This window comes from Olea europaea, chromosome 4 (assembly GCF_002742605.1).
Source record: "Olea europaea var. sylvestris chromosome 4, O_europaea_v1, whole genome shotgun sequence".
Classification (NCBI taxonomy): domain Eukaryota; kingdom Viridiplantae; phylum Streptophyta; class Magnoliopsida; order Lamiales; family Oleaceae; genus Olea; species Olea europaea.
In genome coordinates this window covers 3,646,016-3,718,104 of record NC_036240.1, presented here as the reverse complement: position 1 = coordinate 3,718,104, position 72,089 = coordinate 3,646,016, and the positions used below count along the sequence as shown (strand labels likewise).

Sequence of the window (72,089 nt, the reverse complement as noted above, 5' to 3'; positions counted from 1 at the left end):
TTTAATTGATGAATAGATGAGAGAGAGAGAGCGAGAGAATTACTTCGAAAATAAAAACTTACCCTCTCTAAAGAGGATGTTTTCCTTGTTTTCAAAGAAAATATAATCATGTGACTAAAAGTAGAAAAACATTTTCCATGAAAAAAATATCAATCAAACAGCACAAAAGTAAAAATTTGGATGGAAAAATAATATTTTTCATGAAAAATATTGTCAATCAAATGCACCCTTAGTTATTTAGAAATTTGAAGATATACAGGTTTTTCGCTCCTACTGCCTAAAATAAAAAATAAAAAAAATTCCCTCCCATCTAGTGCCAGATTAGTTTCTAAAACATAGATTGCACTTGGTCCTCTAGTTTTTATGGCAAAGACAGGAAATTCTCCAATTCTATCCAAACCAAGGATTTGGAACTCGTGGAATTTTCCAATAAATATATAGATTACAGTAACTTATTTATCATGTTTAACGAAATCCAAATTAGGCAATTCAATCCCTTGTCCTAACCCATGTTCAGTAATAGCCATAAAGTCTTCACAGAAGTTGCAGTGTATCATCTCACACACCTCAGAATTATTTATTCAGTTCTTAGACAGCTTCCAGTTTTACATTTCTTAAGCAAACTGATAAATACACAAAGAAGCACCTTTAATTTAATTATTCGGCTAAAAGTTTCGTTATGATTTGACCCCCAATTCCTCAAATTAAAGATAACTGGTAAACATCTAATATTAACATGTCCACTGCACAAAAGTTGATTTCTTGTATTACACGACACCAAAACAAAACAATTAGTAAGCCACCAAAATTGACACAAACGCCATAAAAATAAAAATATAAATAAATAAATAAAGGAACCGAAAAAAAAATAATAATAATTCATGCCCAAGGTCGAGAGAGTTGATATACAGCTAATATCAACCTGCACGCTACAGCACTACACAAAATTTGAGTTCTTGTATTCCTTGGGGAAAAGAAAATTATCATTAAGTTATCAAAATCAACATGAACACAATATAATCACAAACAAAATTCACAACGCCCAAACTTGGGTCAGTTGATATACAGCTAATATCAAATCAACATACTCGCTACACACAAAGCTAATTAGTTGTATTCCATGACAAAAACTCCAGAAAAAAAAATGGATAACATAATTAAGATACTAAAATCAACGAACACCATATAATCACACGCACAAAAAATTCCATAGGATAAAACTCGGAAAGGCCTATATACTAATAACAGCATGCCCACTTCACGAAAGTCAATTGCTGGTATTCCATGACAAATCGCGAAGGTAAAATCCAGAAACCATATAATTACTCGAGCAAAAAGAATTCGAATAAAAAAAAATTCAGAAGCAAAAATTCACGAACCTTTGAAGTGAATTCTATATTCTAAGATTTGCACAGTGAATTCAAGTAGAAGCTTAAATCGCCCTGATAGCCTGATCTCAATTAGAGGTGGTGAAATGTAATAGCCAGGGATTTTGGCATCTAGGGTTTCATTTATATACCATTGTAAATTTTACGGAAAGTCCTTTTATTGTAATTTCTAATTTCGTTTAAATAATAAATTATTACTCCAATTTTGTTTCTAATTTCCTTTAAATAATGCATTATTAATTTATATTGTGTTGCATGTGGCTTGGTTATGGGTCAGGGTTATGCTGCACCCACTGGGCTTCAAATAAAAAATAAACAATTATGGTGCGTTTGATTACAAATATGAAATTAAACTTTAAACAATTCAACTATCTAAAATTTATTTGTATGAAAATTATTATTAAATGAGTTTGATTTATTTAATTTTCAATCTAAAAAATATTACACTTGTACATTTTTTATTGGTGGGTAGATGAAAGAGAAAGAAATAGAGATGAATTTTCTAAAAAATAAAATCCTATTTTTTCTAAAAAAAATATTTTCCTTAATTTTGAAAAAAATATGGTCACGTTACTAAAAGTAAAAAAGTGACAATCAAATAACACAAAAGTGAGAATTATGGTGGAAAAAAACATTTTTATTTAAAGAAATTGACAACCAAACGCACCCTTATTGAATTTGAATCCTGGGTCGGGTTCAATTTTTGTAAACCCAACTTCGGCCCATGTATTTTTTTATTTTTTGCCTTTCTTAAATGTGTTTTGAATTATACATGAATATGCATTATGGTTTACGAGGAATTACTGGTTATTACAAACTTCATTCATCCATGAATCATGATTGATGTCAACTGGCAAGTTGATGATCATAGGATGGACCGTCTCAATTTATTGGAAAAGAAATTGTAGAAAGGGGAAGAAAATAATGATATGATTCGATTATAGAGACGGCTACTGTAATATTGACGTAAATGACCATACGACGATTAGAACTTGTACACATTCAAGTGTGCGACTGAAAGCTTCAGTGATGCGGAGTCAAATTCTAGAAAATTCATTAAAATGAATGAGAAACAACATTATCACTCTACTGTTGAATCCTTGTAATTTTTTTACATCTTTGTGATGGAAGAATGCTATCGTTTTGCTAATTATACGAATACAAAAACAAAGTAAAGATTATGTTAGAAAACTTATACTTGGCTATCTAATCTTAGTTTTTGTCATTTAATTCTATCTAAAAGTAGCTCGTAAAAAAATGAATATTTAAATACTAACTCGATAGTATAAATTGGGTTTACATCCCCCTCTTACTCCTCTATTTATTATTATTATTATTTTTTATTGAGATCATGAATAACACCTTTTTCTAGTTCTGCACAAGATATATTGTAATTATTCATTACTATTCCCTTCTTTTGCGATACGTCTCTCTTATTTTTTTTGAGGAACGGGAATAGTTTTGTTGTTTGATAGACATTTTTCCATGCACTATAGGCTAAAATAACATGAAACTTCAGCTTATAAGAAGTTGTGCAAATTTACAAATGTAGAAGAAATGACATTTTTCCCATTGGAATTGATACAACTCTACATATAATTTGCGGTAAAAATGAAAAGGAAAAAGCCTCATCATTCAAGTACACACAAAATGCCCACAAACATCACAATTGGGCTTTCTTGGAGAGGGCTAATCTTAATGCTATCTGATTTCTTTGTATACATCATTAATAGTCGAACTTGACAACACCAGACAAGATTAAAGAACAAGAAGTTAACATCTCATCTGTGTCTGAAAGAAAGAAAGAAAGAATAGAAATAATAAGAAAACCTCGAGGCTCGCCCGATCAAAATGTCGAAATGCATCTTCTATGAGTAGGGACTTTTTGTTTTTTCTGATTCAAATCTTCTTTCCAAACTTTGCCAATATCTTTTGATATTTTCATTGCATCAGCAGATGCACCAGATAGCCCTCTCATTGTAAATCCAACTGCATATAATCCTTCTTTTCCTTTCCATCCATTCGGAAATGGGGCCTTTGGGAATCCATTCTTGGAGAAGAATTCACTTTCCTAAAACAATGAAAAAACAAATCAGCTTTATATTTAAGAATCGAATTTCTTAAAATTTACAAACTTTCATAGTGTGACTGAATCCAAAACTGGAAACTTTTTCTCACCTGTAGCCAGTATGGAACATTGCTGCGATATCCAGTAGCCATAACAACTGCATCAATTTCGAGCTTTTCACCATTAACAAACTCTACCATTCCACATGAGAACTTCTTGATTCCAGGGACCACTTTGATTTCCCTGGATTTAATTTTTTCAAGTGCACCTATGTCTAGAACAGGAGTTTTTCCCTGTGTGTTCTTTAGCTCCAATGGACCGACAGACGGGCGTTTCAGTCCGCATTTCTCAATGTTTCCAAGAATCATCCATGCCAAAACTAGCAAAATCTTGTCAACAAGCCAAAGTGGTAGCCACTTTAGCATAGACATCGCCAGTTCAAATGTTGATTTCCCAAATACTTCTCTTGGCAATACATGAACCTGGAAAAATACCCAAAACCTCATTAGAAATTTTTCTTGGGAGAAAATGGACGACTTTGTTTGTATAAATTACTCACCGAACTTCGAACAACCATTGAAGGTTTAGCATCATGGTGGCAAAGATCAAGAGACACTTCCATGCCTGAATTTCCACATCCCACGACAACAACTCTCTTCCCTCTGAAATTTTCACCAGATTTATAATCACATGCATGAATTACATCCCCTCCAAAGTTCTGCAATCCTTCAATTTCAGGCACGACTCGTTCGGCATTCTCCCCAGTTGCCACCACCAGCCATTGGCAAATGTACTCAACCTCACATCCATTTGGATAAATAGTCTTAACTCTCCACAATTTACAAGCCTCGTCGTACTTAGCAGACTCAACAGTTTCATTAAACTGTGGGTTGATATCAAAATGCCTAGCATAAGATTCCAAGTATTCAATGAATTGCTTCTTGTTGGGGTACTCGGGATAATGATCAGGAAATGGGAATTTAGGCAATTGGCAGAATTGTTTGGGGAGATGAAGTTTCAGGCGATCATAAGTACATTTTTGCCACAAAGAAGCAATGCAATCAGCTCTGTCAAGAATCACAAATGGCACAGCCTGTTCTTTAAGGCCAGCTGCCACAGCCAAACCTGAAGGTCCTGCCCCAACAATTACAGGGCCGTTAACCCAAACACATCTTCCAGTATCTGAAAAACTAAACATTTTTATTTTGCAAATTTTGGTACAAGAATTCTGAGTTTGTTGTTTTCACTGGTTTTCTTAAGTTTAAGGAATTGTGTAAGACAAAAGAAGAGGTTGAATTTGTTTTGAGGAGAGGAGGGACGGAGGAGCTTAAATAGAAGTAACTGCCCATGACTTAAAGAAGGTCCATGTGATAGAAGATGGGAAATTAATGAGGGGGTCATTATCAAATCATAAGCCAAAGTCCTCGGGTTTTTCTAAGTCTAGGTTTATTATTATGATAATTGTCGCTACGGTCTCTAATCTTTTACTTTTTTTATCGACTTTATCCCAACTTTCAGTTTGTATCTACGAAGATCCCTAACCTTTAGTAAATTAGCAGTTGGGGTCCAAAAAAATTAAAACCAACCATTTGCCATTAGTTGACGAAAACAGATAAATTTGACAAAATTTCAAAGGGCAAAATAGTAAATCTACAATTTTAATAAAAAAAATTAAATAAAAAAGAAAAATAAAAAAATTACATCTACTTTTCTTGTATTCTTCCCACCCCATCTTAACCAAAAATAGGGAAAACCATCCCACCATCACAGCCACCCCTCATCGGCTGCGCCACCTTCGAACACGTTACCGACTTTCACTTCATCTCCACCTCTCAAACTCCCTCTTTTCTCACTGTCATTCACTTATCTCCCTCATTACTTCTCTAAAATTTCACCTAGACTCGTTGCTCCATTGCCACTTTCGTCCCATCCTAGACGGCCTTCAACCTTCCAACACTACACAATTCAAGAAAGAGAGAAAGCCCAAATGCAAAGGAGGCTGAAAAAACAAATAGAAGCTAAAAGCTCTAACCCAGAATCAAAACCTTCCGTTGGGACCGAATGGCCACGCGCTACACTTCCTGCACCCACCATGGACTGGGTTCCTTTCAGAACACCTTGTTGGGAATCTACTTAACATGCGTAGCGGAAAATTAAAATAATTTTCGATTCCCATCGGGATTCATCTTTGCGTTTAGATCAGAATTGTGATAAAAGATGTACCTTTAAAATTCTGCAAACCTTTTGCCATTCTTTTCGTTCCAGCAACTTCAATCTGTTATCCACAGCTGTCCAATTGTCCAGCCTCTAACGATGATCCACATAGAGAATAAGATTGCAGGATTAGGGTTTTCTTCTTATGCTAACAAGAATAATGAATTCTCTACAGATATTGAAAATTCTAGTCATATTTATATAAGCCCGAATGGGCTTGACCTGACTCGGTCCAATATTTAATTAACCCATTTAATTAAATTCGATCCGTGAATTAATTAATCCAATTAATAAATTCAGGCTTATAAATAAGCAAATCCAACGATTGTTAAATTAATTAATTGACAAATTGCGATATTCCAATTTTCTTTTGTGTGCGACCCATCAGGTTCCCGATCACGATGCATAACGATGCGAAAACTCATTTTGATATAATCAAAATTAATAAATTAAAACACCATTTTAATTTATCACCAATTCACACTCGCCGTCCCAGATTGACATTTAACAATGTGTCAGGACAATACATGTGACGAAAAATGTCACGTGATATGACAACCAAACTCGTTCGTTTACCGTGAAACTGTAATCCCTTTATCAATATGATCCGATCAATTATGAAATATGGAAGTGTGTCAATCTCGATTATTGATCATATCTTTCACTCCACTATTAAGTCAATATAAGTCGAAAACTCCTTTGGCCAAGGATTTCGTCATTGATTTAATTGAATGAAATGCAGATAATAATTTCTTACTATCTAAGGATGACGAATCCTCTTTTGGTCATTCACAACTTTCATACGATTCTTGACATATCCGAACGATATCGTATTAGCGGTCTTTGGCAGAGCAACATCCAACACCGTCAAAACATGACTGTACTCATATAAGGTACTATGACGACCTCAAGTCAAAGGGTCAATCCCACTACCGAACGTTAGAGATTAACCACTGACACTCAGATAGTTATCCATGTGGAATCTCTATGCGGGTCTCCAATGTTTTGTTTTATAACAAAACATCTACGTATTCATTCATGTGTCACCACACTTTAGCCTGTGAGATCAGCTACTTACTTCACAAGTAAGAAATGCCACATGTGATGGTCTATCCGTAATAACGATATCCGAATTTCGTTATTACTTACAACCATGGACGATTTAAAATTCAATCACATGTAATTTGTATCTCACAATCACAACTCCTTGTAATTAGCAAATTATGAAAATTTGAATCTACGGACTCTATTATTTAATTTAATTATATATTAATTAAATAATAGATCTGTCATTAAATTACATTAATTATATATTAAAAATATTTATGTCCAAGATTGATTGGATTTAGGGCATAACACTTACAAACTCCCACTTGCACTAGATCCAATCACTTATGTATCCAATATCATAAGAGTCTACATAACGATCATGTTTATACTACGACAACTCTTTGTTAGTGGATCTGCAATATTGTCAAATGTGGAAACTCGTTCTTCTCTTTAGTCATTTCTATGTATTATCTCTCTGATAAGATTATACTGTCTTAATATATATTTGAATCATTGATGAGACCTTTGTTTTTTCGCTTTCGCGATGACTCTATTGTCATTACAATACAATGGTATGTGATCAACAATATTAGGAACTACTTCAAGTTCATTAATGAACATTTTGATCCACATTACAACTCTTTGTTGCTTCTGAAGCAATCATATATTAGGTTTTCGCTATTGAATCAACGATTGTTTCATATTTGAAACTTTTTCTACACACCGTTTAAGAGTGAACCAATTTCTCCATATAAAATTTTCTCAAGATTTTATCTATATAGATTGGAATGAGTTAAACAATTTTCTAGATCTATCTCTATAGATCAAGTTGTTTTCTCATATTGTTCATAAATAAATACTTTAATGATTGAAATATAGGGATGTCGTTTCCTATAATATTAGAAATGCGACAATGCTTTTATTATCTTCTTGTAAACACACAATTCGTCGTCATATTTGATAAAATCAAACATTTTGATTTTTCCATTAAATTTAAAATTCCAGCTCCAAGAGACTTGTTTTCACCCATAGTCACGGTATGCAACTAATGCAATTAAAATTCGAATGAACTTCAGCATGGTTACAGGCGAAAGGTTTCGTCAAGGTCAACACTTAACCTTTTGCTACTAACCTTACTTTATATGTATGGATATTTCCATCCATGTCAACATTTTTATTGTAAACTATTTACAACCTACGAGTTTTATCTCATCAGGAGGGTCGATCAAGGTCCAAACCTTGTTCACACACGTCGAGTTCATCTCGAATTTTATGAAAACCCTAATTATGTTTATATAAGCCCGAACAGGCTTGGTCTGACCCGGTTCAATTTTTAAGTAACCCATTTAATTAAATTCGGTCCGTAAATTAATTAATCCAACCATTAATTAATTTATCTAACGATTGTTAAATTAATTAACTGACAAATTATAATCTTCCAATTCTTTTTTGTGTGCAACCCATCAGGCTCCCGATTACGATGCCGAACAATATGAAATATTATTTTGATCTAATCAAAATTGATAAATTAAAACACTCTTTTAATTTATCACTAATTTACACTCGACGTCCCAAATTGACATCTAGCAATCTGTTAGGACAATACATGTGATGAGAAATGTCACGTGGTATGCCAAAACCAAACTCGTTCGTTTACTGTGAAACTGTAATCCCTTCGTTAGTATGATCCGATCAATTATAAAATATGGAAGTGTGTCAATCTCGATTATTGATCATATCTTTCACTCCACCATTAAGTCAATATAAGTCAAAAACTCATTTTCGACTTATGAGTACACATTGACCAATGATTTCGTTATCGACTTAATTGAATGAAATGCAGACCATAATTCCTTACTATCTAAGAGTGACGAATCCTTTATTGGTCATTCACAACCTTCATATGATTCTTGACAACTCGAACAATGTCATATTAGCGGCCTTTGACAGAGCAACATCCAATACCGCCAAAGTATGACTGTCCTCATATAAGGTACTATGACGACCTCAAATCAAAGGATCAATCCCACTACAGAACGTTAGAGATTAACCACTGACACTCAGATAGTTATCCATGTGAAATCTCTAGGCGGGTCTCCAATGTTTTGTTCTATAACAAAACATCCACGTGTCCATTCAAGTGTCACCACACTTTAACTTGTGAGATCGGCTACTTACTTCACAAGTAAGAAATGACACACGTGATGGTCTTATTCGTAATAATGATGTCCGTATTTCGTTATTACTTACGATCACGGACGATTTAAGATTTAATTATATGTAATTTGTATCTTAAAATCACAACTCCTTGTTATTAGAAAATTACAAAGATTTGAATTTACGGACTTTATTATTTAATTTAATTGTATATTAATTAAGTAATAGATCTGCCATTAAATGGCATTAATTATATATTAAAAGTATTTATATCCAAGGTTGATTAGATGTAGAGCATAACACTTACACACCTTCCAATCAGACACCTGATTTAATTTCCCAGGAAGCAAAGAAGAGTTTTTTTTGGCTAAACAAGCCCAGCGGAAGGCTTTGAGGGCTAACTCTATTTATCACAATTCACCTGCAAATTCAGTTTTCAATTTGCTAAGCCTATTTTTACCTGCAAATTCAGTTTTCATTCCACTGCGAGTGCAATAGAAAATGCGAGTACATATTTTTCTTTGAATTTTCTTAAATTATTTGATTATATGTTGTTAATCCAATATGAGGCAAAAAAATTGATTATGTTCTAGCTTATCCATGTTGTGACTATGCTAGATAGGAGTGTACCGGATTCCTGAGATATGGAATTGGACTCCTTGTAGACGCAGTGTACATGCAGCTCTTGTTCCCTGACCTATTGGAGTACATCCCGCGATTTACCTCCCTCATAAAGCTCTAGGGGTGGGGCGATTGGGCTCTCAAGGTTGGGGTTCAACTTTTTTTTTTCCAGATAGGAGTATACTGGATAATTTCCATTCTGGAAGTCTGACACAATCCATACCGAATCATTTTAGTAAATTTGAAAAAGTGATGTTTGGTAATGATGGATGCTACTTGGACTACTATTAATGTGTCTCAATCATGCTACTTGTACAATGTATTTTACAAATTGATTTACAATGTATAAGTTGGCAAACATCACATTCATCTATTTGAAAAATTATTTTTAAAATCAATGTTCAGAATTTTTTCAACACACTTGTTGTCAATCAAATTGTGCAAATATATTGTACAAGTGACTTTATTCAATATGTTTAGTGTTAAACATTAGACATAGTTTTAGACTCGTTCTAAACTCTAAAATCTTGTCCACCATTTTTGATCATAGACTTTCGTATTGCTATAATGGTGAGAGACCGTTGAATAATGAAGATTGTAAATTCATATCAAATTAGACTTTACATGATAGTGTGACTTTTCTGTCTGTTTTATTTAATAATAACGCACTATAAGAAGGGGTCAATCACATCATTTAAAATATATTTGGTGTATCATTATTGGATGAATTAAAAGTGAGAAGTATGTGATAAAACTTGTCAATTATTATATTTACCAAGCACTCCATGAATCTCCAAACTAATAAAACCTAATATTAAGACTTAAATTTCATTTTAAAAATTAATCTTATTAAAACGAGTAGATCAAACCCTTAAATTAGTTCATCTTTACTCGACGGGGGCTCTACCTTGCTAATTAATATTGGTTTGTGATTAATTAAGTTTGAACTTTAGTTTATATTCTCACTTCTGGAAATGGAATCCACATGACCATATACCTTTGAAGCTCTAATTACACTTAATTACATTTAACATTCAAAAAGTAGAACCTAATTTAATAATCTCTAATTTGCCGCATGTCCTCACAACATGAAAGCAAACCCTTTTTCAAGATTTTATATTAGTTATATGATGATGATTAGAGTGTACCTTGCTAGGGTTTAAGCTCTAACTTGTATGTTAATAATTAGTTAATTAGTTTTAATTAACTAGTAATAAATTTTAGAGTTTTGGGATTTTATAAAGAATAGGGCACCCCACCCAACTAAGTTTGAGTTGTTTTTGGGTGTAAATTCATGCATGAGAAGACGAGGGAAGCATGTGGATTTCATAGAGTTTCTTCTTTTCATGAAAAGATTGTTAGCTATTTATGAGCTTGGAATTTGTAAGATTTGTGTACATGTACTAAAAGTTGATTTGGAAAAAGCAGGATATCATCACTATTTCCAACTTAGATTAGGCCATCCCAATAATTTATAAAACTAAACTCCAAAATAAATATGTTAAAAGATGGAAAAAAAGAGGCACTAGTACAAGAAATCCTATATTTCATGGGTTTGTTCGATCTTAATTTTTCGTGTAATAGCAAGTAAAAAGTCTCATAATTATGTAAGTTTTGTATGAAATAACGTTTTACTACATGGTTGGGAATATTTTCTTGATATTCAAAAATTATAAATTGATGAGGAGTAATGCTATATAACTCCACTGGGTTGCAACCTCAATCTAGGTAGCATTAATTAGATGACAGGTTAAATAAGATGTATTAATTAACGTCAGATTAGCGCCACATAAACTGTAGTTACAACTCCAGTGAGGCTACATAGCATTACTCTTTATCAATTTATAATTTTTAAACAGTTCTGAAGTAACTAGACTTGTTTTTTTTTTCTTTTGAACAACTAGAACTCTAAAAAACCCTAAAAGTTAAAACACAAAAAATGAATAAATATGTAGCTCTCTTCAACCGTCTGGCTAATCACAAGACCACGAGTGCATACTCATCATCATTTATAAAAGTTGCTCCAAAAAAAAAAAAAAAAAACGATAAAGTACATATATACTCATATCTCATGCACGCTATGATAGGTTGGGTGATGTATTATTTAAACCTAATTTCCACTTTCCACCCCCCATAATTTTATGCTCCACAGCCAGGTTGGGTTACTACTTTAGGATCAAACTGCATTATTTTTTTCTCCAGTTCTCCCTTTTCTCCTTGTTTTTCTAGAAATAATATATTCTGGGTTAAATTGGTAATTAATTTATGCAAAGTTTGATGAATTCCATGATTGAGTATCATCATGCGGAACCAAAAGTTGGATTTATTATTATTATTATTATTATTTTTCCTGGAGAAAATTATTAGGATATCACTGGTTTCTTGTGTTCAGCTCATCATTCTCCTTGGAAGCTCATATTTTGCCAACTTTAGCATACCCGGAAAGCTTAGAGCTTCATTCTTTGTAAGATTTAAGTTTTCAGATGAAGTTGTGACACAATATGATAAGAAAAAAATATTCATTCTTTGGACTAAATGCTCGAAAATTGTATGTGTAGGGATTTTAATAAACATTCGAAAAATGTAAGGTTTGATAAGTAATGAATTCTATGCTGTTTTTAGGGCGAACAAATGTCTTGTATTCAAATTTCATAATTGTTCACTTGAAAAATATTCGTATCTAATCATGCAAACTTAATAGAATTTGGGGCCAATAGGGGATAGACATGGAAATCTCGTCTATTTAATAATTTAAAGAAATAAAAAATTTATCTAAGATAAATTAATAAATTAAGGCATCATGCTTCTTAATTAATTTATTGATTACAGAAGCAAAAAGGTGTATGTTCGAATAAATATACGTAATTACTTGATTAGTTACATAAATTAATAGCCAAGCTAGCAAAATCATCAATTACTGAAATGCTGAATCTACAATTAATTAAATTAATTACTACAAATTAGTTTAGAGGTTTTATTAATTAAAGGAAAACAAATATATTAAAATATAAAGGATGGTTATATCAACACCACAATTTAATTTCTTATTGTTACACCACATTTTTTACAATAAAGGTATTTGGTCTTTCTTTATTGTAGCACTTATTTGGCGAAATTTTTTTTTTCCCCTTCCACTTGTTTTGTTTGCGTGCATTGAAATTAAGGACAATTATTTTATGACGCTTCTATATTTATTTGTTTTTCACTTTTAAAAATACAATAAGTAAATACGTTTTTTTTAATGCAATTAATAGAGTTTTTGAATAGAAACCGTCAAGATATATTAATTTTTGGAATGTTAAAAATAAAATTGCAACAAAAAATTTATGAATATGAGTGCGACCAGACCGAAGATTGAAGACCTTTAGCGTAATTATTAATAAAAATGTGGTGCAAATATAAAAATATAATTTCCAAAACATGAATTTATATCATTAAAGCTTTGTTGCATAAATAATATCTAAAATAATTAAAATATATTGTCTCAAAATAAAAAATAAATAAAAAAAAAAGTATGATATTGTCCTAATGAAATTATATTATGTTCTATAACATCAAATGGGGGAAAAATCTTGATATAGATAAGTAAGTGGTTTTCTTTTACCACGCTTTCTAAATTGTTCCAAAATTTTGTATATAGTTGGTTTGTATATAAAAATATTTGTCTTTTAGAATTCAAATAAAAATTCAAGATTATTACATATTTACTTCAAGATATCAATCTGTCTTCACTCTTCAGCTTTATGGTATATTAATTTATTTCCCGACTTTAACTATAATCGTTAATATAAAATACGAATAAATTAACAAAAATATATACTCCATTTGGTCACATGGCAATATGAGAATCTTTGGAAGAACAAAAAATTATCAATTTTTATAAAATTAATTATAAGAGAAATCTTACCAAATCTATTTGGTCATATTCGAATTTTAGAAAGATTTTTTGCAGATCGTCACATTTAAAACTTTCTTTTCCATTATTAGTGGGACCCTCACATAATTAAACGAATACTTCAGTATATGTATAAAATATTAATGATAAGAATATTAGCTTGAATATCTTCATATTAGTCTTGGTTTGAGGTTTTATTATTAGAGCATAACAATTTTCCCTTAGATCAAACTATTAGTTAAATATTTCATGCCTTAATTATATTCTTAGCCTTCAAGATCTCAAATTCTTGTTTAATCACATGGTAGAGACCATGAAGTAATTTATAAAATTAAAAGCTCAATAGAAAAATGAAAAACTTCGTAACTTTGGAAAGCCCTTGTTTCGGCTCCATTTTATTCAAAATACATTTTTTTCTCTTCTTTTCAACTAAACATTTTTTAATAAAATAATATTATATGTTAATTTAAAAAATTTTCTTCTTTTTAACTACATTCTTCAAAAAAATCTCTATTTCAAAATACATTTTTCCCTAATAAAAGGTGTTTTAATAATGTATCGAGCAACTGTTTAACAAAATTTAAGTCTATTTTAAAATAGTAAGACTATATGTAGGAGTTGATACCTACCTATCACAGAAAGTCAAGAAAGTTGATCTCTTTTGATTTATTGGACATCAAATTCTCATTGGCATGCAAGTAAATAGATCTATTTCAATCTACAAAGAAGAAAAATCGTACCCCTAAGGAGTCAAAACTACGGAATTGAGTTTTAGACACCCACGTTCTAAACCCTCGCCAAACCCATGCTAACCTAGGGGAGCTCGTTCCTCTAATTCTTCTCATTCACAATGCTAACTACGTCACATTTCTCCACTGCATTTAGTTCGATCGTCCGAGGATGTTTGTTGGAGAGTGGGATGGTGGGGGTAAGGGTTAACCAACGGACTTTATTACTTGTATAGTTTTCTTTATACCTATGTTGATGGTATTGAGATGACATGAATTTTGACCATTAATTTGAATAAATAATGCTATCTCGACATCCATCAACAAAAGTGTAAAGCAGTTTCTTGTACGGGTAGCTTAGTTGTTTACTATATCATATGACAGTGGTGGAATGTGGGTGACCTCATTTTCTTGAGAATTTAATTCCATCTGCATTTATTACCACGATTCCCAGTGCCAATGTTCGGTTGATGTGGTCGGTATTACCGTTTGAATTCCCGTTAGAACATTGCACTTGGCATACTTCACGTGCTACATTCATATTTTTAATTATTTAGTAAATAATTCTTTTTATCCCTCATTAATCGAGGTGCATGCAGCCCTCTCCCATGGTTTTAAAGCACACATTATTTGTTATATAGCCCTGTTTGGCACAGTTAAAAATCAGTTTTTTAACAATATTTTATAGACATTAATGAAATGTGAGACTAAAAAATTGTGGGTTCTATAAAATGTATGATTAAAATTTATTATTGGTTTTAATTTAAATTTTAATCAAATATTTGAGCTATCAAGTTTTCTAAAGTAGAAATAATTATTCCAACTTGGTCTTAATAAGTTGAAATTAAGTTCAAAACCTAAAGATAAGCATGTGCTAATTAAAGCTTACAAGTAGACCTTGATCTCCATCGATTTAGTATCATTATCTTATTTAATTCATTTATTAGATAAAAATGTATGTATACAATATATTTAGAGCAAAATTAATTTTTTCAAGATAAATTATACTAGAGCATAGCCTAGAGATTTTTATTTTTATTTTCATTTTCATTTTTTACTTAAATTTGTGGAAATATGTACTTAATTTAGGTATCCTAGGTGCTAACAAGAATCACAAGGTGCATGCATGGTAGCTACATCAAGACTCCATTTTCTTGCATTTGATCCCTTCAAGATGATAAGAAAAGGCATCACATCAATCTTCATTTCCGATAAATTCTGCCTATTTCCTGTGAAAATTACAAGAAAAATGCTAGATGTACAGGAAAAGTGTTATCAGGTTTGACAGTTCTTGATTGAATAATCGCAAAAAAAAAAAGGGAAAATGGACCAACCACGTGTTGCCAAAATTTTTTACAGATTACAGTTGACAGTTTTTGATTGGATAATGGCAGGAAAAAAAGGGATATTTTCAAAAATGTCTAATTTCACGAGTGTCAATTGAAAAATGTCAATTTTTTAAATTCAGCATTAAACTGTCTATTATCCCTTAATAAAAAAAGGAAGTAATTTATTTTATTTTTTCAATTTGTTATGGATTTCGATAAGTAGCTTCGATGAGAAGCTACATTAAAATGATGTTATCCACATTTCAAATGTCATTCTCGATATTTGAATCTCGTTTATATTTTAAAAGTATACATATCAAATCACAATAATAAATGTTCTCGACATTTCAAACGTTGTTCTACACATTTTAAATAGCTAGAATGACATTTCATTCCGAACATGACATTTCTCTACGCTTGAAATGTAATTCTCGATGTTTCTGTATGAATGAGAAAAATAGCATTAATTGTGATTTGACATGTGCACTTTTGAAATAAATATGGTAAGTTATGTGTCAAAAAATTATTATCCAATAAAACTTTTGCAAAAATGTTCATTTCTTGTCTTTGTGTGGAATCATAAGTTCACAAGGGTATTTTGATCCAAAGTATTTCAAAATAAACGTTTTTGCAAGGATTTGTGAAAGTGGACATTTTTGCAAATGGATATCTAAAATAGACATTTCAAGTAATTTCCTAAAGGAAAAAAAAAAAACAGGGAACAATCAAGTGCTGCCTGTGCAACACCTATAGGAGATTTGACAGCAATTCCCAAGGTTCAAATTATTAAAATTCTGCAAGTACTTTAGAAATCCTTCATTAACACTTTGTATCGAGAATATTGTCCAATCTAAACCGTTTGGCCACCTAAAAGAATATGAAGAAAGGTCGGAGATTCTTCAATCTTTATCTCACAATTTCTTTGCAATGATTCGCGACCATATTTCTAATTATTATTCCAGGTCATATCTTTAATAATTCAAGTTCTTGTCGAAGTACACAGAAGTAATTTGCTAATCATTGTCTAACTCCGAAGTAAGTGAAAGTGAGACATTAGCCTAAGAATTGACCGATTTCATGTCAAGTTCAATTGTTGGCTCGACTGTTTGCTCGAATGAGGTAGTCGGTCTTGACAACCTTTCTCATATATGTTTAGTCAATTTAATCGGAGCATATTTGAGCCTTATTTTTTGTTCAAAATATATTTTGATGGAGAATATGTAGTTCAAAAGTAAAGAAAAATTTTGAGTTTACGTGTAATATTATTTTTATTAAAAAATATGTGATTTAAAATTAAAGAGATAAAAGTGCATTTTGAAGAAAAGAATCAAACAAGAGCCTCTCTCTCTCTCTCTCTCTCTCTCTCTACACATGCGCGCACGCTCGCAAATGTGAATTTTTTCTTTTTGAACATGTTGATTTGACTTAATATATATATTTTTTAATTCAATCCAAGATCAATTCATGTCTAATATAAAACTAGATGGCTAAATAAAATAAAAATAATAAAATTCATCGATACCGTATTTATTATTTAGTTATTTAGAGTTCAATTTTATCTCATAAAATTATGAAAGAATGCCTATGGGAGTATTTTTCGTTGCAAATGCAAGATATTTTTTGCATACTTATTTTTGTATAATTAACTAACGACATATCTAGTTGTAAATATATTATTATCTAATTACACTATTATGCATATAATATTTTTGGAACATGACTTGGATATATGCAAAGAGATTGACTAATGTGGAAACACATGAGACCACATGGAAAAGCCGTTTGGAGCTACGCTCTGGAATATTTTGACTTTAACGAGAACCTTAACCAAAAATTGGTCAACCTAAGTATATTCTATCAAAATTATATATAAATATAACAAGCACCATCTGTATATTTTGATTAGGGCTGGGCAAATCTCCCGAACCGAACCCGAACCGAACCGATCCGAACCCGACGGTTCTTGTCAAATTAAATACCCGAACGGGTATCTGAATTGAGAACCGACGGGTACGGTTCGGTTCTCGGTTCTAGACCAAGAACCGAAGAACCGAATAAGAACCGAATCTTTCTAATTTTTTTTTTATATTGAGTAAATCAAATTATTTTAATTTTAATTTTTTCTAAACAAATTAACAAATTAATGATTTCTAAATCCAAATTTTTGGCCCAATAATTTGTTTCATTTCTAATTTTTTAATTTTTGGCCCAATTACCCATTTTATTGTTTCATTTCTTAGCCAAACAAATCAAATCCACTAAATAACCCTAAACACCTACAATAAAGTGCATAACGTTGTCTCGACTCTCGCACTCACTCTCGCAGCCTATCTAATATTTCAAAACCTATATAATCGTCGGCCGACACTCTGACCTCCGATCGAAGCCGTGACTTTCCCCGACTGAAGCTTTGATCGTAGCGATCATTTGAACAAGATAGTTTACTAATCTCTGACATTCCAAAACTATTGAATGTATCATTAGTCGTATTTATATAACGTTGTTATAAATGTTAAAAAATTTAATTATAGTACAGAACCGAACGGAACCGAACCGATCCGAACCGAACCGAATGGAACCGAACCCGAACGGTTCCATAATTATATTTGGACCCGACGGTTCCATTTACTAGATACCCGAAAAGTTTGGTTCGGTTCGGTTCTAAAGAGAACCGAACCGAACCGACCCGCGCCCACCCCTAATTTTGATTATTCCACTAGATTTAGCAACAAAACGATCTGAATAAAAGAAATGATTTATATAGTCGATTATAGATTATACTTATGCGAATATGTACTTATAATATTCAAATATATCTACCTAACATGTGAAACAAAAATAATGTTAATTGTTTAAATATTATGCTCTTCACCTACCTGCATTTTATTCATGATTAGTATTAGCCCATTAATTAATTGATTTTGACTAAAAGATGCAATTTGGACTATTTCCGTTAGAGCAATGTTATTTGTAGTCACTTATTGTCATAGTTGTCATACATGGTATACGTATTGCAGTTAGTGATTTGATGTACTAATGTAATAGTTTTTTGTTGCCTTATGTATCAAATCACTAATCGTCACATATATGACACGTAGGACGATTGAGATTGTGAACAACTGCAAATAACATTATTTTTTCCATTATGCAATTTTGCTGAATTCATTCCTTTTTTGATTAATGAATGAAAGATGCAAGTTTAAAATTTTGTTAATCTATTATTAAACATTTAAACTAAAGAAATTAGGTTGCCTAAGTTGTGACATTGTTGTCATTTTCCTTTCTTTAGCAAAATTTTAGAAATTTTCTATACATGTTAGGTACGTCAAGCTAGACAAAACTGAACATGACAATAGATTAATTTTATCACATTTGTCTCTTCTTTAATCTTGTTCGATGATATCCAACTCAACTTATCAAGCGTCTTTTATAATCTCGTTCATGACTTTTCCATCTAAATTATAGTCCGATCCTATCTATCAATCCCACTCCAATGGATAAGATAAAATCTTGATCCATTCTTATTGAAAATGTGTAATGGTCCATACCTTACTCATATAGAGACCACATATTCTTGCATGAATTTGATAATAAAGCATGGTAGCCAAAATATGTAGATAAGATACCCTCATACCTATGTCCCTCGTTGGGCTCAAATTTTCAAATTTATTTTTTCTCAAGCTCGTTTTCAATCATATATTTATAGAATCCACAACTTTTATCAATTTATAAACCACATAATTTCATTAGCCTTTATTAAAATCTACTATAAATCTAATTTTTAGCCAAATCAAATAAGGGCATACATATAATTTGGATTTCTTGCATTGGTCGCAATCGACTTTATTCTTCAACAGTCTGAGTATGAGTATGACATTTAAAATTATGCCTTTATTAGATGTAGAAGTGGATGCTATATATGGATGAAAGCAACTGTCTTGGACTTACCTATGCTCCCTTTTATTTGATGTAGAAATAAAATTTTTATTTGTTGTATAGAAAATGACGACAAGCCTGAAATATACAAGGAGTTCTTATTTTTTGGGTAAACAAATGACGTCAAGTTTGGATTTTTCCACTTTGTCAGGCTCCATTTTACAGGGTCTTTACAGACTCTCTCACATGAGGTGGATTTCTCATCATTAAAAAAATACCTCAAAAATGCTCCCACCCCCCTGCGTTGGAAAGAAACTTCAGTGGTGGTGATGCGACTACCCTATTAGGGTGTGCCACCTCGACTGGTGGCCCACCACGCACCCTCGAGGTGTGTGGGCCACCTATCGAGATAGTGCATCGTCACTGTCGGGCGTACCACCCACAGGTGTGTGGGCCACCCGTCGAGGTGGCGTCTCGACATTAGGCGAGCGCACCATTAAAGATTTAGTCTAAGTTGTGAGGAGCCTATGAAGGGTCTATGAACCCCCACCCTGACACTGCAACAAGCTTGATCAAGTTTTCATATAATAGTCAATCTTAGGGGTTGGTGGGGGGCCTAAAGATCTAACCCTTGGACCAATTACACGTTAAAATTTGCTCAATCAGGTGACTAAGCCCCCTTAACCAATAGGCTGCTCCAAAATAAATCCAATTGTTGACCCTTTTAGCCACTTGGTTCAATTCATGTCAATAATGTTGATTTTTTCTTTTTGGGTTCATAATTGTCAAATAAAATTTCAATGCTAACATATAAAGTGTGATACTCGACTTAGACTTGTTAGATTAATATCGTCCATTCATCGGAATCATACAAATAGTGTATACTTTTTTTGTGCACTATACAGAACAATATATTTGTATATTATCATGTTTAGTACAACTCAGTCGAATATGCTGTAAAAGGGTTCAAAACAACGACCTGTAATGTACAAATAGAATGAAACTCGGTAAGTTTAAAATTATTTAAAACAGTACTACACATTGTACAAAAAGAAAAAATATAAATCCAATAGATTGCAACCATTTTCATCCTTAAAATGTACAAAACCATCACCAAATATTTTTCATACAAATTCCTTCCGTCGAAAATCGCCACTACATGGTAAAATCTGGTGGGATTTTTAATCCACCAATTACTATACTATAAAAATATGCTTCACTCTACTCCCTACTCCCTAGTAAGAATGCTGCCAATACGGCAAAAAGAAAAAAACATAGGCAATAACTCACTGAACGAATTTTATCGACAACCTCCATGGCAAAAATCGAAAACAAATGTACAATGTATAATGTATCCCTGGCGTAGCCGAACCAAAACATTAGATGCTATGAACCATGAAGGTTCCTTAACCTCAGTCGTGTAAAAACTGGAAGGCCGGATTATCAAGAAGTGCGGTCGCAGGTTTGACTTCTAAGAAATCCTTCACTTGGAGAGACTTGGAAAGGTCATCAATCGAGAACGGGATGCTGCAGTACATAAATAGAAAGGTAAAAATTCACTTTTTCGACAAGGCAAAAAATAAATAACGAGAAACAGAATGGGATTGTCACGTCATATATTCTGATGATCGTGTCGGACAATCCACTAATTGTACTAAAAGACGCTTACTCAGTGATGTAACTGTAAGAGGAGAGTTTAATGACTGAGTAACAAAACTCGTTCGGTGACTAATATGAAACTTCTCTGAAAGTTGAGTGACCAACATTTTTTTAATCGTTTACGCCGGCACTCGGTTTCCCAGTTCTTTTACTGGCAATATTTTGCAAGAACTTTATTCCCGATTTTCTATAGATCTCTATATGAAATTGTAATTTACCTTGAATTATCGTCCAACAAAAATGAACTACTCGCGGCATTGTTGGAGTCCTCTGTCATGAGCACCCTCATGCTAGATATGACCTGTTTCAGAGTTCGGCATGAATTTTCGAACAGGACTTTCACTAACAATGAACTACTAGGAATTATAGTAGAAAACGCGTAATTTGGCCACAGAATACTTACTTCTGGGGATACACTTCGAGTATTGTAGTTGTCGTCCCAATAAAGAGTACATATTCTGTACAGCTGCTGGACGCTAAGAATCTGAGAAGGCCAATAATCCCAACATGAGAAGAAGAAATAACATGTGGCACTCAACCAAGAGTATTATTCCAAAGAACCAACCAAAAGGCCATTTTTCAAGTAAACATATATAGAAAAGTTGTACCAGAGGAGTAAGTCAAATTTTATAAGTTCGTTAATATTTCGGTATAATACAGATGTGAGATTTATCCCTCAACAAGTACAACTTCCGATCGTGGTCAATTTCCACGAGAACCTTAATGCAAATGCACACACTTAGTTGGAATATTGGTTTGATGTAATTATCTTAACAAACTTCTGTTGTTGGGGTCAAGAGAGGAAGTGAGATGAAGACTTACAGGGCACAGATCATTGACAATCTCATCATATGATATTCTGTACTTTTGATGTATAACCTGCAGGTAGAATTTAACAGAACAAACTAAAGATAGTGGAAGAGTGACATAGCTAGAGATAAAAAGCATGTTTGGCTGAGCTTAAAAGGTGTACCTTAAGTAAATAAGTAACTTTTAAAATAAATATACATTAATTATTCCAGGGAAGATGGCACTTTGAAAAGGATGAACTCACCAAGAACCCAACAGATTGTCTTATATGCTTGAGTTCGTCCCAAGCCGAGCCTGCATACTGTAATCCAAGAATATTTCAAGAAAGCAATATGTGAGAAAAAGATGTAAGGAAGAAATAATTCAAAAATAAACAAGAATTACTTACCTCTTCTTTTGCTTGGCAGCACCACAATTCTAGCTCGGCTAACCCGGCTTTGACATACTCACCGTTACTAAATGTACAACATTCACGACGCAGAAGAAGACTGCACAGTCACCACGCATATTTGGATCAAATTTCTAAGCTTCCAGTGATAACAAAAGCACAGGAGGACAAAATTTCAAATAAAAAATCCCAGACCTGTTAAAGAGTTGAACGTTTATGTATGAAAATATTTGAGTAAATATCCTCTGATTAAGAACTGGAGGAACCTGGAAAATCCAACAACCATTAGCATTTTATAGCACGTAATAAGGTATACACAATCTGGCATAGATATATGAAGTCCATACAAAATTTTCTTTAAGTGTGCTGAGAAGAGAGTTGAGGCATTCAATGATTCCCTGCCAGTGATTTGTTGGAGAATCTTTTCCAAAGGATCGTCCAGTTCTTAGCACACTTCCTTTTGAATTTCTCGGTGCCTGAATTTCACCAGAGTGAACCATCCACGCAGAAATAAAAGGCTTTCATTTACACAGAATGATCGTAAATACAAAAAAATTACATGCCAAATATAAATGGCTTCCAAATCAGTGCTAACAAGTTCCATCCAGGCACAATGTAAGATGTTCGATCTAAAAAGGAATTAAATATAACAGTTTAACATGCCTGGATGCATAAAGCAAGCAATGATCCTAACTCCTTCTTCAAGTTGTCTCGAATAATTCCATAGATTTTCTCAACATATGCCGTGAGCTGCTGCTTGAAAAGCAAAGCTGGGTATTTGGCTTCAACTTGATGCACTGTTTCAAGCGCCGCTGCTGCCGCAGCAAGACTGACAGAAGAAGGGGAAGACCGAAAACCCTGCATACAATTTTCAATAATATAATCTATTACAGTTTGGTGATGAAAACTTATATGCGTACTCATGAGAAGGGGAAAAAAAGAAAGAAAACCATGAAAAGAGTTCCGCTACCATTGTCATTCTCCCAAATAGGGAGGTCGGAGGTGGTTTACGAACTGGAGTTGCACCAGGAGTGCCGGCAGCTTTCAAGCTTTTTTGAAGTAAGAACAGCAAAGTAGAGGTATTTGACAGCCAATAAGCCATGTGATCATTGCTTTCTTCATTCTGCGTTTAAGTTCCATCTTAGACATCTACAATATCTATAACAAGAGTTCCTAATGTTGCTTACTAAGCTAATTCATGATTTTCATCTAAAAGTTTAACTATCTGCTGTAACATAATAAATTCGTGAAAGGCTACCATCTGTGAAACTGAAACCAAAACATTGTTCTCCCCAAAATCATTACTAGAAAGAGAAAAATATGGAAAGAAAAACCCACTTCATAAATAAATGAGACATGCGTCAAGCAAAAATTGCAGAATTATAGAAAAAATCTCGTCAGAGGCTGAGATGGCAAAGCACTTATTTGCAACATAGTTCAAATTAACAATTTCCATGCAAACATTTGAAATTATATCGAGGCATCACTTCAAATTTCTCCCATATCACTAGAAAATCCAATAGGCATTCTGATCATGGATGGAGACAATTACAGATCTACCATATGGACAAGGATAAAATCAAGCTCCATCGCTCATAAACCCAACTCTTATTGCTTCAAAGGCTGAGAACGCCCATATCACTAGAAAATCCAATGGATGGAGACAATTACAGATCTACCATATGGACAAGGATAAAATCATGCTCCATCGCTCATAAACCCAACTATTATTGCTTCAAAGGCTGAGAACACATGATTTAACTGCTAAAATTTTTGTTTATTCTAATGTATTGCTTCCAATGTTAATCCCCCACCCCCACACATGTGCACCAAAAAATATATATATATATTAGAAGAGCAGCAAGAAGAGAAGCATATTTGGTATCAACTCTACTATATCTACACTAGGAACTCCGATGTTTAGCCTATTACATTTACAATTGAGATATATCAATTAGTTGCAAGACTCCGCCTAAGAATGAATCAGTACTGTGGACCATGTTTTAGTCTGTTGGATGGATCTTCATATGTAGCACAGGAAACATATTTGAACATAACAGCCACCAAAAATACAAATAATCTTCTTCACAATTAGCTTATGGTATACATGATATTATTACCCAAGATATGAATTTATTAAATCTTGATTTTTGGGCCGCTGTTACATCCTTTTTTTAAATAACTACCAGACCATGAATTTTGTGATTCCCTAATCCAGAAGAATAATGAGCTTGTAAAAAGTCATCCAATTACCTCGATGGCTGAACCCATCATCTGTATGAGACGATCAAATACACTTGTCTTCTCAGCTTCAAAAGATTTCCAGTGCAAAAGGCATTTGTATATGGTGAAAGCTGCAACTGGCTTGCCTTCACTAAAGCCCACGTCTTTCGTGACACAATCCACGAGTGCATCAACATCCTCCTAAACCAATTTTTACAGTTGTTTCTGTTTAGTCAACCAAGAACTTATGTCAAAACAAATGAAACAGACCACAGTTTCTCAAAACCCATACATGCCGATCAACTGGGGGTCTCTTTGGTTTGTTGTCAGGTGTCTCGTAAGATTTTTCTGGAGTATGTTGTGATTCCTGCATAAATAATAGAATTAGAGTCCAACCCATCTTACAAAATTCAAATTGGTAGTTATTAAAGATTAGTACAGTGGTTCTGATATCTTCATTGGCATGGTGGCCATTTTCCAATATCTGCATATAAGTTTCAACACAATAATGTGAGTTTTACTGATTTAGTGAAAATGCAAGAGATGGACCATCGGATTTCTGGACAAGTATTCACCTTGGTTGCTAAAGCAGAAGGATGTTCTGACACTCCTTTAGCAGGGAGCAAGGTCTGCTGCCGAAGAATTTTATTTTCAATTTCCATGTCCGAGATTTTTTCTTCAAGCCTGCAAATAGTGAAGAACAATAATTAACAAAAAATAAAATATCAAAGATGAGAATAAAAAACAGTTCTCACAAAAGATTGCAAGAAAATCCAATTTGAACATTAATAACTACTGGTAGCATAAAGGTTAGAACGGAACCTATGCATAGCAGCCTTCAACTTAACAATCCTTGACTCTGCCTCCATAGCCTGCTGTAATCTTTCCTCACTAAGTTTGTTTACCTCTTCATATTTTTTCTCTGTTTCATTTATTTTCTTTTCCAGAGAACTAATGAATGCCTGCAGTAAGTCAAAAAAATGAATACACCAACAAAACAAGCATTCGGTAACTTCATTCCTACATAGTTAAATTAACTCTTTACCAGAAAAACTCCCCAAATTTCAATCAGCTTACCTTGAGTTGTTCGTTTTCGGCATTAAGCTTCTCCGTCATTTCATGGTCCATAACTGGGATCTCCTGAATTATTGGGACTTGCGCGGCCGCACTTTTTGCAGCTTCCCTTTCTTTCATGAGCATGTCTTTGGTGTCTCTAAATTGAAGCCCAAGCTCTTGCAAAGCTGATTGCAATTTTGAATTTTCTTGCATTTTTGCTTCTTCTAGATCAGCCTTCATTAATTGAATGTAGATGCATAGACCACAAGACAAAATAAATAAATGATAAAAGATAAAAAAAAGAGCTGCCACATGGATTTGGAAGTATAATACGTTAAGAAGAATAAAAATGATTTGAAAGCTTTTCTCATGATATGCGTATCTTGTCCTATTGCTGGTAGAATATGGTGATAACTGATAAGTCTCATACTTGAACCATTTAAAAAAAGAAAAAGAAGGAAACTACAAAAGGAAACTAAATACACGTATACCCAAAGAATATTTCTTAATTTTAGCTTCAAAAGCATTGTAAATCCACTTTCATCTAACTGAATGAACCAGGTGAAAAATTTACATTTCCTAGCCTCAGTTTGAGATAAAATCACTTGAATACCACATTTACAAGAATTTTTAATCTTTCTTTTCTAAATTTCTATTTTTATTTTTAGGCTTCAGGCAGAGGTGGAAATAGGTGTTCTTGATTTGTCTTGTAAAACTTATCTTCTTTTCTTTCAGTTTCTTTCAGCATTATTGCCAATACAGGAATGTGCATTTATTATTTGCAGGATCAGAAAAATTTTCTGCTATGATGCCATTGGAAAAATTATGTTCATCTCATAGTTAAAATTAAGAACACACATAAAATCTGATGCCAAAGAAAACCAAAATCATATTACTTAAAAAACCAACATGAAAAATTGTCCCAATTTAAAGAAGAAGCTCAGAAGGTTTACTTACTCTCATTCGTTTCTCCAGCTGTAATCTCCAGGTCAGTTCTTCAACTTGCTTCTCTAATTTATTCTTGGCAGCTTGGAGAGCTCCGGTTTCTCTGGCAGCCTGCGTTCCATGAAACCAAATTTAATATCAACCACATTTCAGGATAAGTCTCTCCTTTTAGAGAGAGGAAAAGGAAGCCACTGGATTTTTAAGGTTCATAGCTGAACAATTCCATAAATCCTATATGAAGAGGTAAAAAATAGTTGAGTAGCTAATTGCTTTAACTCAAGTGCTACAAGCATTCATTGTAACTGCAAAAATATCTAGTTGTTTGAGTCAAGATGCAAACAAACTTGATGAATATATAATAATTTTGAAGCATTTCTTTCACCCTAAAACAATCTGATCATCTTGGTAATCATATACGAAGATATCACCTTAGCCCCCCAAAATTTTTAATTGATTCATTTCCAGCATCTAAGTCGGCAAGAAGAGAGCAAAATAGAATTCTTAGTTCAAATGCCTTAAAATGAATAGTCACATTAAGATGGTAATAAATACATAAATTTAAAATGTTTCAACATCATAGCAACTGGAAAATATAACTAAAGAAATATTTATCAGACAAATTCCATAAGGAGCAGAGAATTTGAAGGAAGATATCAGATACACAGATGAGATATAGAAAATTGGTGGAGGGTGTCAAGGGAAGGAGAGGAAGAAAGAGAGAGAGGGTAACCGTCTTCAGCATGCGCAGTTCTCTACGTGCAACTCTTGCCCTCCATGCGCATTGTGTGGTTATTGAAGCTTTCTTCAGCTTCATATACTCAAAATGGGCTAGGAATCTCCGACAATGACTCTGCAGTAAAAGGAGTGAGTCATCAAAATTTCCAGTTTAGCACAAGTAATATTCCTCTTAAGATATAAATATATACAAGAGATAATAAAGCATTTAGAAGAAAAAATAAAAAATAATTATGTTGCCCGGGAACCATATACCAAAAAGTAATTTATGTCTTCGGGGTTAAGTTCTTCAAAGAGCTAATTTTACCTGGATTACAATAGCTGCCCTTGTCTGCCTTCTAAAGCGAAGCAGGTCACGTGCAGCCATCCCACGCAATCCTGTCTGTATTGAAACAACAGATGAGCACAGTTCTTTGTATGCTTTCCTAGCAAGGTGCATTCTCAAGTCTCTCTGAATCTTCAGACAAGAAGCTTCTCTTCGCATGCCATCATAAACTTGCCGAGTAAGTTCTCCTGCAACATCAAAGAAAAAAACCAACAAAAAGTTCTCAATATTTGTGGGTACCTCCATCAATATGGAAACATATTGACCAACGTAAGTACCTCTGCACACAGATTGAATCCGTATTGCTGACTGACGCAACAACATGAAACTCTTTTGAGCCATGTGAGAGCGAATTTTCCTCTGAATAATGCTAGCAGATCTTCCTAACACCTCAGTCCGACGCGCATCCAGCTCTGCCAGCTGACCAGCCCTCAGAAACACTTTTGTTTTACCAATCTGAAAAAATAATAATAATAAATAAAAAATCAATGCTGCTTCACACAGTCTACAAAGGAAAAATTTGCGGATTCGGAAAGTTTAAGTAACTTCTTTTAGAGAACTACTGCAAAATGTTAGATATTAGCAATTAAGGTTAACTGATCCAACACTTCCATAGGATCATTATTACTAAGGGGGAATATATTGATAATAGAGTTTCCAGAAAGAGCTCATACTAGATACATATTCTACTGTCCAAGGAAGTAATTCATTACCTGATAACCTTCCAGTCCCACTTTCTCCAGAAGCCTCTTGCATACAGTAACCTCATCCGTACTAACATAATCAATTAAAGGGATCAAATAAGCTTCATATATGCATGGGGGAGAAGTACAAGGTAATAATGGCATACCTTCCCGCTAAAACTTCAGGAGAAAGGATGCCAAAACGGTCTACAAATTCATAGAACGGTTTTTTCGTAGGATATCCTGCACAACTTATCCTAATTGCTTCCATGACACCCTGGATGGACATGCATAACAAGCATGAACAACCCACATTCAGGAAGCTAAGCTGCTAAATTAAAAACGTGCAACCAACGAAAAAATATACTTCTTACCCCACAACGTAGTTGTTGCAGTACATTATGATTCTCAAATATAGCTGGCTTAAGAAGATTATTGGGCTTCACACAGCGAATATAATGAGGTTCAGTAGCGCTTAGAGTCTCAAGCAGAGATTGCAATTGTTGCTGCAAAAAACACTCAAATCTCAATTTACTGGGAAAAAGGCTAGGGAGGTGATAGCAAAAGAAATGAATTACAAACCTTAAACCTGGAGCCAATTGAAGAAAATTTTGATTGTTTGGAGGACTCCTCAGTTGAAGGTGGAAAAAGACCAGAAGCAAAGGAACACTTGGAAGAACACAAGAGTGCTTGATGTTCAGCGATAACATAATCCTTGTTTTTGTCCAGAAACAACTCAGTTTGATAAGTTACCTGACATATAAAACATTCAGATAATCCATTCTCTTCAATAACTCTCCTCAATATTCAGGTTCATACAGATTTTTTAATGTATAACCTAATACAGACAATAGAGAGATGATAGAAACTTACATCACCAGCATAATGAGCGAGGGTGAAGTCAGAACGAGCTAATTTGGGCTTACTGAATCGTTTATGGTTCTTGAATGTCTGGTAGAGCTTTTGAGCAAATGTTTCATGAGTTGATCGAGGAAACATGCTACAAGACATTTGCAACCATTAAATTGCTAGTCGTCAAATATTCTATTACTAAACAAGCTGAAGCACTTTAAATAGAAGTTCCTGTAACTAGGAAAAGACTGACCAAGCTTCATCCAAAAGAGCTATAATGCCACCTGGCTTCTGAGGAATTACAAAACAAAAGAAAAAATATAGATAAGAATAAATATTATTCAATAAAAAGTGGACCAGATCATAACAATTGCTAAAACACAACTTTCTGGCAAGGGATAAAATCCCATATAGGTTAAATAGAAAAGCAACCAACATATAAGGTTTAGGCTACGCCTTTAAACAAACGAGCAATTCGATCCTTCTAAAGGTAAAACGAGTGTTCGGACTACAAGATTGGCGTTCTCAAACGAGCCACTATCTTGTGAGGGCATTGTAACATATATATCTCACATCGATTATATATAAAAGTATTAATCAACATATAGGGGTTTGGTTAACTCCTCTTAACAAGGTTGACCTTTTAAAATGAATCCAAGTCTTAATAGTATCTACAATCAAAAAAATTTATAAACAATGAAACAGAAAACCCCATCTGCCTTTAGAAAGCGGGAAATTTAAAGAGACTAAGAAACTAGCCCAAAAACCATAAACAGTCTGTCATATACAAAAACTAGCCCAGAAAGTTGAGGTCATTAATAAAAACCTCAGAAAGGGAAAGATTAAAGAATGCGCACTGAAGCCGTCTCCACTTTATGTCTTGAGGCATGCACCTCGACAAATGGCACTCAAAGCATAAGGTTCTAGGTTCTTAATGAAAGCTTCAGCGAGGCATGCCTTAAGGCATAAGCCTCAAGTGCTTTTTAAAACAATGGACAGAATAAGACAATGGACTATTTTTCTTCAATGAGTTTAGAACAAAAAATGAATGTACAGATACTCAGTTATTAAAGAGGAAAACAGATTAACTATTGGATAAAATAACTTCCAAGAAAATTGAAAGCACAAATGGTACAACCTTTTCAATGAGATCCAGAACATCTTGATTATCAATGAACTCAATGTAGCTCCAGTTAATTTCTTCTTTTGTATACTCTTCTTGCTCCATTTTAAAAACGTGCTGGCATATAAGTTAATAGGCATCACAAAACTTTAGCATAATGACAAGTTCTGAAAATATTTATGAAGGAAGAATAAAGAATCTATAAGAAACCTGATTAAAATGCTGCTGAAGCTTCTCATTGGTCAAGTTTATGCAAAATTGCTCAAAACTGTAGAAATGTGCAACATTAAGTATTCAGAGTGATTACCATAAGCAAAATAGTTGGAAATAATCGCCTCCATGACAGAAGGAAAAGTTAAGCCATAAATTTGAATTAAATTGTTCATCATTTATAAATTCGTGAAAAGAAAGCCGAAAAGTTTGCACGTCAAAAGTATTGATAAGTTTGTATTTCAGAAGTCAAGAAGGATGCTCATAATTTTAGATCTTCAAGTCCTATAACAAATATAACAAGGTGTTGGTGCTGGATCAAACTAATAATGAATGACATATTTTTCCAACAAGCAACAACAAAAAGTATTAGCATCATAAACTTTAGACAAGCATGAAATTGTACTTCATCCTTGTATAAACATGAGAGGAGCAATTTGTCATTTTACAGACAAGGCACCATGCATTTGCCAAGTGTTGACTCCCCATCTGCCACACACTCGCTTTCCTCCTTTTCTCTCCGAGCAATCCAAAATGATAAAAAGAAAACGTAGAGTGAATGTAACCAAACAGAAGTAATGAAAAGATTATCTTGTCTCTTTCTCTATATCACAAACATTGAAGATTGCCAAAGCCTATATGTGAACGAATTAACAGGATACAAGGACATAAATAATATTCAACTTATATTTAATTATTTAAGCAACTGAGTAAAACAGACCAGATCATGTCAACAATGAAGACAAAGCATACCAGTTAAGCACCTGTTAGTCTTGAAACTCTCAAATCCATAAATATCCAGCACCCCGATTAAACATTTTGAATTAGGGTCTTGACCAATTGAACTATTAATCTTATCCACAAGCCTGCAGATAAGCAATAACTATGAAAATTAAAAAGTTAAATATTCAACTTATATTTAATTATTTAAGCAACTGAGTAAAACAGACCAGATCATGTCAACAATGAAGACAAAGCATACCAGTTGAGCACCTGTTAGTCTTGAAACTCTCAAATCCATAAATATCCAGCACCCCGATTAAACATTTTGAATTAGGGTCTTGACCAATTGAACTATTAATCTTATCCACAAGCCTGCAGATAAGCAATAACTATGAAAATTAAAAAAATCATGATAAAATACTGTATGTTGGATCACAAATGTGCATCAACTAAAGAACATCTCCTTCAAGCATAAAAATGAAGCTTACCAGTCAAACAACCTTGAGTAGACAATTTTGGCCAAAGCATCTCTGCTTCCAGCCGCTGCTTCTGGATCTAAACATTTGGTGATGGTTTCATCACGAGTGACAATTACACGTTTGCAGAGGGCATCCTCTAAAGCCTTTACATCACACCTACAAAATGCTGACCTTTTAAAAGCTGAATCTTCCTAATCTTAGCAGGCAGTAAGAATAAAAAATTAGCAACTACTCTTGTCAGGTTAAGTATGGATGGACTTGCAAAATCTAATTACATGAACAGCTCTGCTGCAGTTCTTAAATGAAACCAAGATGTTTCATCTTTAGGCATGGATGAATCTATTTCCTTCCCCTTTGTAAATTCAATGTTTCCAAGATGGAGGATTGCAGCAATAACTCGAAATATTGCATCCTGATAGACAACAGATGAAATAGATTTAGCGAGAAAACACTCTTGCATGTAAAACAATTGTCTTTTATACCTGTTCCTCTGAACTTATTCCCACGGTATCCATTGCTTTTTTTGTTTCTATATACTCTCTGGATTCATCAAACCTGTCTAACTCGTAGCAATTTGATTGATTTAAATAATGGAATGTTCTTGGATTGCCCAACTTAAATTTTTTAATATCCTGAAAGTAAAAAGCAAAATAAAATGAGATTAATCAGGAATTAAGTTGTAAACATAAGAGGGTGCATAAATAAAGATTTTTCAAAATAAATTGACAAGAAATTAAAGAAATGTGATGACTTGGGTGAGGGAAGTGTTGACCTAATACTTGGACATGATACCAAGTAGACATCAACGGAGAAACTCATAATTCAATCCCATGGAGCAGTACAAACAACAGGGATACAATATATGTTTAAGACTAAAAAATGAGAACGGCGTGAACGTCTTTATAATTCGATTAGCAGTCAATCTGCTATATTGAGCAGTAGCAACAGAGAGAATTCAGAAGGAATCTTGACTCATAATTCAATCCCATGGAGCAGTACAAACAACAGGGATACAATATATGTTTAAGACTAAAAAATGAGAACGGCGTGAACGTCTTTATAATTCGATTAGCAGTCAATCTGCTATATAGAGCAGTAGCAACAGAGAGAATTCAGAAGGAATCTGGGGTTACTGCAGGGATGGTAGATGTGAGTAAATAAAGAAGACAAAGCAATCTTCATCAACAAGTTTTGCAACCAAGCAATAAAAACTTTGATGTGGGAAACTGCCTTGAGATATATAATTGGCATGTTAATGCATTGCTTAATATCAATCACTGATTAGATAGAATAGAAAATTAACGGAAATTCTATTACTTCTAGAGATTAAGAATAATGCGTGTAGAATGTAATAGAAAACCAGTTTCTCATTCCCTTTTATGACAAATCAACTAAAAAATTCATCATATCAAGGAAATTCAGCTTTCTGAGAGGAGATGATCAACAAGAACAACCTAAGTTTTATTCCAAATAAAGGGTCTGCTACATGAGTACTTAATCACTACATCTATTCAAACATCAAATGCAATAGATCCTTCCCAATATCAAGGGACCTAGTTAATTTTGATCTATTCAAACATCAAATGCAATAGATCCTTCCCAATCTCAAGGGACCTAGTTAATTTTGGTCTACCTCACCCTCTTAGAATGTGTCCTACTAGGATCTCATCTCTAGTGAATGGGAGCATCTACGTGAGAAGATCGAATGTGAAAATTCAGTAAAAGGATAAAGATAGAAAATGGAATGGAAACCAATCACCTCAGGTGGTGCAGCACAGAGCATGTAGAAACAATGGTAGTTTCTCTCAGGATCAGACACTTGACAAACACGAGATCTCTCAAGCAAATAAGTTCTGATAGCAGCCCCAGAAATCCTACCCCTTTGATCAAATTGAAGCTCAACGAACTTGCCAAAACGGCTGCAATTGTTTTGGCACGTAAATATTAGTTGATGGAATATAACAAAATGAATTTATAAGATAATGGTTGCAACAAATCCTATATCATACTGCAAATGCTGAATTTCCATACCTTGAATTATTATTCCTCACAGTTTTTGCATTACCAAACGCTTCCAGAACAGGATTTGACTACAATGACAGAACACGTAACATAATATGTGAACTGAAGGTAAGATACTCGAATTACCAGAATAATGCTTCTAATCTATGCTCGTGCACCAACTAAAAAGCAAAATTTATTACCTCAAGAACTTTTTGTTCCACGGTCCTTCCTTCAGTTGCAGATCGTCCACCCATGTAAGCAAGATAACGCATGAGCAATTTTGTGCTTTCAGTTTTACCGGCCCCACTCTCGCCACTAACCAAAATAGATTGACTTATTCCTTCATTCATCATGAGTCTGTGGCCACAAAACGATCCCTTAATTAGCTGTGTAATATGCATAAACACAAACAGTCAACCTAAAGTAAATACATGCCTATATGCAGCATCTGCAACAGCAAATGGGTGTGGACTTAGCTCACCAAAGCCAGCTCCTTTATATTGCGCCATCATATGGCTATCATATAGATGAGGCAATTTTTGAAAGGGGTTCACAGCTATTAATATATTTCCTGTATATGTCTGCAAACACATCCAAGTCAAAGAGTTTATAAAATTATCTAGGTTATTCCATGAGAGAAGAATGAGAAGGAAAATTTCCTTGAAAATATATAAGATATTGTGAAACTTACATAAATTTCATTGATATCATATCTAGATTTTAAATTGTGTAGAGCTCCAGGTTCATGCAAATATGCCAACTTTGTCATGTCATCCACCCCACATGGTGGGGCTTCGGCATCTTTGGGATAGACATTGGATGACTTAACAACAACCTGTAGAAAATCTTAGTAGAAATATTAGAAGGGTCCTAAATTCATTCAACCATTAAGGGCTACGTTTAATTAAAAGGACAATAAAACTAAAAGAACATATCATGGGAATAACTAATGCAAAGAGACATTTTCCATGTCTCTCTCTCACAATTACAATAAAATGAATTCGAAGATTTCTACAAGAGAAATAGAAAATGGAAGGTAAAAAAAGTATTAAGTATTTAACTTCCGATGACAACTTACCGTCTTCCCTGATGTAGAAAGGACCTTGATGTCTTCACCATTGACCGCCACAACCTCCCCATCAATCCAGGCTTCATCAGCATCCTCCACCCAAACAAGAGACCCAACCCCTACACTGACTGAAGCAACCTACAAAATTCCAGTGACCAGTATTCAATATGGAGTAATGAAGAGCAATTTCCAGAATGGCAAGGATAGAATAAAATGATACAGTAAGTCCAGGGAAGTCCAGACTACAAGTTGCCAGTTACATTATTTGCAGATTTAAAATCACCCATTGACTATTAACCGGGCTATAAAAATTATATAGTTTATTTGGCACAACTTATGAAAATCATTTTTTCTCAAACTCATTTTCAACCACATATTTTCCAATTTTGTACATGGACCCATAATTTTTTCCCTACGTTTTAACTGCGTATTCTCCAAAAATATCATTTTTTAATTCACTTAGCCCCTGTTTGACCCCCATTAAATCTCATCAAATTAATTTAAATTTTTCTCTCCCCTTTTTTTCACCCACACAATCTTTAGGAAGACATGCTAGTTTGAAATCTATGCACATGCATAAGTTTTCTTTATAATTAGCATGGCTACCAATGCTTCAGTCCGGGGCAATTTTGCCAGAGATCACAAGAAAGCAATTTTTCATAGAATAAAGAATCAAAGAACACTAAGAGAGAAAACAATGATAAATTTATTTTTTTTCCTTCGTGCGTAAAATTTTTATAAATTAACCATATACATATTCAATTTCAGTTGGATGCTGATCCTCACCACTACCAATAGGGAGAAAAAGTTCCCCGAGTCTCAAATTGAGGGGATGACACCGAAACTTATAGAATTTTTAAACTAGCACCAATGCTAAGAAAATCTTTCCACAATCAACCATAAAATTGTGAGCAATTATTCATATATCAGTTATAAATGTTAAATCACTTCATCTAAAATTTAAGCATTAGATCAAGCCAAAAGTATATCATTCAGATACTATCTTCAACACTAAATGACATGAAAAGTTGACTTCGGGCAATCATCCGACAAATTCAGTAATTACTGCATTCTAGTACATTGTCTGCTCTTCAAGTAAATTGAAGTCAAACCTTTTAGTTGCAACTTAAAACCAGGGATCCACCCCTCCATTTCCCCATCCCCACCCACACCCAAAAGGCCACCAGACAGAAATTACTTCATAAAATTCATATACCACGACTATTAACGTTCGAAATAAACGATTATAAGTTAATATTGGTAGTAAAAGAAATACACATTCACGTTAATTCATAAAGAAATCCATCATCGTTTAAAACAATGAAAAAGAATAAATCTTTATTGAATTAACCACAGATCAACGTATCTCAAGCTATCAAATATGAAGATTAAGCATCAACAGAAAAAAGTTAAATAGAAATTCTATACCATTTTCAAAATAACTTCAAACGGATCAGAATCTCCAGTGCTTAATTAATCAGCCATCAAATCCTCAAGAAACCAACAATGTTCACAAGTAGTGGATCAAACCAACACTGCCTCCTCCACTTAAAGAATGAAAAAATTCACTTCAAATTGATTACTTCTACAAACAATAGATCTCCCACTTGTTATTTACAGTACTTGATTTTCTTGAAATGTTCTGATCGAAAATAGAACAAATAAAGATCTGACAACAGAATGAGCTTTGTACATTCACCGCTCCAAATAAAAAAATAATAATTATAATAAAATGGGAAAAGAAACGTATTTAAAGAAGAAAAAATTAGAATATGAGAGAGAGAGAGAGAGAGAGAGAGAGACTTACGACTCTCCCACGTTGTTTGGGATTTGTCTGACGCCAGATGAATAATATTAGGTAATTACTAATTAAATTTAAGAACAATTAAAAAGTTGATTAAGTTGTTGAAATTCCATTAATGCCCCTCTGGTACGCAAACTTCGGAATTTAAGAATTCCAACGGGGCCCACATTTTTAAATACTAACCAAGGTGTAGTTAATGTTGTTTTACACTCACATGCTATCTGCTTACCTTAGGGCAACTCCAACCCTTGCACCATTGCATCAAATTGCACCAAAATTTGGTGCAAACTTCCTCCAACCATTGCACCATTGCACCAAATTTTGGTGCAAAAAATGGTGTAATGAATAGTATTGCACCAAATATGGTGCAACACTATTCATGTTGCACCATTTTGCACCAAATGGTGCAATGTCCATTTTACCCTTATTTTTCTTTTTTTAAAGATAATGGTTAAGGACATTTGTGTCATTTTCATTCTATAATAATAATGATAATGATAATGATGATAATAATAATAATTACTTAATTAATTACACTATTAATTATATTATTAAAGTTTATTATTTTTAATAATATAATCAATAATAATTAACGTAATTGTTAATTTAACGAAAAGTTAAATTCGTAAAGTTTACGTTTAAAATTAAATTTAATGTAAAGTTTATATTATTAAAGTTTATTATTTTTGTAAATTTAACGTAATTGTTTATCATAAATTAATAATATAATCAATTATTTTTGTCAATTTAACATAATATATATGACATGTGAAGTTTTAATTTAATGAAGTTATGATTTAGTAATATATATAGTTATAAAATAAATAAATAAATAAATAATATTTTAAAATAAATATATTGTTAAAAATCAAAAGAATGAATAAAATAATAAATCACTGTTCATTTGGTGTAAATTTTGGTGAAATGGTTGGAGAAGAATTTTGGTTTGGTGCAAGATTTAGTGCAAAATTTGGTGCAAAATGGTGCAAAATTTGGTGCTGGGTTGGAGATGGCCTTATTATTTCATTGATGAAAAATAAAAATAACGAAAAAGTTAAAAGAAAAAATATTCTCCATAGAGATATACTTGCATTCATTTCCACACAAATTGAAAATATATATTTAATATAGTTGAAAATATAAATTTTACTGACATATTTTCCTAATACATTCTTACGTTAAATAATAGTATAATATAAGCAGTTCATATTTATTTATGGAATAATGTTATCTAGCACTAGTTTATATGATATTATGTAATGATTTAATAAATGTGAAATTATGTGATTCATTTAATTGTACTTTTCTTTTAGTAACACTTAATTTCACCAATAAGGCACGTAAAATAGAAGCATATTAAAAAATTATGAAAAATTAATTATACTCTCAATAAGAAAATTGACATATAATTTAGGACAAATAAAGAAGGAATATTATTCTATCTTTTATGGGACAGGGAAAGTATATTCCATAGAGTTATCTGCAAGTATCTATTAGAGGGTGTTTGAGCCTCATTTTTATGAAAAAATGTATTTTAGAATAGTAGATTAAAAGAGAATGTGTGATTGAAAAATAAAAAAAAACAAATTTGATTTACATAAAATATTATTTTAATGAAAAATTTGTGATTGAAAATAAGAGAGTGAAAAATAGATTTTCAAAAAAATGGAAATCAAACAGGGCTTAATATGACACATCTTTTAAAGAATATCATTTCAAATTGGATTGTCTAGTTCCAACTCCACAATGTCTCAATTTTATGAAAGGAAAAGAAATATCTTGAAGAGAGCAAATTATTGCATATAAAATGTTTAATGCATAGAGTAGTACCAAATAGTCAAGAAATTATCGAGAACAAAGGAAATAGAAATGTCCACATAAAATCAATTGATTTGTCACACACGGTAGAGTAAAAGATTCGTCAGGTGTGAAATTTCATTGTCTGTGCAATGGACAAGAAAATATTAATCTCACAAACATGAAAATTTAAAAAAAAATTAAATTTAAAAATAAAAATAAACAAATAAAAGTCTTTGAACTCGATTTCTCTCGACACTGCAGACCTTATCTCTTTATAGACATCTTGATGGATTAAAACAAAAGTGTGAAGTAAGTCATAAACTCAATCGGGACCAGGAGTGAATGTATGGGGGACTGGATGAGGCTACGGATTGGTCTAATCCTCAGCCTCTTTCATTTTCTATGCGTAAAAATATTATCATGTATTTTTTTTTTCCTTACGTATTAGCTCAGTTTGAAGTTTTTTTTAGCTTGATCCTAAATTCGCACCTGAATCGGGATGGTCCAACCCCGACGAATGGCGTGCATCCTGAAATGCTTCCAAGTGGGCTCAACAAGGGCACGGAGTGCCCACCGTTGGCAATTTTGGCATTCCATTTCCAGAAAAGGGTAATAATAGAAATTAACATGAGAAAAGAAAAAGGCAAAAAAACAGTGGCATTATAGCGTGATGGAGCGTGAAATAGATGCGCGTGGACATAAAAGTTGTATGGGGTACACATAGGTGCACGTTGTACGCGTCCAAATAATAAGATTTGAAGCATTTGAGGACGTGCGAAGACAACGCATTAACAATATCGGTGAGAGCGATTTTTCTAAATCACCGCCATATCAAACGGGATTTCGTGTAATATTCCCTAATTCTATTAATGCAAATGCCTCTAATCAAATAGGACTCGTTTAATAGGAATTTTTGAAAGTTAAAAATTATTTTTAAAGATTAAGAAGTTATTTTTGAATAAATTATTTTTTAATATGTTTGTATAATTTTTTGAAAGTATGGTCAAATTAAAAGAGCTCTATTTCAATAAGAAAATCTCTCATATAAAAAATTGTGTTTACTTTATATAAGATTGATGTATTTCCCTTCAATTTTAAGTTATACGATGATATTTTTTGCGTTATAATAACAGCAATCTAGTGCTCATGCATTTTAGAATGTTGCAAATTATTTTTAATGGGTTATATATAATTTCAAGATATTTTTTAGGTTACATTATTTATGGTGCTCGAATATCGATGGTCTTGCACTGAGCACATGCCCATACGAGGATATTCTAGGTGGAAAAAGCTCTCTTGTCAGAATTTTTTTACCCACTTGGTCGACACTCACTCACAAGCGCGGACCTCGCTTGAATAAAAAATGCAAAATAAAAGTGGGACCCACCCCCTAGTTGTGAGTATCGATCAGTTCAAACCCTCCCTGTTATAGTAGCATGGTTGTATTCTAGGTTAGGGTAGTCATATTATACAATTAAAAATTGAGTTATTTTGATATGACTGTCATAAAGCTGACACGATATTCTTAAATTTTGACAGTAAAATAATAGAACTGTCGTGATGACAATACTACATTGAATAATTATACTTAAAGTAATATTTCACACCGAAAAGTCCATGATAACATCAAAGTGTTAGTGGAAAACATTATAGTAGGTTGATATTAGAAATTAAGCATTAATCATGGCTGAGAAGTTTGGTAGCTTGAAATTGAGATTTGAGACAAAGTTAAGTTATGATTTTAATTTTTAATAATTTCGAATTAATTATCTGAGGCCCACTTGATTGTTTTGGTTATTCAAGTCCGGCCCTAATTGGACAGTCTTATCATATGGCCTAATTAAGGCCCAAGTCTAAGAATTGAACATATTTATAGGGTATTAAATAATTACAAAATAAACTCAAAGAGTAAAATACAAAAAAGAGAGGGTAAATGAATAGCTACTAATTCAATCAAACAATGAAGAACCAAATATTAATTGACTGCATATACACTTGATTATCCAACTTACAACTTGTCTGTATGTTAATGAATTTTGATTAACAAAATTAGAAGCCATTGTCCCCCACTCAAGGAAATCGAAATCGAAATCGAAATCGAGTAAATTTCGAAGGATTACACGGAGAAAACCAATTTTCTCAATAACAACGGCCCTTCAGTACTGTACACCTTAAACACACTAAAAAGAAGCTTCAAACCCGGTACCATCATTCCAAGCACGTCTTGAGAGGAGCCCACCGTGTTCGCTCATACTCCCCTGTAATCTGTAAAAAGCTCGGTTACTCCTGACTGTCCTCAGAGGACCTGATCTATTACCGTGCCTTATTGGCAATGCAACTCCACCCTCGACTGAAGCTGGATATTGTCTTCTGCTTTCCAACACTTCAAGATGATCCGAACTGTACTCCATAGTTATGAAAGACGAGGCATGTCCATAAGTCAACCGTGGGGTAATCCCACCCGCATTCCACCAACTGCTATCAGAAGGCACAGAATCACCTTTGTAGTCTGAATCACGAGCTGAAGACTCCTTACGACTACAAGCATCCCCACAAGTCTCGCCTGCGTCATCATTATAGATGAGTTTGAGTGCCTGAACTACTTCTCCCATGAATGGTCGATGAGTCACCTCGGGATGAACACACATGGAAGCAATGGCAGCCACCTTTGCCATGTCATCGAAATCATAGTTCCCAGACAAGGAGGGATCCACCAATTGCTCCAAACCTTCTCTGCTTGTCAGTAGAGATCGTGCCCATGTCACAAGGTTTTCTTGTCCATGAGGTTGAGTCATATCCACAGGCTTCCTTCCTGAGAGAAGCTCTAATAGCACAACCCCATAACTGTAAACATCACTTTTGACAAGTAAATGCCCTGTCATTGCATACTCAGGAGCAACATACCTGCAACCAAGGTTTAAAGGCAAATGTTAGAAAATGCGACACAAATCTTGCATATGATCTTGACCTGGTAAAGTAATGCAAATTTCACATTACCACCAACAGAAAAAAGGGAGAATTGATCACCGCCCTGTTAAGTTATAGTCATTCATAAGGTCAACTAAATCACGTTCCTTAAGTTATTACAATAAAATTAACCAGTCAAAGCATGCAACTTATATTCATTGTTTCACCATGCCAGAGAGAAGTTTAATAGTATAGTTCGGTTTCCACAAAAAGGATTCCCGGTAAGATACAGTTTACTTTTTTTGCAGCAAAGAAACATACCCAAAAGTTCCCATCACACGAGTAGATATATGATGACTTCCTTCTGTTGCTTCCCTTGCCAAACCAAAATCAGAAACCTTCGGAGTAAAATCATCTTCTAGTAGAACATTACTGGCTTTGAAGTCTCGATGAATAACACGAGGATTAGAATCTTCATGAAGGTAAGCCAGTCCTCTCGCTGCACCAAGAGCAATCTTCAACCGTGCATCCCAATCAAGAGGTGCCTTGCTCTTGTCAGCACCTGAAACGTCAGCCACTGGACCGAGTCAAAATTTCAGGCCAAATTAGTTCATCCCTTCTTAAACAAAAGGTATTTCTGCTTAGTTAGTGTAAGAGACAAATATTACTGGCAAGGAACACACACGTCCCATTATGACTCACTCCCATCCCCCCACCAGGGGAGTTGCTGCTGGAGTGGAAGCATTGAATTAGATTAAGCAAATCAAAAGAAAAGAAAAGTATACCGTGTAAGTGGGACTCAACACTGCCATTTGGAACAACCTCATAGACCAAGCAGCGTGTACGTTCTTCAATGCATATACCAATTAATTTCACGAGGTTGCGATGGTGCAATCGGCTTAGCATCTCAACCTCAGCAATAAATTCACGGTCTCCATTCTGATTGTCCCTTGTCAGTAACTTCACAGCTACTTTAGTTGCATCTTCCATGATCCCAAGATAAACACGTCCAAATCCTCCTTCACCTAAAATCCTTTTTGAACTGAATTTGTCAGTGGCTTTCTCCAGTTCTGTAAGTCTAAATGTTTTGACAGAAAGAACAGATGCAGGCATGGCAGAAACAAGAGACGCAGATGTTGAACTGGCTGGGCTACTTGACTGCATAGAGCCAAGTCCTGCAACTTAAAAGAAAATTCAAATGCATTTAAAATCTCCAACAGCTTTAGACAGTTGATATGTTTGAAGAAATATATAGCCATCAATGCTAAAATAAGTAATGACATCTCATATCGGATGAGAAATCAATGCCAAGTCAACCAGATATTAACACAAGGCATATAAATAAAAAATTTTAAATTTAAAAAAAAAAAAAAAAAAAAAAGAGTAGGAGCCAGAAATAATAAAATTTGTTTATATTTCAAACATTACAACAGCTGATCATCATGGCTTTATCCTGTGCTTTCGTGAGGAGGTTAATTTACTTTTGACAAACTACAAATATTGACGTTTACGCAGGCCAAACAAATAAAATAAGGAAGACAAGATTTCTCCTCTATGAGAACAATCACAACAACAGCAACTTATAGTTTTATAATTGTACTCACTGCACAAGCAGATAAATAAAATGACCAATAGGACATCTTTCAGATGTGTCTGGACGCACAATAAACCTACAACCATCCCGAAATCCATCTCAGCCTTGCTTGATAATATAAAGAATTTTTTGTATCAGCAATTCCACAGACAGACAGTGGTTATAAGACTTTAGCAGAAGTGAAAGAAAAATAAAATTGTTTCATTTGCCACTCAGTCTCTGCACATCAGTTGAAAAATGTGTCCACATTCACTTTAGACAGTGCTAATGCAAATATGGATTACATGCTTACCAGATCTTTTGTTTATAGATGATGTAAATACTGGATCAACAGCGTTGGACGGTCTACCAGCTTTTCTGAACTTCAACAGTAAAGTAACTGTGGTACAACAAACTACCAAGAGTACAAATGTTGACAAAGCAATGACAAAAATTACTCGAGGGCTCATTTTCTGATTTTTGTCAACTAAATCTGCAGTAATAGGGTATTGCTGATTTCCGGCACTTCCACTTGGACCATCACCGGATAAAATGCCAGATGGTGGTGAAGAAGGGAGACCTGTACTAATTTTTTAGTCTCTAAAATAAAAAATTGAAGTGATAAAGCATAGACATAACAACTCAGGATTTTACCTGGATAAATGACGTATAATACTTCATAATCACCAAAAAGGGTCCTATTTAGTGGTATCTTCTTATGCAAAAATCTTTGGTAAGTCAACATAGCAGTTGTATTATCAAACTTATCCCCCAGCGGCACCAAATTAATATCAACCACTGTTCTTCCCTGATCACGAATATCAGCAGTAGCACCAATTATCATCACTTGACTTTGCATTAGGTAGGTGCCTGCTGCAACCTCAATCGCTAACTCATTGACCTCTGAGAAGATAAGGTATGGTGATACACCCAGCAAAAGTTTGACTTTCATTGGAAGTAGACAAGCACAGGGTGAGCCAATTGGAGCTGAAGTAAATGGCTCCGAACAAGTTTGACCACAACCTGTCAGATTACATATAAAAATACTTCTCAATATATAATCTAAAAAGGGAGTAAAAACAATGGCTGTAAACAAAAGAAAGGAAATTTTAGTAGATTTGCGGATTAGGCATGCTGGTTGATGATCTGAAGGAGGCGACTACAGCCTAAATATGCAATCCTACGAAAAAGGTCATTTATGCTTATGAAGACCAATAGAACCTGAACTCATTGCATAATCCATTTGGAGGTCATGAAAAATAGGAGTACCTTAGGAGATCAAGGCTTTGCTGAGTTGAGTCTTATGTTGGCCAAAACAACTTTAAGACTAATGGAGAGCATCAGCGACATAACTACATAACAAGGACAAGGCCCCTTGGATCCTCAGTTTCAAGTAGGCCAAATATATACATGATACTGTGAAGGTTGCACACTATTCAAGATTTACAAGAACTTTACTTGTAGAACATAATTTTCAATTCATTTTTTATCAGAATACAAAATACTTAACTCTAGCACACCTCTAAATCCAAATTCTAATGTAAAAGAAAATCCCCTTCTGAAGCCAACTCTTTGCTGACATGATCGTTCAGGGTTCTTACTATTGAGTTTCTTTTATATCATTTTCACATGTCAATACTCACCTCTAGCACACTTCAAAATTCACATTCTAATGCTAAAAGAAAACCCCGTTTTGCAGCCAACTCTTTGCTGGCATGATTGTTCAAGGCTTTCTGACTTGTTTCTTTTTTATCATTTTTACACTTCAACAAATCCAGAAGCATTATATCATTCTTTTGATCCCCTTTTATCTGTCAACCTTAAGGAACTAAACAGATGCCACTGCAGAAGAAGACTTAAAAGCAATCTAAGAGGACCAACTGTTTACCAATATTCTAATAGCAAGATTACTTTATTCTATGAAACTAGAATGCTATGTGACTAGTGTCCGAAAAATGAAGGGAGACGTCATGCAGCTTTTAGAGCTCAAGCTCGAGCTTGAAAATCGTGGGAGACTCGCCCCGATAGAGGAGTTGGTCGAGGTCGAGCTCAAGCTCAAGCCTGGTAGGAAGGTGACAGTAGGACGTGACCTTGATTCAACCATCATGGCTAAACATAAGTTGTCACTCCCAAAACCAAGACGTATTCGCTTGGACAGTTGAAGACATGCCGGGAATTGATCCCGAGGTTGCAGTACACAGGCTCAATGTAAACCCAGGAGCCAAACCTGTTAAACAAAGGAAAAGACAGTTTGCACCGGAACGGCGCGAAGTCATACGAGAAGAGATTGCCAAGCTCCTTAATGCACAATTCATCCGAGAAGTGCAATATCCTGACTGGTTTGCCAATGTAGTCCTCGTGAAAAAGGCCAATGGAAAGTGGCGATTTTTCATTGACTTTTCTAATTTGAACAAAGCATGTCCGAAGGATAGCTATCCCCTACCCCGGATTGACAGCACTTCAGGTCACAAATTGTATAGCTTTTGGATGCATTCTCAGGGTGCCATCAAAAACCAATGGCCATAGAAGATCAAGAGAAGACCTTATTCATGGCCGATTCAGCCATCTATTGTCCTCGTGAAAAAGGCCAATGGAAAGTGGCGATTTTTCATTGACTTTTCTAATTTGAACAAAGCATGTCCGAAGGATAGCTATCCCCTACCCCGGATTGACAGCACTTCAGGTCACAAATTGTATAGCTTTTGGATGCATTCTCAGGGTGCCATCAAAAACCAATGGCCATAGAAGATCAAGAGAAGACCTTATTCATGGCCGATTCAGCCATCTATTGTTACAAGGTCATGCCATATAGGTTAAAGAACGCAGGGACAACATATCAGAGGCTAATCAACAAGGTCTTTTCTGATTTGATTGGGAAAACCATTGAGGCTTACGTAGATGACATGGTGGTCAAAAGTAAACAGGTGGATGATCATATCACCGATCTTGAGGAAGTGTTTTCCACGCTGCAGAGATACAGCATGAAGCTTAACCCGACAAAATGTGCCTTTGGGGTAGTGTCGGGAAAGTTTCTATGGAAGCCCGAAGAAGCAAAAAGGACATTCAAAAGCTTACAGGTCGAGTAGCAGCATTGAACAGATTTGTTTCTCGGGCAGCAGACAGATGTTTCTCCCTTTTCAAAGTACTCAGAGGCAACCAAAGCTTTGAATGGAATGATGAATGCGATCTAGCCTTCCAACAGTTTAAGCAAGCTTTAGCTGTACCTCCAGTTCTTACCAAACCAAAGCCTGGTGATACTCTGTTCCTTTACTTGGCTGTCTCTCAAAATGCCGTAAGTGGGGTGTTAGTAAAGGAAAAAGGAAAAGTGAAACAACCCATCTACTATGTCAGTAAAGTGCTTCTTGACACCGAAACTCGGTATATCCTTGCAGAACAGTTAGCTCTTGCCTTGATAGTAACTGCTAGAAAGTTGCGGCATTATTTCCAATCTCACCCTATAGTAGTTCTCACCAATCAACCACTCAAGCACATACTCCAGAGGTCGGATGTTTCAGGAAGGTTATTAAGGTGGGCAATCGAGCTTGGCAAGGTCGATATAGAATTCAAGCCTCGACCTTCTATCAAGACACAGGCTCTGGCCGACTTCATAGCTGAACTCACTCAAAAACCACAAGGGCCTAAAATCAAAAACTTGAGCAAGACCTTAAAAATCTGGGAGATATTTGTGGATGGGGCGTCAAATAGCTCGAGCTCGGGGCCGGAATAATCATCATCAGCTCGGACAAAACCACTGAAGTTCAATGTGCGATTAGGTATGAGTTTGAAGCAACCAACAACGAAGCAGAATATGAAGTCGTGGCCATTGCTCTCGAACTTGCCAGAAGTTTGGAATTAGAACATATCAGAGTCTTCAGCGACTCACAACTTGTTATTGGACAGATCGAAGGATCATTTGAAAGGAAAGATGAAAAGATGAGCTTGTACTGCCTAAAAGTGCATGATCTTCGGAGATAGTTCACAAGTTTTGAAATTTTGAAAATAGCAAGAGAAGACAACTCCAAAGCTGATGCACTATCCAGACTTGTTTTCATGAGGATAGATGGACTTGACAGAATAGTGCACATCAAGATTGTCACAGAACCTAGCATAAACGTGAAGTCGAGCGTCATGGACATTGACCATGAGCCTTCCTGGATTGATCTAATAGTTGAGTACAGAAGTAATGGAAACCTACCTCCTAACCCTCGTGCCGCAAGGAGTATTCAGGCCAAAGCTCTGAGGTATTGTATCATCAGAGGGGTGCTATTTCGAAGAAGTTTCACACTCCCCTATCTGAGATGCCTCAAACCTTTCGAATCTCTTCAAGCCCTGACTAAGGTTCACAAGAGAATATGCGGAAACCACCAGGGAGCCAGAGCCCTTGCCTACAAATTAATAAGGTATGGGTACTACTGGCCAACTATGAAGAAAGATGTAGCTGAATATGTGAAAAGGTGCGACAAGTGTCAGAGGTTTGGTAATGCTATACATGTCCCTGCAGAAGAGTTGACCTTTATCCATTATTCGACACCATTTGAACAATGGGGGGTAGACATCTTTAGACCTTTCCCCCTGGCCCGTGGACAGTTAAAATTTGCTGTGGTAGAAGTTGAATACTTCACAAAGTGGGTAGAAGCCAAACCCCTAGCAACAATATCAGAAGTAAAGCTCAGATTATTTGTATGAAAGTCTATCGTATGCAGATTTGGAATACCCAAAGTACTTATAACGGATAACGGAAGGCACTTCGACAATTAGTAATTCAGAAACTTTTTGTGTCAATCTCGGGATTAACCATCATCTGACGTCAGTATCGCACCCTCAAAGCAATGGCCTCGCTGAAGTAACAAATAAGATCATACTTCAGGACCTTCGCACCAGGATTGGAAACGCAAGAGGTGACTGGCCTGATGAGTTGCCCTCCATACTATGGGCATATAGAACTTCTCATAAAACAACAACAGGCGAGACTCCTTTCATGTTGGCCTTCGACTTAGAGGCCACTATCCCTGTCGAAGTCAGTCTCCCCACTTTGAGGAGAGTTGAACCCAGCATGGAGGACCAAACAACCGAACATCTTGACTTGCTTGAAGAAGTAAGGGCCTCACTGAGAGCTACTAGTTACCAAAATAAAACGGCAAAGTACTTCAACACCAAAGTCAAGTCACGAGAATTTAGGCGTGGCGATTTGGTTCTAAGAAAAGCAGAAGCAGCTGGATACCCTCCAGGTAAACTCGGCCTGGTATGGAAAGGGCCATTCAAAGTCATACGGCGGATAAAAGACGGAGCATACAGCCTCAGGGACACTTCAGGAAATCCACTCCCAAGGCCTTGGAATGCAAATAACCTAAAGATATATTACAAGTAAAATAACAATAGCGTCTTTTTCATTTTTAAGACTTTTAGGGCTTGCACGCCCACCTTATTTTCACTTTCAATAGCTCGGGTTTTTGCACCCTTGAGCAGTTTGTTTTCAGTAGCTCGAGTTTGGGCACCCTTGAGCATTTTATTTTCAGTAGCTAGGGTTTATGCACCTTTGAGCAGTTTGTTTTCAGTAGCTCGGGTTTAGGCACCCTTGAGCATTTTATTTTTAGTAGCTCGGGTTTAAGCACCCTTGAGCATTTCGTTTCAAGAAGCTCGGGCTAAGTACCCTTGAGCACCTAATTATAATAATATTCAAGTTTCTTTCTACTTGCATGCCTTATACTTTAGCGTAATGACGTGCTTCAGGCATGCAGCCAACTCTTTTACATTAGCATAATGACGTGCTACGGGCATGCAACTAATAACTTCGACGTAATGACGTGCTTCGAACATGCAGCCAACTCTTTAACATTAGCATAATGATGTGTTACCCGCATGCAAATAATATCTTCGGCGTAATGACGTGCTTCGGGCATGCAGCCAACCCTTTAACATTAGTGTAATGACGTGCTACGAGCATACAGCTAATAACTTCGGCGTAATGACGTGCTTCGGGCATGCAGCCAACCCTTTAATATTAGTGTAATGACGTTTTACGGGTATGCAGCTAATAACTTCGACGTAATGACGTGCTTCGGGCATGCAGCCAACTCTTTAAACTTTGGCGTAATGACGTGCCTCGGGCATACAGCCAACCCCGTGCTCTAAAAATAGCAACATTGGATCTAACATACAAACCCGAGGTCAAAATGAACCCCGACCTCTCATGTATTTAAAATCACAAAATGGCCAAGTTCAGGGTCGGGCCTCTTCGCATGGTGAAGATAGCACCTGACCCCTCTGCGATCTAGAAACAATCTCGAAGACATGGACGTGACAATAACTCCATATAATAACTACGACCTGTTATTTAACAATTGAACTCATAAGAGGCAGATCACACACGAGCTCAATGCCTTTTGCGCAACAAGACAAATAACATAATAGCAGGTTCTCCGAGCTTGAAACACCCAAGTTTACTACAAGTAAACAGATCGATCATAAACGCCCAGGTTATTGAATGACTTATAGGCCTCAAGCTCGACCTCGATGAGTACACTATGTATGATAGCTAAGAATCGAGCTCACGCATGCCTGATGTTCAACGTCGAAGTGTCGATCGAATTTGAAAGCGTTATTCATCGATTGAAACACGAGCTTAAACTAACTTAAAGTAATATGCACGATCATTCATCGATTGCATTAAAAACAAAAGTATTGAGCCCAGTTCGGGCAACATTACAAAAAGTTTCAAAACATCAGGGTTAGGGACCTAATCAATAGCTACGACCCTGACATCATCTCCTTGATTGCCAGTCCCGACGTCGTCTCCATCACCATCATCATCATCCTCACCATCCTCCTCGACATCTGAAGTCGAGAGTTCGAGCTCCCTTGCAAACTCATTCACCGTCTTCAAATCCTCGACCAATGGCTTTAAATCCTCAGGGACCTTCGTACGGAGATAAGAATGGGCAAGACGAAGCCCGTAGTGGTAAGAGCCCGACCCATACTATCCCAATAGGGTCCCAAACTCGTCAGACTTCTTGAAGTCTTCAACAACCTGAGCTCGAGCCTTCATCAGCTCTTTCCCAAAGTACCTCTGGGACTGGAGAAGCTCGTGCTTCGTTTCTTCAACCTCAGCCTTGGATGTCTCAAGTTCCTCTTGGGACTTCTTAAGGTCAGCCTTAGCAGCTTCAAGTTCCTTTTCAAGATCACGAGCTTTTCAGCTCGCTCCTTTTCCTTTGAAAGCTCCTCCAGCTCACCAGATATGTTGATGCCATTCAAAGTAAGACCTCGTGCCACACTCGACGTCTGCAAAAAGAACGAAAGGAAGCCCGGTGTCAGCTCAATCAAAGAAGATTAAAAAATAAAAGTACAGTTAAGGTCGACATCCTACTCTTAAGGTCAAAAACCTCCAGTGTCTTGACCCCTTCATTAATATTGACCGCCTTCTCGAACCTATCAACAATATCCTTTACAAGGGCACACTCCGTATACTCCTCAAGGACATTGTCCGAAATGGGCTCGAAGCCTGAATCCGTGATGCCCTGACACCCCCGAGCCTGATCTTGATATTTCGACGTCCCCTGAGGCATTGAGGTCGGGCTTCGTGACGTCGAGGGTTGACCCCTAGGAGGTGCCAAGGTTTCAAGCCTCAGAGGCACCCTAGCATCGACGTACCTTGCCCTTTTCTTCTCCTTTTGGGGGACCGAGGCCTTAGGCTTTGGCCCCTTGGCCTTATGATGGACATTGGCCAGCAGTATCGAAGGATCAAATGACATCTCTAGATCTGCAAAAAACAAATCACAAGGCATTAACTCAATCTTGACATCAAGAATACGACGTTAGAGCATAAAAAGTAAAAGACAGACCCTTGAGGCCTTTAACATTTGCAAGGTCGAGGGTGTCATCCTCGAGCAAATAATCGATCTTCTCTGCCAAGGGGTCATGGTTAACTAACCTTATTTTATCCCTCTCTAGAACCTCGGAATATGTCTGACCCTCGTTAAACCTATCTTTATCAGGGATCTCTCACCTCGGGCTAAAAGGATGGTTGGGATCTTAAGGTTTTGCAAAGAAAAATCTCTCTTTCCAACCCCGAAGAGAGCTTGGGGTCTCAGGTGTCCTAAAGCCCCCCTTGGTTGACAAATACACAAAACAATTGAACCTCGACGAGTACTTCATATCATAAACCATCCTTAGAAGGTCGAGCCTAGGCTCAATATCGAGGCATCTACATAGTATAAAGAAATAGACCAACAGCCTCCAATCATTAGGGGACAACTGGCCTGGACACATATAGTACGAAGTAAGAAAGTGGATAAAAAAAAGGGTGAAGAGGCCACCGCATCCCAGCATTAAGGGCATCCCTAGAAAACGTTATCTCCCCTTCTTGAGCTCCAAAGACATCTTCGGTGCTCTCAGGAACCCTAACATCGCAGACGGGCTTCACACCTAACTCTCTAGCTATCTTAATAATTACATGTTCCTTGTAAGTGGTCGGGCTCTTTGGATAGGTCAGTACCCTCTCCCCTTGAGAGTGCGAGCTAACAGGAAAAGCTAGGGTGACAAGGTCTCGACCTTGGTCACCTAGAGTTTTGATAGTTCTCACCAATCAACCACTCAAGCACATACTTCAGAGGCCAGATGTCTCAGGAAGGCTATTAAAATGGGTGATCAAGCTTGGCGAGTTCGACATAGAATTCAAATCTCAACCTTCCATCAAGCGCAGGCACTGGCCTACATCATAGCTGAACTCACTCCAAAGACAGAAAGGCCCGAAGTAAAAAACCCGAGCACGACCTCAAAAACCTGGGAGATATTTGTTGATGTGGCGTCGAATAGTTCGAGCTCGGGGGCTGGGATAATTATCATCAGCCCGGACAAGACCACTGAAGTTCAATGTGCGCTTATGTTTGAGTTTGAAGCAACCAACAACGAAGTGGAATATGAAGCTGTGGTTATTGCTCTCGAACTTGCCAGGAATTTGGAATTAGAGCACATCAGAGTCTTCAGCGACTCACAGCTCATTGTTGGACAGATCAAAGGATCCTTTGAAAGAAAAGATAAAAAGATGAGCTTGTACTGTCTAAAAGTGCATGACCTTCAAAGATAGTTCACAAGTTGTGAAATATTGAAAATAGCAAGAGCAAATAACTCCAAATCTGACGCACTATCCAGACTTGTTTTCATGAGGATAGATGGACTTGACAGAATAGTGCACATCAAGATTGTCACAGAACCTAGCATAAACGTGAAGTCGAGCGTCATGGACATTGACCATGAGCCTTCCTGGATTGATCTAATAGTTGAGTACAGAAGTAATGGAAACCTACCTCCTAACCCTCGTGCCGCAAGGAGTATTCGGGCCAAAGCTCTGAGGTATTGTATCATCAGAGGGGTGCTATTTCGAAGAAGTTTCACACTCCCCTATCTGAGATGCCTCAAACCTTTCGAATCTCTTCAAGCCCTGACTAAGGTTCACAAGAGAATATGCGGAAACCACCAGGGAGCCAGAGCCCTTGCCTACAAATTAATAAGGTATGGGTACTACTGGCCAACTATGAAGAAAGATGTAGCTGAATATGTGAAAAGGTGCGACAAGTGTCAGAGGTTTGGTAATGCTATACATGTCCCTGCAGAAGAGTTGACCTTTATCCATTATTCGACACCATTTGAACAATGGGGGGTAGACATCTTTAGACCTTTCCCCCTGGCCCGTGGACAGTTAAAATTTGCTGTGGTAGAAGTTGAATACTTCACAAAGTGGGTAGAAGCCAAACCCCTAGCAACAATATCAGAAGTAAAGCTCAGATTATTTGTATGAAAGTCTATCGTATGCAGATTTGGAATACCCAAAGTACTTATAACGGATAACGGAAGGCACTTCGACAATTAGTAATTCAGAAACTTTTTGTGTCAATCTCGGGATTAACCATCATCTGACGTCAGTATCGCACCCTCAAAGCAATGGCCTCGCTGAAGTAACAAATAAGATCATACTTCAGGACCTTCGCACCAGGATTGGAAACGCAAGAGGTGACTGGCCCGATGAGTTGCCCTCCATACTATGGGCATATAGAACTTCTCATAAAACAACAACAGGCGAGACTCCTTTCATGTTGGCCTTCGACTTAGAGGCCACTATCCCTGTCGAAGTCAGTCTCCCCACTTTGAGGAGAGTTGAACCCAGCATGGAGGACCAAACAACCGAACATCTTGACTTACTTGAACAAGTAAGGGAGCAAGCTTCACTGAGAGCTACTAGTTACCAAAATAAAACGGCAAAGTACTTCAACACCAAAGTCAAGTCACGAGAATTTAGGTGTGGCGATTTGGTTCTAAGAAAAGCAGAAGCAGCTGGATACCCTCCAGGTAAACTCGGCCTGGTATGGAAAGGGCCATTCAAAGTCATACGGCGGATAAAAGACGGAGCATACAGCCTCAGGGACACTTCAGGAAATCCACTCCCAAGGCCTTGGAATGCAAATAACCTAAAGATATATTACAAGTAAAATAACAATAGCGTCTTTTTCATTTTTAAGACTTTTAGGGCTTGCACGCCCACCTTATTTTCACTTTCAATAGCTCGGGTTTTTGCACCCTTGAGCAGTTTGTTTTCAGTAGCTCGAGTTTAGGCACCCTTGAGCATTTTATCTTCAGTAGCTAGGGTTTATGCACCTTTGAGCAGTTTGTTTTCAGTAGCTCGGGTTTAGGCACCCTTGAGCATTTTATTTTTAGTAGCTCGGGTTTAAGCACCCTTGAGCATTTCGTTTCAAGAAGCTCGGGCTAAGTACCCTTGAGCACCTAATTATAATAATATTCAAGTTTCTTTCTACTTGCATGCCTTATACTTTAGCGTAATGACGTGCTTCAGGCATGCAGCCAACTCTTTTACATTAGCATAATGACGTGCTACGGGCATGCAACTAATAACTTCGACGTAATGACGTGCTTCGAACATGCAGCCAACTCTTTAACATTAGCATAATGATGTGTTACCCGCATGCAAATAATATCTTCGGCGTAATGACGTGCTTCGGGCATGCAGCCAACTCTTTAAACTTTGGCGTAATGACGTGCCTCGGGCATACAGCCAACCCCGTGCTCTAAAAATAGCAACATTGGATCTAACATACAAACCCGAGGTCAAAATGAACCCCGACCTCTCATGTATTTAAAATCACAAAATGGCCAAGTTCAGGGTCGGGCCTCTTCGCATGGTGAAGATAGCACCTGACCCCTCTGCGATCTAGAAACAATCTCGAAGACATGGACGTGACAATAACTCCATATAATAACTACGACCTGTTATTTAACAATTGAACTCATAAGAGGCAGATCACACACGAGCTCAATGCCTTTTGCGCAACAAGACAAATAACATAATAGCAGGTTCTCCGAGCTTGAAACACCCAAGTTTACTACAAGTAAACAGATCGATCATAAACGCCCAGGTTATTGAATGACTTATAGGCCTCAAGCTCGACCTCGATGAGTACACTATGTATGATAGCTAAGAATCGAGCTCACGCATGCCTGATGTTCAACGTCGAAGTGTCGATCGTATTTGAAAGCGTTATTCATCGATTGAAACACGAGCTTAAACTAACTTAAAGTAATATGCACGATCATTCATCGATTGCATTAAAAACAAAAGTATTGAGCCCAGTTCGGGCAACATTACAAAAAGTTTCAAAACATCAGGGTTAGGGACCTAATCAATAGCTACGACCCTGACATCATCTCCTTGATTGCCAGTCCCGACGTCGTCTCCATCACCATCATCATCATCCTCACCATCCTCCTCGACATCTGAAGTCGAGAGTTCGAGCTCCCTTGCAAACTCATTCACCGTCTTCAAATCCTCGACCAATGGCTTTAAATCCTCAGGGACCTTCGTACGGAGATAAGAATGGGCAAGACGAAGCCCGTAGTGGTAAGAGCCCGACCCATACTATCCCAATAGGGTCCCAAACTCGTCAGACTTCTTGAAGTCTTCAACAACCTGAGCTCGAGCCTCATCACGAGCCTTCATCAGCTCTTTCCCAAAGTACCTCTGGGACTGGAGAAGCTCGTGCTTCGTTTCTTCAACCTCAGCCTTGGATGTCTCAAGTTCCTCTTGGGACTTCTTAAGGTCAGCCTTAGCAGCTTCAAGTTCCTTTTCAAGATCACGAGCTTTTCAGCTCGCTCCTTTTCCTTTGAAAGCTCCTCCAGCTCACCAGATATGTTGATGCCATTCAAAGTAAGACCTCGTGCCACACTCGACGTCTGCAAAAAGAATGAAAGGAAGCCCGGTGTCAGCTCAATCAAAGAAGATTAAAAAATAAAAGTACAGTTAAGGTCGACATTCTACTCTTAAGGTCAAAAACCTCCAGTGTCTTGACCCCTTCATTAATATTGACCGCCTTCTCAAACCTATCAACAATATCCTTTACAAGGGCGCACTCCGTATACTCCTCAAGGACATTGTCCGAAATGGGCTCGAAGCCTGAATCCGTGATGCCCTGACACCCCCGAGCCTGATCTTGATATTTCGACGTCCCCTGAGGCATTGAGGTCGGGCTTCGTGACGTCGAGGGTTGACCCCTAGGAGGTGCCAAGGTTTCAAGCCTCAGAGGCACCCTAGCATCGACGTACCTTGCCCTTTTCTTCTCCTTTTGGGGGACCGAGGCCTTAGGCTTTGGCCCCTTGGCCTTATGATGGACATTGGCCAGCAGTATCGAAGGATCAAATGACATCTCTAGATCTGCAAAAAACAAATCACAAGGCATTAACTCAATCTTGACATCAAGAATACGACGTTAGAGCATAAAAAGTAAAAGACAGACCCTTGAGGCCTTTAACATTTGCAAGGTCGAGGGTGTCATCCTCGAGCAAATAATCGATCTTCTCTGCCAAGGGGTCATGGTTAACTAACCTTATTTTATCCCTCTCTAGAACCTCGGAATATGTCTGACCCTCGTTAAACCTATCTTTATCAGGGATCTCTCACCTCGGGCTAAAAGGATGGTTGGGATCTTAAGGTTTTGCAAAGAAAAATCTCTCTTTCCAACCCCGAAGAGAGCTTGGGGTCTCAGGTGTCCTAAAGCCCCCCTTGGTTGACAAATACACAAAACAATTGAACCTCGACGAGTACTTCATATCATAAACCATCCTTAGAAGGTCGAGCCTAGGCTCAATATCGAGGCATCTACATAGTATAAAGAAATAGACCAACAGCCTCCAATCATTAGGGGACAACTGGCCTGGACACATATAGTACGAAGTAAGAAAGTGGATAAAAAAAAGGGTGAAGAGGCCACCGCATCCCAGCATTAAGGGCATCCCTAGAAAACGTTATCTCCCCTTCTTGAGCTCCAAAGACATCTTCGGTGCTCTCAGGAACCCTAACATCGCAGACGGGCTTCACACCTAACTCTCTAGCTATCTTAATAATTACATGTTCCTTGTAGGTGGTCGGGCTCTTTGGATAGGTCAGTACCCTCTCCCCTTGAGAGTGCGAGCTAACAGGAAAAGCTAGGGTGACAAGGTCTCGACCTTGGTCACCTAGAGTTTTGACAACCATACCTGGGGCAGTAGGGTTCTCATTATCCCTCGAGCTCTTAGAAGGCCTACTACTACCACTATTACCAGACCCCTTGCTACTACTACTTTTGCTATTGCTACTGCTCGACATTACTCTACTCAAATAATTAACAACTTAAAAGCTCAAACTCTTACCTTAATGGCGATCGCTCACGACCCACTATCCCTGAACTCGAGCTTCTTTTTACAGAGAGTGGAGAGTAAAAAGTGAAAAAGTGAAAATGAATAGTGAAGGTATTTATAGGGGTCATGGGCATGTCAACAGTCGCTTAATCTAGACCCTTAAAACAGGACACGTGGTAAACATCCAAGTTCGAGCTCTGACAACCAGCCACATGACAAACACGTGACACAACATATCTCCAACAGGTAAATGATAGGTGTCGAGGTCGATATCCAGCCACAACATCCTTTTTGCATCTCAATCCGAGATCGTAGATTCTGCACAATCTGCGGCTCAGATGCACGGGGGCCTGTGATGACTCGGATTTGATTCCCTTGAACTCGACCTCATTACGACCACAAGTCTCGACCTCGACCTTTAACCCCCGAGTTGATCTTGGCGTATCATGTCGGTATAAGGTCGGGGTTTATTTAGGTCGAGATTATGCTTTAATTCTACCGTTCCCGCCTTAAACTTGGCACGTACCCACCGGCTCAATCTCCAAAAAGTAGATCATATCTTTATCTACTCTTTCCCTGATTAGAACTCTAACAGAACACTTCTAATTAAACTCCAACACCTAGCCCTAAGGGGAAAAGGACTCTTTCGGTAATATAATCCTTCTACAGCTCCCCCACCAACGCCTATAAATACTTGGCCAAGGCTCAACATCAAGGTACGCTTTTCATTATTACCAATTCAAAACCTTCTCTCGTCAATCTCCCTATTTGACTTAAGCATCGGAGGGGCGACGAGAACATACCTCGTTGCCTTTTGTTTCAGGTATCGGAAGACTGTTCGTGCTCATTTATGAGATCCAAGCTCGGAGTTCAAACCACAAGTTCGCTGTTTATCAGGTACGATCTTTTGGTAGCATCAGAACCTAATATAGATATTCCTCTATATCTCGGCTATTCATGGAACGTGAGAAGCAAATGATAAATCATCAACAAAAATTATAGTACCTACCTTGTTGCTCCTAGGCCAACGTTGTGGGAAAATATAGTAGCCTTGTAAACATTGTTGTGACCATGAACAACATCAATCCCATGAATCATAGGAATCCCGTCCCCTAGACAAAGAACCTGATTGAAATCCATTCACCATATCCACCCACTCCTTGGCCGTGACATGTTCATAGGGCACACTTTTGCCACCGCTTAAGAGGCTGCCGATGGAGTAATCTCTCATGATCTCTGCTGTAGTATAACACGTCGATCAATCTATGCCATTTGGATGATTTTCTCTTCGAGGGTCATTTCGTCTATGAGAACCTCTATACGATTATTCATCGACTGGTTAGAATCCTTGTATAGTGTGTTCAACTTTGAATCTACTGCCCATGCTGATGCACATAAGAGCAGAAAAAGTCCTTATATGGGGACTGAAACCCTCGAAAACATAGCTTCAAAACTTGTTTGGCTTCTAAAAAACACAAATCTTGCTAGAAAAAGTAACATAAACAGTTAAGTTTATAGAAAATTTAGGAACACTTATGAATTTAAAGATAAACGTAGAAGAAAAAAGGAACTCACGTTGAGATGTGAGAATGAATATCTTCTAAAGATGTAAAAGGTTGTTGTACGATGGGTTTATTTAGTAATTTAATGTGTTTGTGTTCTTACAGAAATAGGATATTTGCATGGCTTCAAATTTGATTAGGATTGGTTGTCTAATTTGGATGATGATTTAGTTTAAATTGAATAGAATTAGGTATTCGATTAACTTCATGTGTGTATTAGTACTCGAACACAGTTCCTTTTTTCCCCCAAAGTTTTATTCTTGATATTGTAATTTTTACATGTGAACGCATTTGAATGTGTTTAAAAGTATTTCATAATTATCATCTTAAAATTAAATACTATTATGCATTAAAAATTTTGAATTGGGTGGGTCAAATTGAATACTAAGTGAGAATATATTGAAGCTTCGATTCATATTATGGCCCCATTTGACCCACATTCTTTCAAAAAAAAATTTAAATAGTGACTTGACATTATTTCAGTCATATATTTTTCAATAAAATAATAATACATACAAATCTAAAACTTTTTCTTATTTTTAACCACACATTTTCTATTAATACACTGTCTAAAAATGCATTCTTATGAAAATAATGTGGCTCAAACAATGACTATGTAATAAGAAGTTTCTTTTATAGTTTTAATAATTTAAATCCGAAAATAAAATATAATATCAAATTGATTATTTTTGACATCTTTATCTTATATCATTTTCCCACTTGTAGGTGCTTTGGTAGATTAATTGTTAGCAGGTCCATGATGGTTCGTTTATGTCTACTAATGTGACATGAGGTGAGGGACATCTTGATACTGTGATAATTGAGTTATTTGCCTTGCGCCACAAACCTCTAATTTGCAGCACAGAAAGAAAAATATAAAGATAAAACACTGTTGAACCCATGGTATGAGATGTAGAAACAGATGCACAAAGTTTTGTCATCCTATCTTCAGCTTAGCGTGAAATGCTAGTATCCCTTCTAGTCAATGTAGGTGAAAGACTTGTTTGTTACATATCTTGTTGCCGGAATTTAGTAGTTCTTAGATTCTCTCATTTTGCTCGTATTATCTTAACACTACGTAGTTGGATTGACTTAGTCCATTATTTCTTTCGTCTTTTTTATTCGAGGCGATATTGCATAATAATATTTTGGATTTTGCTTTTAAAGAATGAATAATTCGTTTGTGAAGATGTATGTATTAATAAAAAAAAAAAAGAATATTATGGGTCAGGTTAAAAGAGACCGGTTCATGATCACCAACAGTATGGCGGGGTCGGGTCATTCGTTATTATCCACGAAAATTCCAATAATGCAACTTGTATATCAATCATTGACATTATCCTTGCTGTCAAACTTTGGTGTAATTTTTTTTTTAAACTGTTCAATTATGTATTAACACGTGACAAAGTTAAATTTTAGTATACAATATGATGTACATTCATGAAAATTATGCCCATGTTTGAGCCGTTGTCGAAAAATACATTTTTGAATATAGTATTAATGAGAAATGCGTGGTTAAAAAATAAGTCATTGTCTGAGCTCTACTGTTTCATTAAAATATATTTTTCAAAAGTGATTTAACCATTTTAACCACATAATTTTCAATAAAATAATATTGCAAGCAAATTTAATTTTTTTTTTATTTTGTAATCATATATTTTTCATCATAATACTATTTTAAAATTTATTTTTTTGATAAAAATGGAGTCAAATAACCTCTAAAGAAAAGTCGTGAACTTACGTGTAATGATAGATGAAGTGGGGGTGAAATCACTGTGATATACTAATGAGAAAATACCTATAGATAGCCTAAATACAAGAGAGGTTTGTAAGATTAGACCAAAAAATATAATCATTCGAGAAATAGCCTTTTAACAATAATCTTTCCAAAAATACCCCTTATAGAGAATTTGCAACCAAAGTCACTACAATGTATAAAACACTTCAATCAAGTCTCCCAAGAAATATAGATAAAAAATCTTTAATAAATTTAAACCCAAGTATTATACAAAATTTTATTGATCTAAAAAACGCAACAGAAAATGAATTAAAATATTTCGAAGCAGATCTAAAAGATTTCTTTACAGAATATTTAGATCCAAATTTAAAAAATAAAAATGTTTCTATAGATAATAGAACAATCAAAACAGAAAATGATATATATAAACTAATTCTTAACCTAAGAAGAATAATTAAAGAACTATATATAATTAAAAAGATTTGAAAAAATCTTAAGAACAGAATTCTCGGGAGATAGATATGCTTCTAATGAAGGAGAAAGAAAACAAAATGAATATAATCAAGGAAGGGTAGCAATGAAAAATTTAAAAATATGTGATATGTGTGAATTATAAAGATATACATGTAAATTTGAAGAATTATACTATATATTAAATCAAGGAAATTATCAAGATAATAAACCTATATTAAGATTTTATTTTACTAAGTTACCATTCCCATGGGGAATTAAGTTATTAAAAGAATATGAGAAATTATTATCTCGAGGAGAAGAGGAAGGACTAAAAATAGATAGTCTTGAAAGTAGGATTGAATTTACAAAAAGAATAATATGCATGTGGTGCAGAGAAGCACTAGAAAATAAGAAAGAATTCATTATGTTGTTACAAAGATATTGGCTAAATTAAACAATTTGAATGCCATAAGAAAAAATATAAACCATGTAAGAAATATAAAAGAAAATTCAAAAACTAACAAAAATTCAAAAAAATGAATTTTAAACCACATAAAATATATTTCAAGAAAAGAAATTGGAATAAAAAAATTTAAACCAAGAAATATTAAAAAATGCAGATGTTTCATTTGTAATGAAGGACATATTGCCCCTCAATGTTCTAAAAAGAAAGATAGACAAGATATAAAAACTCTTAGAATTTATGAAAAATTTCAAGAAGATAGTGACATAGAACCAATTGAATATTTTGAAGATCTAAGTAGTGAACGTAGTAGCATTTATGAATTAAATACATCCTTATCAGAATAAGATTATGAGGAGATAGTATATATGAACCAGGAGATACAACAATCAGAAATAGAAACAATTGAAGAAGTTGAAGACTCTATAGAAGGTATAAATCAAGAAATTACATTTGATATTAAAAAATATACAGGAATCACCAAGAAAATATTAGACCTACAAAAAAAAGATGTATTCCATCAAGGATTGTTAGGAATATTACCAAGAGTAAGTAAAACAATTGTAAGTATGAATTATAAAGAAATGTCTATTAATATAAAAGATATTATAGGAAAAGTAAGAATTCCTATAATTACAAAAGAATGGGTAAAACAAAAGTTATCCAAAATCCCAGAAAACGTAAGAAACAAATTAAAATGTATTAAAATATGAGGAGTCTAGATTATGGTAAAAGGATTCTTTAGAGAAGGTATGAACATGCCAATAAAAATATACTGTATGGACAATAGAATCTTACAAGATCATATAGATGCTCTATTACGAACAGTTGTAGGAAACTTAGTTTATCAAAAAATAATATTTACAGTAAAACCAAATTATGCAATATCATTAAATGATGAAAATATTGACCAAAGTTTCAATTTATATTATAGAATTGGAAACTTAAGAATGTTAAGAAAAAGTAATGCTATTAGTATAAGCATAAAATCAATTTTTGCTTTTAGTACTAGCCATCATAACAACTTAAGAAAAATAACTGATAATATTATCATACATAAAGATTTTGAGGAATTAGCACAATATATACCTCCTAGAAAATACCAAGAACATGAAGTCACTATACCAGAACAAATAATGCTTGATTTCCATAAACAAGTTAAAGAAATTAATTTCAAAGGAAAATTAATAAGAAGAAATAGTGTTAGCTTAGAAGGAGATAATCTTATTGCAAGATTTTCCTCTAAACAAGACTCTAGGATAAGCAGACTTAAGAATTTAAGTATTGCTGAACCATCAAGTTTGCAATATTACATTAAGACAAGATATGTAAATCAAGAAGGATACAAGAAGAATCTTCTTATCCTCATAGATACAGGAGCAGATAAAAGTCATGTAAATACTAAATTTGTTAATCATTTAATAGACTTTGAAATACCAGAACCATATATATTTAAGAATTATTTAGAAAATAATTTTGAAATAAAAAAATATGTTAAGTTCCCTCTTATACTTATAGGAAAAGATCAGAAAGAATATACTAAAAAAATAATTCTATATAAAGATGAATTATATGGAGTAGATCGTTCACCTATTCTACTAGGAATGAACTTTATTGAGAAATATAGTCCTTATAAAATCTGTCAAGGATATTTAAAGATAACAATTGATGATAACTCAATCATCATATCAAGAATAGATGAAAATATGAAATCATTATTATCATGAAAAGAATGATAAGTACTAATCTCATGAGTCCATATATCGAAATTACACTTAATATAAAAAGCTATTGTAAAATTAAATTTCATGCTTACTTAGATACAGAAAGTACAATAAGCTTATGCTTACCAAATGTACTACCATCTGAATACTGAATATACAATTCAAAGAAGATAGTCACTGCTACAACAACAGGTGAAAATAAGGTAATATACAGCAAATATGCTACGAAAGTACCTTTTCTAATTTCCTTTAGAGAAGTATTTGTTGATACAATATACATGTCAACCACAATTGGATGTGATATTTTATTANTGAATTATATGGAGTAGATCGTTCACCTATTCTACTAGGAATGAACTTTATTGAGAAATATAGTCCTTATAAAATCTGTCAAGAATATTTAAAGATAACAGTTGATGATAACTCAATCATCATATCAAGAATAGATGAAAATATGAAATCATTATTATCATGAAAAGAATGATAAGTACTAATCTCATGAGTCCATATATTGAAATTACACTTAATATAAAAAGCTATTGTAAAATTAAATTTCATGCTTACTTAGATACAGGAAGTACAATAAGCTTATGCTTACCAAATGTACTACCATCTGAATACTGAATATACAATTCAAAGAAGATAGTCACCGCTACAACAGCAGGTGAAAATAAGGTAATATACAGCAAATATGCTACGAAAGTACCTTTTCTAATTTCCTTTAGAGAAGTATTTGTTGATACAATAGACATGTCAACCACAATTGGATGTGATATTTTATTAGGACAAAATTTCCTATTAAAATATGCACCATTCACACAATATATTGATAAATATATGTTCACAACACCTTGTGCACATAAAATATTTACACCAAAAATAAATAAAGCTGTTACAATAGCATATATAGATATAAACCATCAAAGTTCCTCAACCCAGCGTGGTGGATGTTTGAGTACAGAAAAATTTAAACTAGTTACAGTCTTAAAAATGACAACAGAAAATAGGATTGAAAAACTGAAAAATGAAATTTTTGAAACATATTCTGAAAATTCATTAGAAAAATGGAATATAGACAAAGTAAAAGCAAAAATAGAATTAACCAATCCAAACACAATTGTAAGAGTCAAACTTATGAAATATAGTGTTGATGATAAAAAAGAATTTAAATACCAGATAAAAGAGTTGCTAGAAGGCAGATTGATTAGGCCTAGTAAAAGCTCACATAGCAGCCCAGCCTTTATGGTTAGAAAACATAGTGAGATAAAAAGAGGAAAAACCAGAAAATGGAACGTAATGCCATTTGGGTTGAAAAATGCACCACAGATATTCCAAAGAAGAATGGACGAGGTAATTAAACCAATTACTCATTTTTGTTTATATTATGAAAAAACATGGTATTACACTTTCTCAAAAGAAAGTTGAGATAGTTAGAACAGAAATTGAATTTTTAGAATTATTTATAAAAGAAGGAGAATTGTAATTGCAATCTCATATTGGATCAATCCTTTAGGACAATACAAGTGGAACGTAATGCCATTTGGGTTGAAAAATGCACCACAGATATTCCAAAGAAGAATGGACGAGGTAATTAAACCAATTACTCATTTTTGTTTATATTATGAAAAAACATGGTATTACACTTTCTCAAAAGAAAGTTGAGATAGTTAGAACAGAAATTGAATTTTTAGAATTATTTATAAAAGAAGAAAAATTGCAATTACAATTCCATATTGGAGAAAAATTTCAAGAATTTCCTAAAGAAATTAAAGATAAAAAATAATTACAAAACTTTGTTCGTATATTAAATTATGCTGAAGAATTCATTGAGAATTGTGCAAATTAAAAAATTATTTTCTTCCAAAATTAAGAGAAAATATTATGTGGTCTTGCAAAGAACAAGATTGTGAAAATATAAGGAAAGTAAAAGAAGAGTTAAAGGTATTGCCCAAACTTGTAATACCACGAGAAGAAGATTTATTTATTCTTGAAACTGATGCTTCAGATTATTACTGGGGAGCAGTATTAAAGGTGAAAAAGAATCATAAAGAATATAAATGTGAAAAAGATTGTTCTTATCCTGAGATACTTGCAAGTTATACATCAGGAACATTAAAAGAAATTGAAACAAGATATGAGACGAACAGAAAAGAACTCATTGCTGTAAAAGGGGGAGTTCAAAAATATGAAAATTATTTATTACCAAAGAAGTTATTGATTAGAACTGATAATACTCAAGTCAAAACATTTTTGAAAAATAATGTTGATCCATCTATTGCCAATAGATATATTATTACTTATTAGGATACAAATTTGATTTTCATATTTCAAATTTGATATTGAATATATAAAAGGTAAAACTAACTTTCTTAATAATTATCTTAGCAGGGATGGAGTTATAACAACTAAGGATGAAAGTCCAGATACTTGAGATAAAAGTTTCCTATTTGGAAACACAAATTCAAAATATCCAAGATAGCCTTCGAGGCAAAAATATAGCCCTTAAGGCAGAAGTTACTTATACCAAGTTTAGTACCCCTTCGTAGGAATTTGTGAATACTAGCGCTCTCTCCAAAGATAAAGAGAAAAAAAAGAAGGTAATAGGAACCCCTTCACAGGGAAAATTTGAACATATAACTGGTAATAAAGATATTCAAGATATCAAAAGAGAAGGTAGCTCTTCACATAACCAAACTCAATCTAAACTTTCTATTGAAAGGATAGATCCAAAAGATATTATCAAGATATGCCATGAAACAAAAATTCCCAGAAAAGATAACAATGAAGAAGTAAAACTCTTTATTGTTATTTTCAATATTTTAACAGATTGGTATCTGGAGATTGGAAAGTGGATGAAGACTCTCCACTATTCAAAATACAACAAGATAAATTTTTATCCAAGAGCATCTGGGTTCGAAATTGTTTTGAGATGGGAAATATACTCTATATATATCACAATAAAGATCTCAAAGAAATAACTCAGCTTCTAGCCAAAATCAGAAAAGTTGTTAAGAGATATACTGAAGTTGTCAAGACAACAAATATATATATATATATCAGATTCCATTCAACAACAATGGAATGAGATCCCGTTTTTGAATTTATGCATATATCATTCCATGTTATCAAAATGAGATTTACCAACCAACATTTTTTACCAACCAATCAAAAGGTTGTTAAAAATGGATATCAAGATATTTTAAATATGATACCCTACAGAAGAGCAAAAGGGTACAAAGAAATATTTGAACATGTAACCCAAATAATTGCCGAGAAAGAAAAAATACGGGTTTATCCATCTGAAGATCACATTATCTACTCCAATGCATGGATGGCCACCAAGGAAGAAGATATTTGTTATCTTGACCATTTATTATCTGCAATTATTTCCAACCAAGTGCATGGATCAGAAGATATGGCTAAAGAACTATGCAAATTACTTTGAAACTACAGTGATCACCATTGTGAATACTGCGTAGTTGAAGATATGAGTCAAGCATCTCTTAACAGTGAAGAATTCCTTGCAGAATTCTTTTGTTCAAAAATGAAAAAGTGATGGTGACAAAAGTGGCCCTTTATCACTACTTTAATAAATAAATTTATTAAAGAAAAACTGTGGCCACTAAAAGACAGAAGATAATGCAAGAAAGTCTCCATTATTGTGACCACTTATCTACCAGTTGTCAAAAGTGGGAGACAAATTTAAAGATAAGGCAAATAATTTCAAAACGAGGTGCCCACCTAGCAAGAAGATAATGAAAAAATCGGTGGAGATAAGACTTTTGAGCTATCCAACAAAAGGAAGTGGAAAACACCTGTCAAGATAAGATTCTCAAAGGCTTCTATAAAAGGAGGTAAGAAGGAAGAAGGAGGACACCTCGAAACAACTTATCTCTTAAACACTCTGAAGAAACACATCTGGGAGAGATACCTTTTGTAATCTGTATACACCACTTGTATTCAGAAAAATATTAGATAGCTTGGAGATAGCAAAGCTTGTAATAAGGTAATCACTTATGGAGTTTTAAACTTTATAAGGCGAGTATCAAAGGTATGTAAAGATAGATTGTAAGCATGTATTATTTCAATTTATGAATATCAAAGTAAAGTTTGTTATGTTCAACAAAGTTTTCATAAAAGGATTTCGTTAAGTTTTTCATGATTCCTCGGCAGTATAGATAGAGATTTTAAAAGATTTTCAAAACATTGATTTTGAATGGATGTTAGCCATGCCAAAGTACCCGTCTTTGATGAATGGTTGAGGGGAAAAAAGCAATTTTCTAACAAAATTGTAGCACCTTGTATGTGAATTATATTTTAAAATTTCGTTTCAAGTAAGAACTTGATTCTGAAAAGAGTTTGGATAGAGGTGAAAATAAAGACTTTGAATACTGTGAGATAGCGTCTGCGGCAACACGGTTAGTTCTCCAGAGTGAGAAATGCAATTTTAATTGAAAAACCTTTTGCGGAAGCAGTTGTGGACCCAAATGATTTTAAAAAACATTTTAAACATCTACTTGATTCAGAAGAAATTCCTCGACAGTATAGATAGAGATTTTAAAAGATTTTCAAAACATTGATTTTGAATGGATGTTAGCCATGCCAAAGTACCCGTCTTTGATGAATGGTTGAGGGGAAAAAAGCAATTTTCTAACAAAATTGTAGTACCTTGTATGTGAATTATATTTTAAAATTTCGTTTCAAGTAAGAACTTGATTCTGAAAAGAGTTTGGATAGAGGTGAAAATAAAGACTTTGAATACTGTGAGATAGCGTCTGCGGCAACACGGTTAGTTCTCTAGAGTGAGAAATGCAACTTTAATTGAAAAACCTTTTGCGGAAGCAGTTGTGGACCCAAATGATTTTAAAAAACATTTTAAACATCTACTTGATTCAGAAGATTGATTAAATACATGCAAAGCATCTATAAGAACATACTGGAGGGAAAGCCTGTTTACTTCCATTTGATTACTGTAAGTTATTTACTTATTTTTACATGCTTATGGTTTAATTATTCTGATAAACAATTCACAAGCATCCACTTCCATTACTAATGATGATGATAATCTTATATTATTAGATGAAAAAGATATTTCATTTTTATTCAAGTTAGCAGAAAAATCTGAAGATATATTTTCTGTTGGTAAAGAAAAAATCGAAAAAATATATAGAGAAATATATTATAATTGTAAGAATAATATAAGATTTGATTCTGTAGGGACTAGTAGAGAGATAAGAAAAGTAGAAGATATTATAACTATATATAGAGATATATAAGAAGAAATTTCAGAAGAATTAGTTCGAGGATATATAACCAAGAAAGGTCAGCCTAGGATTTTTAAAGAATTATTAAGATATAAAGAATATTTAAAAGTGTTTGAAAGATTGAAAAATATAGATATAGGTCCTGATTAACAAATTTCTAAAGACACAGAAAATATTTTACAAATAATTATATAAAGACAATATGGTACTTCGAACTGAAAAGGCCATTGTGGAAAATATGATCAATTTTCTAGCCATTCTAAAGACTACCCCTATACTGACGAAGGCTATGAATGCTAAGGAGCAGCTTCACGTAGTCCACTCATCTCTGATCTCTCTCTCTCTGCTTATTCTTCAATTCATGGCTACTCAAGGTCAAGTTATTACCTGCAAAGGTACTCTCTCTCTCTCTCTCTCTCTATATATATATATATTTATATGTGTATCTATGTGTGTACAATTTGGACTCTACGCTAAGGTAGTTTTATTTAGCGGCGGTGGCATGGGAACCAAACAAGCCATTGGTGATCGAGGAGGTGCAGGTGGCGCCGCCGAAAGCCGGAGAGGTCAGGGTCAAGATCCTTTTTTCTGCTCTCTGCCATACCGACGCCTACACCTGGAGTGGCAAGGTACTGTATAAATGTGTAAACTTGTACTATAGGCCCTGTTTGGTACATATTCTCCGGATAAGGTAATTTTGATTGTGTACCATAATTTTTTCCTATTTTTTAACCATACATTATTAAAAAAATATCATTTTTTACAAAAATCTATTCTCAAAAATCTACAGGCCCACATACGGAAATGCTGATTGAATCAATATTTTTTGTGAAAAAAATTGCATTGCATTTTTGAATTAGGGTATAAGTATTTGCAAGAAGAAGTTCGAATTTCTGAATGATTTTTCTTTTGTAGGATATTAAAGGCGAGTTTCTTGTTAGTTTTCGTATAATGAAGAAACTTTGTAGCATTGAATTTTGTAAAATTCAAATGATTGATTCATGGGATTTAAAAGACTCAGGCAAATTTGACGGCTGATCATGTGAGCCTCAAATGAAGGCTGAGCTTGATGTGTTGACTATGATGACAGGCTCAAGTCAAGCCGAATCGAAGAGTATTTTTAATGCTTTTTATTTAAGTGGATCGAATTGACAAGACAAACCTTCGAAATTGTTTAGGCCTTTCTCGCTTTACAAGATAAGCTGATGATGAATGAGTCCGTTATGACTTATGAGCCTAGTTTCAGTTGATCTCATGAAGCAGCAAAATAGTAACTTTAGGTTTCTGTGAGTAATATAATAGTGCAGTTTTAGGAGTTTCTGTGAAGATGGATATAGAAGGCCTTAATGTATTTGGCTATTGTTTACATCATCATTGATTTAGGGAGGAGATATCTTGCCTACAGGTGAGGTGGCAAGATGGTATTTTAGACCTCACCCCACCGGTGGGCAAAATATCAGTCCATTTGTTTACATTTGCTACTGAGAACTGGTACAGGATCATCAAGTCCACGTTTTCGTAAATTGCTTTTGAAAATTGCAAATGTTAGATTAGAAATCATGCAAACTTTAAAATCTGTTCAGAAAATGTTATTTTTAGCTTAGATGGATCAAATCTCGTGTTCACGGTCAATGGTGGTTCTACTACGACATTTCAGCACACCTAATTCATCCCTTCACGCACCCAAAGAAGGAGAGGAAATGAAATAAGGAGGAATAACCAACTTGAGTCTATTGGTGTTCTTATAGTACTTTTTCTGTGTGTTCTAATCCGTGGTTATATTCTTTTTGAAGGATCCCGAAGGTCTCTTTCCATGTATTCTTGGTCATGAGGCTGCAGGGTATGTTTTGTTTTAGTGTTGCATGGATGCACACTCCTATTGCAGTTGAACTTGGACCCTTTTCTAGTGAAGAAATGTTGGGGTAGAATTTGATTCTTCTATTATAATTGTAGAATAGTGGAAAGTGTTGGAGAAGGTGTTACTGATGTTCAACCAGGAGATCATGTCATTCCTTGCTACCAGGCAGAATGCAAGGAATGCAAATTTTGCAAGTCTGGAAAGACAAATCTATGTGGAAAAGTAAGGTTAGCTACTGGAGCTGGAGTTATGTTCAGTGATCGCAAGAGTCGTTTCTCAGTCAATGGAAAACCTCTTTATCATTTCATGGGAACATCAACATTTAGCCAATATACTGTTGTCCACAACGTCAGTGTTGCAAAGATTGATCCTAAAGCACCTTTGGAGAAAGTGTGTCTTCTTGGTTGTGGTGTTTCAACAGGCAAGTCGCTTTCCACTTTCTTCTTTTATGTTCGCATTCGATGCTCGCTTTCCACTTTCTTCTTTTATGTTCGCATTCAATGCTTTCTTATGATTTATCTGTAACTATATAGCATTTTTTATTTTATGACATATCTCAGAAATGATTACTTTTATTCCCTTGCGTGAAATTTATCATTCACGAAATTTTACCTTAAACCCAATGCTAATTAATGAAATCCTCTAATGTCCATTACTTTTTAGTCATGTTATTGTACTTTATAATCCTTTGGTAATTCTCCCAACTCTGTTACTGGTATTGTGATTTTCTTCTTTAAATGAACTTGCTTCTTGCTGGCGAGCTTTTACTTTTAAATAGAAGAGAGGTAGTCACAATGGGTTTGGAACTCGAAACACCACATCCCCCTCCACCACCAGTTTGTGCACAGATCCAGATTTTACTTTGTTCCTTTAACTTATTTTTAAGTATCCGTATCGATCATATTCCAGTTGTGATTATCTGTGTGACATGTCTTTATCACATTCTTCATACTGCATAGTTTGCTTTCTCTAGGCCTTGGAGCAGTTTGGAATACAGCAAAGGTAGAACCAGGTTCAATAGTTGCTGTTTTTGGCCTTGGCACCATTGGACTTGCTGTAAGTTTCATAATTATCTAATTCTAGTTCTAATCATATAGTTATGATGATGAATATCTTGAGTCCTATTATAGGTGGCAGAGGGTGCAAAAGCTGCTGGTGCTTCCCGAGTAATTGGAATAGACATTGACCGTAAAAAATTTGATACAGGTATTTAAGTTCTTAAAGTGTACTTGTTTGCTTACTGGTGATTGGTGAAGAACTGAAACATTTTCATTTATCATTATTGGTTCAAAACTACTATTTGCAGCAAAGAATTTTGGTGTCACTGAATTTGTCAACCCAAAAGACCATGAGAAACCTATACAGCAGGTTATCGTGGATATGACAGATGGTGGTGTCGATTATAGCTTCGAGTGCATTGGGAATGTCTCTATAATGAGGGCTGCTTTAGAGTGCTGCCATAAAGTAACTTCTTCAAAAATTTGTTTTCGAATCATGCAATGTCATAACCCTGCATTCGAGGATGCTGAAATTTTGGTTTGTCTTGTAGGGGTGGGGAACATCAGTCATCGTGGGTGTCGCAGCATCTGGTCAAGAAATCTCAACCCGCCCATTTCAGCTGGTGACAGGTCGTGTCTGGAAGGGCACAGCTTTTGGTGGTTTCAAGAGCCGTTCTCATGTCCCTTGGCTTGTCGACAAGTATATGAAGAAAGTAAGTTCATTAATTTCCCCAAACCTGCAATTTTTTTTTTTTTATCGGTAACCTTCTTGCAATTTTCAAACTCGATTTCTTGTCCACCTTACAGGAAATCAAGGTTGATGAATACATCACTCACAATTTGACTCTTGTGGACATAAACAAAGCTTTTCATCTGTTGCATGGAGGAGACTGCCTCCGCGTGGTTCTGAATATGAATGTTTGATGTGATTCGACTGGTATGGATGTGGGTGAAGAGGGGTTTGATCCTGAATATCATATTGACTTGGAAAATAAAAAGATTTGTATCGACTCATATTATGCTATCAGTAATGAGTTTGCCTTCTATTGGCGTCTCTATTTCTGTGTGTCATTGAATTTGAAAATCCTATTAAGTGATATACTTGATTGATAATAACTTCATCCATCCAGTTTAGAATTTCTCTTCTTTTGTCCAGATCTGCATAGTAACTGCTATCTGTTCTCAACTATTGAGATCGAGAAACATGATACAAGTTAATTCAAAATATGAAAGTACCTTTAGCATGTTTAGTGGGCAAGTACAAAACTGAACAAAAAAAAAACTTCATATTGTCTTGTCCAATCATTTAAACCGAACATGCCATCAAAGTTATTCGATTAACCTGTCTCAATTCACAAAATCCATAGATCATATAGGTTTCTTCACCACTTCAGACATCTAGTAACAAGCACTTTAACAAGGTCACATATTTAAATAAGCTCAAAAATCTATCTGGCTATTCAAGATTTTGGACTCACCAACAGACACCGAGTGGGAATCATCTATTTGAACAATTTGCATTCGGCACTTTGATACATACATAGCAGCATCAAAAGCCTAATTATGAGCTTGGCAATGTTGATCTGAAATCAAGTCTCAAGTTTTCCAGTATGCAGCAGTATATTAACATGCTGGAAAAAGAAGTAAAAAATTAATCAA

General features: G+C 35.0%; 6 protein-coding genes across 10 annotated transcripts in view; 1 reads left to right on the top strand and 5 right to left on the bottom strand.

Annotated features, from left to right (window-relative positions):
* LOC111393332 (ABC transporter F family member 4) overlaps nucleotides 1–1,531 on the bottom strand; it is a 5,536-nt gene extending 4,005 nt beyond the window's left edge. Inside the window, exon 1 of the mRNA XM_023018824.1 lies at nucleotides 1,380–1,531. The gene's annotated coding sequence lies outside the window, so the exon portion shown is untranslated. The remainder of the gene's footprint in view (nucleotides 1–1,379) is intronic.
* Nucleotides 1,532–3,083: 1,552 nt separating this feature from the next.
* LOC111394048 (probable indole-3-pyruvate monooxygenase YUCCA9) lies at nucleotides 3,084–4,654 on the bottom strand. Its single transcript, XM_023019831.1, has 3 exons — nucleotides 4,016–4,654; nucleotides 3,567–3,938; nucleotides 3,084–3,459 (listed from the first exon to the last, which is right to left on the bottom strand). Exons 1-3 carry the CDS (start codon nucleotides 4,652–4,654, stop codon nucleotides 3,235–3,237), a joined length of 1,236 nt encoding a protein of 411 aa, XP_022875599.1. The 3' UTR covers nucleotides 3,084–3,234.
* Nucleotides 4,655–20,373: 15,719 nt separating this feature from the next.
* Nucleotides 20,374–36,372, bottom strand: LOC111393331 (myosin-6-like). The gene is made up of 39 exons (XM_023018823.1): nucleotides 36,038–36,372; nucleotides 34,619–34,747; nucleotides 34,232–34,375; nucleotides 33,976–34,121; nucleotides 33,741–33,897; nucleotides 33,568–33,626; nucleotides 33,296–33,455; nucleotides 32,019–32,168; nucleotides 31,812–31,948; nucleotides 31,546–31,692; nucleotides 31,328–31,429; nucleotides 30,335–30,392; nucleotides 30,140–30,241; nucleotides 29,255–29,292; nucleotides 29,023–29,149; nucleotides 28,732–28,902; nucleotides 28,524–28,655; nucleotides 28,317–28,426; nucleotides 28,180–28,240; nucleotides 27,745–27,922; nucleotides 27,449–27,654; nucleotides 27,137–27,256; nucleotides 26,419–26,517; nucleotides 25,483–25,695; nucleotides 25,228–25,367; nucleotides 24,981–25,089; nucleotides 24,845–24,889; nucleotides 24,698–24,772; nucleotides 24,436–24,606; nucleotides 23,153–23,305; nucleotides 22,846–23,040; nucleotides 22,530–22,658; nucleotides 22,378–22,448; nucleotides 22,183–22,282; nucleotides 22,039–22,095; nucleotides 21,807–21,863; nucleotides 21,388–21,468; nucleotides 21,203–21,285; nucleotides 20,374–20,852 (listed from the first exon to the last, which is right to left on the bottom strand). The coding sequence occupies exons 1-39, from the start codon at nucleotides 36,038–36,040 to the stop codon at nucleotides 20,738–20,740; spliced, it is 4,530 nt and encodes a 1,509-aa protein (XP_022874591.1). The 5' UTR covers nucleotides 36,041–36,372; the 3' UTR covers nucleotides 20,374–20,737.
* Nucleotides 36,373–40,161: 3,789 nt separating this feature from the next.
* Nucleotides 40,162–43,739, bottom strand: LOC111393330 (receptor-like serine/threonine-protein kinase ALE2). Its single transcript, XM_023018822.1, has 5 exons — nucleotides 43,348–43,739; nucleotides 43,007–43,273; nucleotides 41,906–42,301; nucleotides 41,442–41,682; nucleotides 40,162–41,117 (listed from the first exon to the last, which is right to left on the bottom strand). The coding sequence occupies exons 1-5, from the start codon at nucleotides 43,643–43,645 to the stop codon at nucleotides 40,394–40,396; spliced, it is 1,926 nt and encodes a 641-aa protein (XP_022874590.1). The 5' UTR covers nucleotides 43,646–43,739; the 3' UTR covers nucleotides 40,162–40,393.
* Nucleotides 43,740–67,797: 24,058 nt separating this feature from the next.
* LOC111393329 (alcohol dehydrogenase class-3-like) lies at nucleotides 67,798–71,555 on the top strand. Its single transcript, XM_023018821.1, has 9 exons — nucleotides 67,798–67,969; nucleotides 68,067–68,203; nucleotides 69,368–69,414; nucleotides 69,528–69,853; nucleotides 70,406–70,488; nucleotides 70,563–70,638; nucleotides 70,739–70,896; nucleotides 70,982–71,143; nucleotides 71,238–71,555. Exons 1-9 carry the CDS (start codon nucleotides 67,813–67,815, stop codon nucleotides 71,352–71,354), a joined length of 1,263 nt encoding a protein of 420 aa, XP_022874589.1. The 5' UTR covers nucleotides 67,798–67,812; the 3' UTR covers nucleotides 71,355–71,555.
* A 147-nt stretch (nucleotides 71,556–71,702) lies between these two features.
* LOC111393328 overlaps nucleotides 71,703–72,089 on the bottom strand; it is a 10,986-nt gene continuing 10,599 nt past the window's right edge. For all 5 annotated transcript variants that reach the window (XM_023018818.1, XM_023018820.1, XM_023018816.1 and 2 more), the window contains exon 7: nucleotides 71,703–72,061. The gene's annotated coding sequence lies outside the window, so the exon portion shown is untranslated. The remainder of the gene's footprint in view (nucleotides 72,062–72,089) is intronic.

What these genes read in the sequence shown, in the direction of transcription:
- LOC111393329 (XM_023018821.1), top strand. Translation starts at nt 67,813, where the DNA reads ATGATCAATTTTCTAGCCATTCTAAAGACTACCCCTATACTGACGAAG. An exon ending in CCTACACCTGGAGTGGCAAG is followed by an intron (nt 68,204 to 69,367) that starts GTACTGTATAAA and finishes TTCTTTTTGAAG; the next exon opens with GATCCCGAAGGTCTCTTTCC. An exon ending in CTTTAGAGTGCTGCCATAAA is followed by an intron (nt 70,897 to 70,981) that starts GTAACTTCTTCA and finishes TTTGTCTTGTAG; the next exon opens with GGGTGGGGAACATCAGTCAT.
- LOC111393331 (XM_023018823.1), bottom strand. An exon ending in CCGAAAACGAACAACTCAAG is followed by an intron (nt 25,368 to 25,482) that starts GTAAGCTGATTG and finishes GACTTACTGCAG; the next exon opens with GCATTCATTAGTTCTCTGGA. An exon ending in TTGTCAATGATCTGTGCCCT is followed by an intron (nt 21,469 to 21,806) that starts GTAAGTCTTCAT and finishes TGGCCTTCTCAG; the next exon opens with ATTCTTAGCGTCCAGCAGCT.
- LOC111393330 (XM_023018822.1), bottom strand. Translation starts at nt 43,645, where the DNA reads ATGAAAGTCAAACTTTTGCTGGGTGTATCACCATACCTTATCTTCTCA. An exon ending in ATCTATAAACAAAAGATCTG is followed by an intron (nt 42,302 to 43,006) that starts GTAAGCATGTAA and finishes TTTTCTTTTAAG; the next exon opens with TTGCAGGACTTGGCTCTATG. An exon ending in TGTTGAGTCCCACTTACACG is followed by an intron (nt 41,683 to 41,905) that starts GTATACTTTTCT and finishes CTGACGTTTCAG; the next exon opens with GTGCTGACAAGAGCAAGGCA.
- LOC111394048 (XM_023019831.1), bottom strand. Translation starts at nt 4,654, where the DNA reads ATGTTTAGTTTTTCAGATACTGGAAGATGTGTTTGGGTTAACGGCCCT. An exon ending in CAATGGTTGTTCGAAGTTCG is followed by an intron (nt 3,939 to 4,015) that starts GTGAGTAATTTA and finishes GTATTTTTCCAG; the next exon opens with GTTCATGTATTGCCAAGAGA. An exon ending in ATGTTCCATACTGGCTACAG is followed by an intron (nt 3,460 to 3,566) that starts GTGAGAAAAAGT and finishes TCATTGTTTTAG; the next exon opens with GAAAGTGAATTCTTCTCCAA.